Source organism: Mesoplodon mirus (assembly GCF_964341445.2).
Source record: "Mesoplodon mirus genome assembly, chromosome: 6".
In the NCBI taxonomy this organism is placed as follows: domain Eukaryota; kingdom Metazoa; phylum Chordata; class Mammalia; order Artiodactyla; family Ziphiidae; genus Mesoplodon; species Mesoplodon mirus.
In genome coordinates this window covers 11,604,164-11,676,252 of record NC_138982.1, presented here as the reverse complement: position 1 = coordinate 11,676,252, position 72,089 = coordinate 11,604,164, and the positions used below count along the sequence as shown (strand labels likewise).

Below are 72,089 nucleotides of genomic sequence, written 5' to 3'. Positions count from 1 at the left end.
CTATCTATCTGTGTACCTATCTATCTATCTATCTATCTATCATTATCTATCATCTATCATCTATCTATATCATCTTCAAAAAACTTATAGAAAAAAGACATTTATACCTAATGTCACCATTCTGATTTAAAATTATTCTAGAAATTTGGAGTAAAGCAATAAGATCAAAAAAGAAACTTAGTCATAAGTTTCAGAAAAAAATTGCAAAGTATTATTAGTAGCAGATGATATGCTTGTCTAGCAAGAAAATCAAAGAGACCCTCTTGCACCGTTGGTGGGAATGTAAATTGATACAGCCACTATGGAGAACGGTATGGAGGTTCCTTAAAAAACTAAAAATAGAATTACCATATAACCCAGCAATCCCACTACTGGGCATATACCCTGAGACAACCATGGTTCAAAAAGGCACATGTACCACAGTGTTCATTGCAACACTATTTACAATAGCCAGGACATGGAAGCAACCTAAGTGTCCATCGACAGATGAATGGATAAAGAAGATGTGGCACATATATACAATGGAATATTACTCAGCCATAAAAAAGAATGAAATTGGGTCATTTGTAGAGACGTGGATGGACCTAGAGACTGTCATACAGAGTGAAGTAAGTCAGAAAGAGAAAAACAAATATCGTATATTAATGCTTAATGTGGAATCTAGAAAAATGGTACAGATGAACCACTTTGCAAGACAGAAATAGAGACACAGATGTAGAGAACAAACATATGGACATCAAGGGTGGGAAAGTGAGGAGGGGGTGGTGGTGTGATGAATTGGGAGATTAGAATTGTTATGTACACTAATATGCATAAAATAGATAACTAATAAGAACCTGCTGTATAAAAATAGATTAAATTAAATTAAAAAAATATCAAAGAGGATCACTGAAACATTCTAAAATGTTTAAGTGAATTAAGCATACTGGTTAAAACAAATATACAAAGTCAATATTTTTCTAATATATGAGGACTAATCAGTTAAAAATAAAATGGGAAAGATCATATATTAGCAACTAAATAAATGAAATGATAGCTATAAATAAATAAAATACCAAGGAATGAACTTCAAAAAGAAGTAGACTGAACTATACAAAAATGTTCAAAATTCTGCCGTGGAACAAAAGAGATGAGTTTAATGGGAGAGGCATAACACACTTCTTTACAGTAATCCATAATAAATATATCCTAATGTAAGCAAAAGGCTTTTTTTTAAGGAATCTTACTCAATTATGAAGTTTATTTCCAAGAATAAATGAGATAAAAAAATTAAAAGAGTAATGAGAGAAAAGTCAATTATATCATGTTCTTATAATTTATTGTGATATTTGCACAGTATCACATAGATCAGTCTATCACAGTATAGAAAGCCCAAAATCTTGTCCAGGAGAAGAACTATGATGAATTTAGTTCATCACAAAAATAGCATTTTAAAAGAGTGGAGAAAGAATGAATTATTTAATAAATGTCCTGGTATAGCTTAGCTCATTATTTGGAAAAACAAAAGAATCTATGACTCTAATATAAAATACAGGAACAGTAATTATTGCTGAAATAAATGCACAGATATTAAAAATAATATTCAACATTACAAGTACTGTCCCAAAATATTGACAAATATTTATGTGTTCTCATGGGACTAGTCTTTGTAAACATAAAATCAAAAGCAAAAATCACAAGGAAAAAGTGGATAATTTTAACTATATAAAAATAGAAAACTTTTTTTTTTTAAAAAAGAGTAAATCACTGTTAAAAGATATGTGACAATTAAATTAACAAGTGTTTTCTTAGATTTAAAATACAAGAGCCACAAAATAAAACATTTGGTCTTGAAATATTAAGATATCTTTTGCTAACTATATTTGAAGAGAAAAATATCTTGGACATGCTTATATCCTGTTATATTACATAACATCATATTTTAATTAAATTCTCAGATTAAATTTTTGGCATCTCATTTTGAATGTTCCAAGTCACCTCTTTCAAACAACTTCCATTTTTCATACAACCCAACTAGAAGAAAATTTCTGAATCTTCATTTATAAGGCAGAGGTTTCTCTTCGTATGCTAAGTAGTTTATTTTTTCTCATACAAAGCACTATAATGATACCTCTGTGACAAAGCTGCTAGTTTTATTGTTCTGACCACATTGACATCAATGACAATGTCCCTGTCAATGGTATCTTTTGGATTCAGACTGTTAATCTCATCATTAGACATAGGTGAATAAAATAAAATACTTTTTAGCAGCTTTGGAATAAAAATAATAAATCCTATGATATAGTAGGTTCCTATAATGAAACAGATCATGCATAGAAGACTTTGAAATTTGGTGATAAGGCAATAACAGCTTCTGTCAGATCCCGGTAACTTCATTTGACAGGCATTATGTTTCTACTTTGTCTTCATTTAGGACAGCTTTGCTTCAGTGACTAGGAAACATGATGATGAGTTGTAACAGCTAGCAGTTCAAGCTACTTTTCCAACTGAGTCTCGAGGTGAAGCTAACAGACTTGCAAATAGGGAAATTAATGGTTTTTCACAAGCTCCCTCATGAAGTCACACAACTATGATATTTTAAAAAACGTAGATGTGTAATGATAATTGAAATCATTATGGGAAATAGTATTGAATATTAGGAATAAATTTAAGTAAGAGTGACTCAATGCAACGGATGTTTTTATTTGGACATGCTTCTCAAAAGCCATGCTTTATGCTACAATGGTTTTATTTAGCAATGAGTTTGGGTTTCAAGTCAAGCAAGCCTTTGTAGATTTCCTCAAGGATTGAGGCTGAGCATTCAGAGGTATACACTGAAGAAATGTTACTGGAGAAAATTAAGGTGTTATATTGGCCTAATTCTAGAGAGACATCACCATATTATATTCTTTTATTGAATCTCTGAGTGTTCAGAGAATATAAGGTGACAAATTGAGCGAGGAGTCAGGAGATGTGGGCTCTGAGTCCTCCTTTGCCAACTGCTAGCTGTGTGACCTTCAAAAATTTAATTCACTTATTTGGGTTAGGATTTTCTCATCTGTAAAATGAAGAATTGGATGTCATTTATATTGGGGTGCCTTCCATGAGAGGTCACTCTGAACTTTCACTGAACGTTAAAGGGATAATTTTTCTCAATACCATCAGAGTAAAACAGGATGAAGATTTCTAAACACAAGCTGTTTGCCATGTTACAAAGTGGCAAATGGAGTAATTTCTGGTCAAAAGGTGAATAGGAAAAAGTCTGTTAGAATGGACTGTCAATGGAGGCCATATGAAGTATAAAACTTATTTGCAGTGATTTCTCTGCATCTGAATAGAAAAATACAAATGTCTGTATTTTTCTCTTGCCTCAAAATAAGATTCCTTATTGTGCTATATTCAAAAGATCCACAAATTCAACTCCACAAGGCTGGTAAAATGCTTGGATTTATTTCTGAAAAATCAGTAAAAGAGAATATATAGCTCAAAAAACAGAGCAAAGCTCCTAAAATTTACTGTTTAGGTGTTACCATCTACCTCCAAAATCTGTACACATGGCAGCTAATAAAATCATTCTACCTCCTCACGTCTCAGATAATCTTGACTTTTCACTTCTCCACTCTATCTAGCCAGGATCTTCTTCCATTTGGAATATGTATTTTCTAAAAAAAAATTCCATCTTTTCTGTTTATGCTCAGACTGAGGGAAGAAATAAGGCACGCTGAAGTGAAAAAAATATATTAAAGGTTTTTAAAGCACCAATTGTATCTAGTCATTTTACCTGACATAATTGCATTTCAGCCTCCCAATCAACCCATAATACAGGTATTATCATCATTCAAGTATTAAATATAAGGTAACTGATTCTGAAAGAAGATTGAAAAACTTTCCTACATTTAATAGTTTTTAAAAGGATAGTTTTGGAATTGGAACTCATCAATTCTTGTATGAATTTAAAAAGAAAAGATTTTGATTATATATATTTATTTCACATTGTAAATTGGTACAATAAGACGACTTTTTAACACTAATTTTCTGAATAAATAGTTTCAAATAAAAATCTGAATTTAATAATTTTTGTTAGATATGGATATGAGCATATATTTGTATTAATACATATTTACGTACACATATTAACAGATAAATATTTCAAGTGACAGTTATCTGAAAAAAGGTAAAAGAAAAAATTATCAGTGCACACAAAGCATACGTTGATATTTCTGTAAAGAAGGATTAGCCTGCAAAGAAAGAGAAGGGGTAATGAGAGGTTGGAGAAAAGCAGAGTAGTGTGGTCTCATGGACACTAATTCTAAAGAAACTTCCTTTAGGGATAATTTTTGATTTTTGAAACTTCTGAACACTTGCATGTATCAAAATATCTATCTTTTCACCTCAAAACATGAATTGTAGACAGAACTGATTTTAGAAATCTAGGCTGAATATTGCCTTCCCTCAGACCTTTGAAGGCTATCCTTATGGTCTTCTAGTTTCCAGTGTGGGCACTGAAAAGTCAAAGGCCACTGTGATTTTTATTCCATTTTACAGACCTGATTTTTGGAGACTAGAAACTTTTAGAATTTATTCATTATCACTGGGAAACATCAGAAATATTTCCAGTTTCATCTTTTAGGTGAAGGAAAGTCTCTATTATTAATACTTTTTAGCATGTATTGGGCACCTTCAATGTATAAAGTCATTTCTTTCAATTCTGAGAGTTTTTTTTCTTTCTTTCTTTTTTTTTTTTTTGTATTTCTCCCACTCTTAATTTTCTTTCCTCTTTCTGGAATTCTTAATATTGGCTGTAGAAACTCCTAGACAATTTCTCTAACTTTAAAACTATTTTCTCCTGTTTTACATCACTTACCTTTTGCTTTAATGTTATGGAAATTATTTAAATGTTATCTTGCAGACATCCAAACTTTCTAAAGAATTTGTGTGTGTATAATGTATACACGTACACATATTATACAATATATATTTTAATTTTCATATATCCTATTATTAATTAATTTCCTAGAGCCCTTTCTTGTTTTTCTTTTCCATATGCTTTTTCATTTTTTATTACTTTCTGTGAAGAAAGTCCTCTATTTATCCCTTTAGATTCATTTTACATCCCCCTTCTTCTTTGTACCCCCAGCTGATCACCGTGGACTGATGGGTACGGATCGCCTCTTTACGGCTTCCTTGTCTGGCTTCTGGTTGGGATTTGTCAATAGAGTCTGGCCCCATTTCCAGTAGGGCCTTTGCTTTCTTTACAATGCTTGGTTTCCCTGAGCTGGGGCTTCTCTGCTTCCAGTTCTCTATGAATTAAACCTGTATTCTACTGGGTGGAGGAGAAAGGTGCTGAATCTGGGAGAAGACTGAGGGTGTCATTGCCCCTCATATAGACTCTTAAACACTCCTCCTATTTTCAACTCCTGCTTCATGCTGCCTTCCACAGTGCATTGTACGTGCAGTTCCTCAGCCCTTCCAGAGTAGACTAACCTGCTTTTCATGGCATCTGCAGGCATTCAGTTATCAATTTTATCAGATAAAGCTGCTTCACATATTCTAAAATGATACTGATACCTTTCAGGTCTTCTTGCCCATTGTCTTGGTGTGTGTTCATATTTAAAAAATATTTCTGCCATTGTTATGACATAATTTTATTAGAAGGAATTTAAATTCCTGGCAGCAATCTGAACACAACAAACTTCTTCTTAAATATGTATGAATTTTTTTGAGGGTGGTGGCAGAGATTATTGTCTCTAATACTCGAATGTCCTTTAAACTAACCTCCTTAAGAGACTTTATGTTTTCCATGGGGATGGAGAGTTAAAAGAGAAATTCTAAACAGCTCCTCAAAAAAAATATCAGTTTTGGGGTGTTGTCCTCCCCAGGACTCCTAAGGAGTATTCTAGATAAAACAAACTTTTGTCACTTAAACATAATATCAAGTATATCTTTGCTCAAAAGACCAAAATAATATGCTTAGGTTTTTTGATAGCACATTTAATAGTTCACTTTTATCAAATGCAATGAGAAACAATATCAAGAACATTAAGAACCTAGAAGTGAATTAAATGCACACATGCACATTTCTGACACAACAATTTGTTTTGCTAAATTTTCTTTTGGGTGCTTCACATTGATGTGAGATTATACTTATTATATTTATACACTTCAAACTATTAGAATACATACAGACAATGCTGGGGGCTCTTCCAAAATACAGAGAGTAATTATTTTCCAAAAATGTAAGTTCTGTAATGGAACATGTAAATGTGAATCCAGGAATAAAAGAAAAACATATCCTGCCTTATATCTAAGCTTTTTCTTAATCTTTAAATAAAATTCCATCAATAATGACTTTTCATATGAAATAATTTTGTATCATACCTTTATTAATTAAAATTTATAGCCCATGTTTAAGTTCAACTTAACTCTAACTTGCTATCTGACAATTTGGAAAGTTTTTAACATAAAAGAAATTGTTAGGCAGTTTAATCTTGAAATGCCTTAATGTCCCTAAGTTGGTTTTCTTTATGTGATCTTAAAGTAATATTAAAAAATCATTTGGAAATAAAATTTTTATACAGTTAATATGATACTTAAAGACATATCTCCACTGATGACTTGTTACTGCATCTTATTGATGGAGACAATTTTTGTTAGAACGTAGACTTGATAATCCAAGATTTTTTTTCAATTAACTAAAACAGGAGCTAAACTGAGGTTGTATCATTAATACATTTATTATTACTATATATTCAAAATGTAGACTATATTAAATGCAAATATTAATGTTTGTGAATAATCATGCATTTTATACAGGGAATATAGTTCATTCCCTGAGAAATATAAATTCCCAATGGGCAGACGTGTTCTGGAGAATGACTGATAAGTATTGCTTTAAGGAAAACATTTTTTCTGATAAAAAAATATTTTTTCAAACATGGTTATGAAATAGCCTATAGGTTCTACATATTTTTATTGAAAGTATTCTGGAAGAATTATTTTCTCACTTTGTCACTTCATTTTAAAGAAAAATTGAGATAGTAGATCTTTTTCCAACTTGACCATGTGTGTGTGCGTGTGTGTGTGTATTTACCTTTTTTTTTTTTTTTTTTTTTTTTTTTTTTTTTGCTGTACGCGGGCCTCTCACTGCTGTGGCCTCTCCCGTTGCGGAGCACAGGCTCCGGACACACAGGCTCCGCGGCCATGGCTCGCGGGCCCAGCCGCTGCACGGCATGTGGGATCTTCCGGGATAGGGGCACGAACCCGTGTCCCCTGCATCGGCAGGCGGACTCTCAACCACTGCGCCACCAGGGAAGCCCTTACCTTTTTTTAAAAAAGTAATTTTACCACATGAATATATCTTAACACTCTGCTGAGTTATTATGTAAGTTTTGGAAAGACTACTAAGTCCAAACATGGAAAATCTAAAAAAAGTGAATAATTAACTTTCTGTATTCTCTTAATGCCTATATTTATAAAGAAAAGTCTTGTTTCTTAGATTATTTAGGCTTACTTGAAGAATTAGGCTGAGAAATTATTGTAATACAAATTCATGATGAACTGAACACTTAAAATTATCTAAAATGAAGTTTTCACATTAAAAGTAATACCCTATGTTTACCTGTTGTTCCTCTCTGAATTATCATCATACTCTTATTAGAAACTAAATAATTTATAAAAGACACTGGAAGAAAGACTAAAATATTTGCATAATATTAATCATAATATTTCTGCCTATTCCACTTCCTGATGCCAAATACTTCTTTTACAACAAATGGCAGTGTTTTGAGTAAGTGCCACTGGGCTGAGGCTTACTTTGCTCTTTTACCTTCTGTTTCACATCCACACTTTCCTTCCAACACTGCTTACATCAACCCTGTAGACTTGACAGTTTTAAAATAAATGTTTTTCTCTGAATATAAGAAAATATATTTTGTGAAAATACAGTTATAATTTAGTGTAATTCAGTATACACTAATATACTATGTACGTCTGTATCTTTATTCCTGTCCTGCCCCTAGGTTCTTCAGAACCTTTTTTTTTTTTTTTTAGATTCCATATATATGTATTAGCATAAGGTATTTATTTTTCTCTTTCTGACTTACTTCACTCTGTATGTCAGACTCTAGGTCTATCCACCTCACTACAAATAACTCAATTTCATTTATTTTTATGGCTGAGTAATATTCCATTGTATATATGTACTGCCTCTTCTTTATCCATTCATCTCTGGATGGACACTTAGGTTGCTTCCATGTCCTGGTTATTGTAAATAGAGCTGCAATGAACTTTGTGGTACATGACTCTTTTTGAATTATGGTTTTCTCAGGGTATATGCCCAGTAGTGGGATTGCTGGCTCATATGGTAGTTTTATTTTTAGATTTTAAGGAACCTCCATACTGTTCTCCATAGTGTATCAATTTACATTCCCACCAACAGTGCAAGAGTGTTCCCTTTTCTCCACACCCTCTCCAGCATTTATTATTTGTAGATTGTTTAATGATGACCATTCTGACGGGTGTGAGGTGATACCTTATTGCAGTTTTGATTTGCATTCCTCTGATGATTAGTGATGTTGAGCATCCTTTCATGTGTTTGTTGGCAATCTGTATATCTTCTTTGGAGAAATGTCTATTTAAGTCTTCTGCCCATGTTTGATACGGGGAGTGGGAAGGGTAAGCTGGGACAAAGAGAGTGACATGGACATATATACACTACCAAATGTAAAATAGATAGCTAGTGGGAAGAAGCCACATAGCACAGGGAGATCTTGGTGCTTTGTAACCACCTAGAGGGGTGGGATAAGGAGGGTGGGACGGATACGCAAGCTAGAGGAAATATGGGGATATATGTATTCACTTTGTTATAAAGCAGAAGCTACCACACCATTGTAAAGCAATTATACCTTAATAAAGATGTTAAAAATATATATACCATGTAATGCTGCTGTTATATTTTTAATATGAAAATAATACCTTGACTTCATCTAATCCATCACCAAGTCCTATTGATTCTACCTTTGAAGTATATCTTGAATTTGTACCCTGTTTCCTAACCTCTTTACTCCTACTTGAGACTAGCTCTTATCAACCAAACTTTACCAATGATCTCCATGTTGGTCTTGTTTTCATTCTCCTCATCTTCCAAACTACCCTCTATGATAATCTGTGTAACACAGATATCTAATCAGATCTTTTCAATGACTCTATGCCTTTTAAGATGAAGTTAATACTCATTAGATTACATATTAAAAATTTCCATTTGGGGACTTCCCTGGTGATCCAGTGGTTAAGATGTTGTCTTCCAATGCAGTGGTTGTGCAGGGGTTATGGCTTTGATCCCTGGTTGGGGAGCTAAGATCCCACATGCCTTGTGGTCAAAAAACCAAAACATAAAACAGAAGCAATATTGTAACAAATTCAGTAGAGACTTTAAAAATGGTCCATATCAAAAAAAATCTTTAAAAATATTTTCTATCTCAACCTTGGCATTGTATTTTTCTTGAGTTTCTTCAGTTTTACTTCTCTATATTCTTCATCCACATAAATTTCATTTGTACCTAAATTTTTGAAATTATTCTTCTACAGTCTTCCCCCTTACCAAGTACTTCTCATCTTTTATGACTCAGCTCAAGGTTAACTTTTTCCTGTGGTGTCATCTCTTGACCTTTTTCCACCCCAAAACTCTCTCATGAAATAGTGAATGGGTGCCCCTCATCTAATGCTGTCATACACCCTACTATCTCAATTATAGCGCTTATTATACTGTACTGACATTACTTGGTTTGCTTGTCTTTCTATATCACCAAAAAAATGATTAGCTTCTTAAGATCAGAGGTGAAATATAATTCATTATTTATTGTTAGCACTTATGTCTGATAAATTTCAATTGTTCTATAAATGTTTAAATGAATGAATTGATTTGATAGGCTTTTCTGAGAAAATATAGTCATTTACACAATACATTTCTACTGTTTTAAATATGTCCAGTAAATGAGCCTGTAAGAGATTAAACTGCAATAGGAGTGATGGTCAAGAAATGTACCATAGAAAACAAAAAGGATTTAATTATTAGAGAATTGACCTATACAAACACTCATGATAAATGATTATAGCCAAAACTTATAAGTAACTTAAAATGTGCTAGGTACTATTTTAAGTGTTTCTATATATTTACTCATTAATTCCTAAAAAGAATCCTATGAGGTAGATACTTTTATGATCCTTTTTTGAAGGTAAAGAAATAGAGGCCCAAAGAGGTTAAGTAATTTGCTCAAAGTCACAGCTAATAAGTAGCAATTGCAGGATAAAGCATTTGATTTCCACGAAAACTGTGTGTATTTTTACTATCTCTATATAAATTAAGAACATACCCCACAATTCAGGGAATTCAAAAAGAAAAATATTTTATTTCAGTTGGTTAACATTCATGGGTCAGAAATCCAGGTGGTGCTCTTCTGGGAAGTTCTGCTTTCTGTGGCTTTGAGTAGAGTCATTTACTGTACACTATTCAGCTGGTAGTTCAGCCATGCTGGCAGGTCCAAGAGGGTTCATGCTTCAATCAACCTTCATGTGCCTTCTTTCTGTCAGTGCAGCATAATTCTTTCATGATTGTTGGACTTCTTACATGGAAGTGAGCTTTCAAGCAAGCAAAACCTTGAAAAAAAAACTGAAAAAAAATTATCTCACATATATGTGTTCATATATATTATGTAGAGAATTTACACAGATTCATATAGACATATATTTATACATGTATTATACATGTTAATCATGTACCTATCTATATACATAATTGTATATATTTAGTTATTTTTAAAGTTTTATACACATCTCTATTTACTATATACACACATACATATGGTACTTCTATATTTAAAAATGTGAAGTTGGCTTCAATTTTGTATTTAGAGACATTAAATATATTACCAGTATGAATATTGTATGACCTTAAAGGTTTTTTCTTTCAGGGTTCAGTTGTTTAATGTTCAAATGTCTGCAAATCACGATGGGTTCATATTAATTTGCTAACAGTTCAATGTACAATATAAATGAATAACAGTCTTCAACAGTATTTCAAATGGTCTTGATCATTTAAAACAAATATTTTGGACAACATTTTTTCTTGTATGACTAAGTCATTATTATTTTTACATCGTCTAATGGTCAATCTACAACCTTTCTGGAGAGAAGGGAAAGTGACAACTCTTATCTTCTCACAGTTCACATGAATTTGTGTTATTAGAGTTAATCTTAATCTGAAGTTTCTTTGCAGAACTCTTTTTTTAAGGTACTGGTCCATTTTGTGAGGAATAATTTAAGACCACGTAACAATACACTTAAAACTAGTTAGCCAGGGGCACTGACTGCTACACATATCACTGTAGGCTAGAAATGAAGGAAAAAGCAAGGCACCTCTCTCAATATCTCTGTGTTCTGGAACTTTTTCCCTTCCTTCATGGTAATTCACTGATAGTAAATAACATGTCACTCTTTAACATAAGGACTGAACTCAGAGAGGGGACCATACTGAGCCTCACATAAAATATTAGTAAGATTAATTATCTGCTTTAATTTTTGGTAAAAATAAATATAAAGGGTGATTTCTATTTTTGAAAAATAGCCACAATACTTCTTATCCCACATAAGCACCCAGAACCTTGTCATTCCCCCATCAAAATCTGTAGTCTATTCTTTCTTCTGTTGAGCCTAGCAAAGCACTGTAATTGCCTTAACTAATGGAGTGCTCAGGAATTGAGCTCAGGAAAGTAATCTAGGTTCCTCCTAGAGCTTGTTCTCTCTCTCTCTCTCCCTCTCTCAGGGCTGCTTCTTTTTGATCCTACTCACCATATTGGCAAGCCATGTGTATATATTCTTCTTGGCAGCCCCAGCCTAAGTCCTGCCTGAGAACATTAACTGCCAGGTGTGTGAATGAGGCTGGCACATGCTATCCTTTGAGCATCCCCAACTAATGCCATGTAGAGCAGAGACAAGCTGTCCCCATCCAGCTCTGCCTAAATTGCACATTCATGAGCTAAACAAACGATTATTGTTTTACAGCACTAAGTTTGAGGTAGTCTGTAATGTTATACTTGTTAACGTGAACAAGAAATTAATGTATTTTCCCCACGTTTCAATGGACTGTCTTGCACACAGCACTTTAAAGACAATTAACCCTGGTTATGACTAGAGGAATCAAAATTAATTGAGGTTTGGGGAAAAGGGTGAAAAATACTTTCTCCTATCAAGATTATAAAACATGAGTGACTGTCTCAAGTGGTAGAAGTTCCCATGTACAAAAATATTACTTTGACCCAACTGTCATTCTGCCTGGGTGTCTGTCATTATATTATGTCTTGGATAAATATAGTGTTATTCTGTTGAAATGAAGAGGCTAATGTATTAAACTGTTATCATATACAAATAAATTATTTTGTAACCTATTGTTTTTCACTGTGATAATAGGTGAACTGGAAAAAGGGAGGGATTTATATGTGTGGTTATCTGGTGGGAAATGATGGATTAGACATACAGAGTTGAGTTGATGCAACTCTGGTAACTTGTAGTGAAGACCAGAAATATCAAAGATGTGTATAAAAGCTTTGAAAGTAGCCCTGAGAGACTCCAAAGACAAATTTTGTTTCTTAGAAATTTTTGTGTCTGTTCAATGAGTTTTGATTTCAAACATTTTTTAGCTTACCTCTCCTATTCTGTCAGAGTTAGGAGCTCATTATTGTTCAATAAAAATTATAGCTATTATGGCATATATGATTTATAGGAGTATAGAAAGGCTTATGTCATTGTTTCCTTACTAGTTCAGGCAGGTTTGTGGGTCTTAGGACTTGGGTATGTCCCTGCCAATTAAAAAAAGCAGGTGGAGGTAAATATTACGAGGCAGTTACACAGTGTAGAGAATGAAAACTGAATCCAAGAGGATATACATGTGGGTTGGAGGTCCCTGAGGCAGTGAATTATGATATGGATTACTTTGCAAATGGTGAAAATTTGAGAAATGTAAAAAGTAATAGATTCTTTTACTTATGTTTAGTTTGAAGCTGCAATGAACTGTCTCATCTGTGTTGTGTTAAATGTTCATTGCTGACATCTTTGCTACTGGTAGGTCTTTTTTTTGGTAGTGAAATTATCAGTTCTTTGATACCGTGGCTGTTAAACCAAAAAAGTCAATATACTTTCTCTATCCAAGTAAAGATTCATTTCATTGTAAATTCTTTCAGCATTGTAAGCTCCTTCACTGCTTTTACTGATGTTGATATATGATTCCTAATAAAAAGGTGAATACTTTAGAAAAAATAGATTTTTCTCTTTCAGATCCTTTTTGACACTTAAATATATTTTATCATATATAAACACTATCTTATTATGTTAGCTAGACAATCCCTTTGTGGCAATTTAATATATAATGAGTTCACAATATAATATACTCTTAATGAAGTGCAATTAAATTAAGTTGGTCATAATTTGTGATTTTGCAATTATAGATTATTTGTCTAGTGGACATTTTGATTATTTTTCTATCTCAAGTTTGTCAAAATGGTTAATTCAATGTCTCATGATAACAAACCCCAGTAATGCATAATGAAACCTCAGGAGGTGCAAATTTGAATTATAGCAACTCATTTAATTAAGGAGGTTCTATAATTAGAAGAAACACACCCTCCCAAGCTTTAATGACTTAATAGTTAATTTCTTTTTTTATATATTCTTAGAATTCATTTTAGTGATGGTGGCAAAGTCCTAAAGAGATTTTTTAAAATAGATTTTAGTTTTTAGAGCAGTTTTATGTTCAAAGAAAAATTGAATAAAGGGTACAGAGATCTCTCATATACCTTCTGCCCCTCACATGCACACCCTGTCTGACCATAAACATCGCCCACCAGAGTGTTTGTAACAGTCATGAACCTACTATGACATATCATTATGACCCAAAGTCCACAGTTCACTTTAAGGTTCTCTCTCAGTGTTGTATGCTCTATTAGTTTTGACAAGTATATAATGGCATGTGTCTACTGTTATAGTGTCATACAGAATCGTTTCACTGTCCTTAAAATCCTGTGTTCCACCTATTTATTCCTTCCCCTTTCTTAACCCTTGGCAACCAATGATCTTTGACTCTCTCCATTGTTTTGTTTTTTCCAGAATGTCATATAGCTGGAATCATACAGTATGGAGGCTTTTTCCATTTGGCTTCTTTCACTTAGTAAAATGCATTAAGATCCCTCCATGTCTTTTCATGGCTTGATAGCTTGTTTCCTTTTAGTACTGAGTAATATTTCATTTTGTGGATCTACTATTGTTTATTTTTCATTTACCTACTCAAGGACATCTTGATTGCTTCCCAGTTTGGGCAATTATGAAAAAGTTGCTATAACCATCTGTGTATAGGTTTTTGTGTGAACGTGCTTTCAGTGACTTTGGGTAACAGCCAAGGGTCATGATTGCTGGACCATATGGTAAGAGTATGTTTCATTTTATAAAAAACTGTCTTCCAAAGTGGCTGTACTATTTTTTTTTTTTTTTTTTTTTTTTTTTTTTTTTTTTTTTGCTGTACACGAGCCTCTCACTGTTGTGGCCTCTCCCGTTGTGGAGCACAGGCCCCGGATGCGCAGGCTCAGCGGCCATGGCTCACGGGCCCAGCCGCTCTGCAGCATGTGGTATCTTCCTGGACCGGAGCACGAACCCGTGTCCCCTGCATCGGCAGGTGAACTCTCAACCACTGTGCCACCAGGGAAGCCCAAAGCGGCTGTACTATTCTGAATTCTCACCAGCAGTGAATGAGGGTTTCTGTTGCTCCACATCCTCGCTAGACTTTGGTGCTGTTAGTGTTTTGGATTTTGACCATTCTAACAGCAGTGGTGTCTCATTGTTGTGTTAATTTGTAATGCCTTAATAACATATGATTTTGAGCATCTTTTCGTATGCTTATTTGCCATCTGTTTATCTTCTTTGGTAAGGTGTTAGATCTTTCACTTATTTTAAAATCAGGTTGTTCATTTTCTTATTGTTGAGTTTTAAGAGTTTTTTGTGTATTGGTATAATAGTCTTTTATCAGATATGTCTTTCATAAATGTTTTTTTCCCAGTGACTTGTTTTCTCATTGTCTTGACTGTCTTTCACAGAAAAGTAGTTTATAATTTTCATGAAGTCCAGGTTATCCATTATGTTAACATTTTTAGATTGGAAAAAATGTCCCTCATAATTTCCTGTAAAACACATAACTATTAAGAAGAAATTTTGTCCACGTATACTTGGTTTACTTCCTTTAAGGATGCTGCTTCTACACTCCTCTAGTTTATATTCAGTAATAACATTCTTTCATTTTTCTAAAAGCAAATATACAAGGTACATCCATGATGTGAGTTCTGTCTGTTGATAAGAGTATTCAGAATGAAAACTGGCAGAGAGCTTTAGCTCAGCATATGATATGAAGTGGTGGGATTTTAGTGTAATTTTCTACATTCAGGAAAAATAGTATATCACTTAGAATCCAAATAGAGAAGCAGAACCAGTAGGGGATACCCATTACAAGATGTTTTTCAAAGAATCGGTTTATCTGATTATGGGGCTGGCTAGGCAAGTCTGAAATGTGTAGAGCAGGCTGTCAGGAAGGTCAGGCTGAAGCTTTCAGGCATGGGCTGAAGCTGCTGTTTATAAGTGGAATTTCTTCTTCTTCAGGGAAACCTCAATTCTTCTCTTAAGACCTTTTCAGTTTACTGAATCAGGTCCACACAGATGAACAGATTATTTAGGATAATCTCATCTATATGACATATTCAAAAAATTACAGAAAATAGAAGTATTGCAGTCCTCATTTCTGTAATTGGTCACATGGTCATAGATGGTTTTTTAACTATTTGCTTTCACTATCCATTCCATATTTCCTTTATCCTCAGCAAACACCTCAGATAATTGTGGTAATTTGTCTGGTGGTTTGACCAACCCTTTATTCCTGAAGGGTCTCGGACCTTAGTAGTCCTGAACTGACTTAGGTTGTAGCTTTACATTGATGCAGGTTACAAGACGATTGTAATAAGTGATGCCCTAAAGGATCTCCTGTACTCCAGACATACTCTTCCTTACCTCCATCGTGGAGTGGCAGTCCAATTTCTCCGTGGTAATCAGGGTCAGTCACTCCAGCCAGTACATTAAACCCTTTCTTTGCCTCTGAATTAAAAGGCATGAGGAGTACAAACTGACTTGGTTACAGTTTTAACTTCCAACTCAATCATTGTTGTGTCTCCTGGGAGAAGCATTCATTCATTTAGAGCTAAGATCTTTAGACAAGCAGAACCTAAGGTGACCAAGATGGGAAGCAAAAGTTTTCTGGTAGATCAACACTAGCAAGTAGATCACTAGTGGGCAATAATGAGCAGAGACACCTCCATTTCCACCTCTTAATTCCTAGACAACAAATCCTGGTTATGAGAAAAACACCATGTGTTGAATGCTAATTTAGAACATATACCACATCCTGGAGGACATTACCCTAGCCCTGCAGTGTTTCCATATAGTTCACACTGTAACTGTGCCTTTAAAAGTTTTTTTTTTTACAAGTCTGTCAAACCAGCTGCTTCAGGATGAACATGGTACGATCAGTGAATTCCATGAGCATAAGCCTATTGTTATATTTCATTTACTATTAGATGAGCTCCTTGACAAGAAGCGCTGCTGTGGAATACCGCCATGGTGGACTAGACATGTTTCAATTCCATGGATGATAATTTTGGAGGAAATTTGCTTATAGGTAAGACAAATCCTTGTAGAGTAATATCTATTTCAGAAATAAAAAATTCCTGCCCTTCCATGATAGAAGCTGTCCAACATGACCAACCTGCCACCAGAGGCCTGGCTGATCACCCCAGGGAATGAGGCCATAATGGGGACTCAGTGTTGGTCTCTGCTACTGACAAATAGGCTGTATTACAGTGGCTGTAGCCAGGTCACCCTTGGTGAATGGAAGTTCATGTTGTCAAGCCTGTGTATGACCTCCATCCTTTCCACCATATTTGCTTTGGCCATTCGCCCTTTGAGCAATGGCAGGGCAGGAATGGTTGGGAAAGTATCTGACTAGCCTCCGAAGACAGGTGATCCTAGTCACTTGAGTATTAAAATTCTTCTGTGCTGAAGTCATCCTTTTGTGAGCCTTCACCTGAGAGGTAAATATCTTCATATTTTTGGCTTTCAGAGAGATATATATCCACATACCTCATCCCCAGACCTCCTGTCATCAATTTTCCAATCATTCCCTTCCATATCCTTGAACCATCCATCCAAATAATTGGGTACAGCCCATGGACTTGAATAGACTTGTACCTCTGTCCATTTCTCCTTCCAGGTAAAATGAACAACCAGGTGTACTGCTCAAAGTTCTGCCTTATCCTTCGGTGCTGTCGCTGAAATGGGTAGTTGTGCACTTAAAAACCAAAATATTTCTGAATTTTCCAGTTTTGTTAGCCAATGTTTAAATTACTTAAGCAAGATTTTTTAAAGATTTCTTTTCCCATTGCAATAAAAGGAGTAAGATCACAATTTTTCCTGATGTGACTTGAGTATTAAGCTTTTCTTAGTTAAACCTTCAGTACATAGGATGATCCCCTATCATTTATACCAAAATAACTTTTAGAGGAAAAGGTGGAACTATTAACAATTACACAGGACCAAAAGATATAAATTGTGACTGTTCCTGGCAAACCCAGAAGAATAGTTACACTAAGCATATTGCAAATATTGGACTAATTAACCTGACTCTACTGCTTCTAGTGAATGTATAAAAATTTAGTGCAATGCCTTCTTAAGACCCTAGCTCTAAGCATGTGTAAGAACTGTACTATGTATGAGATATATTAAAAAAATAAATTGGAGAGGAGAAGCAGCAGGAAATAAAAATGTGTTTGCTGTAGCATTATTGCTCTCATTTAATTATTTTTTCTCCCTTTGATTTCCTGGCTTATTTCTTTTCTCACTTCATTAGTTTTTCTCTTCATGCCTGACTAACCTGTCTGTTCTTGTCATTCACAGTGTACATTATAAGCTTGCTGGTGGCTATTATTTTTCAAAAAATGCACATTTCAAATTTTACATTGGAAATCTGTGGAAAATAGGAGTAAATAATAAAAATTGTGTTTTGTGTAGTACTTTTCTGGAATTAGTATATTGGGAATCTTGGTGTGATTAAAAATCTTAGAAAAACAAAGCTTGAGGAGTTATTAACACTTAGTGCAACATACTGTAAAATAATTTTTAAAAATTGTGGAGTAGGGTTTTAGAAAGAATGTATTGCCAAATATTTCTTGCTCCATTTCCTAAAGTTATTCAAGAAAAAGCAAAATCTTTTGACCTTCTAACTTCTTAATTTTAAAAGGATTCTTTTAATACTGGTTCTTGATTGTAATTTTAAATTAGACAAATAGTAAAGGGATTTTTTTTTTCTTTTCTTTATGATAGTAACTTAAGAGGTCAGGTTGTTTTCTTTACAATGATAACTTATGATCTTTCTCAGAGCTGGTCAGTAAAATAAAAATTAGAAAATGATTTATTCTTTCCATGGTGCTATATTATAGCAAATACTCTCCTGCTTCATAGCTGTTCTTGAAAGTATCATTTCCAATGAAGGCATTTTAGAGAATACCTGGATTTAGGGATCATTTCAGCCACTGTGAAAATTGTCTTTAACCACTCATAATATATAATTATGATTGAAAATTGTATTTAAATGGATATCACTGTTTTTTGAATGATATAAACACTTATATTTTGAGTTTTATTAAGTTAACATAAGTTCTTAAGCACCTCTCTCTTCTACATGTATGGAAGGAAAATACAGTGTGTCTCTATTAGATTTCTCTTATTTTAATAAAAATGTTGTAACTCTTTGATCATTTAAATTAGCAGAAGTTCATAAAGAGCTAGATTTTCTACACACAACTAAATGTTGAAGATTGGAAGAGTTAATGTGTTTTTACTACCATTATTGTTTTTAGTTATTATCAATATAATAGTGATGTAATCTTTGTAGACCACTTAAAAGTAACAGCAACAGCACATGAAGTTACAGAATGCACAAGTGAAGATTTTATTTTCCTCATTATACCCCTTCCTAAGCCCAGTCTTCTGAGGCAAACATTGCCCAGAATTTTTCTTTATTTAGCTCTTCAAATGGGTACATTATATATTTATATTTATATACTTATATCATTGTTTATGAATATATTAATTTTGAACAGGGTCTTTTGGCTCCTTGCATAATTGAGTTTCATTCTCCTCTCTCTTTCCTCTAGTATTTTCTTAATTTTAGCAATGACATTTTTAGCTTCCCTACCAATTTCTCTTTAACTCAATTTGTTGTAGATATTCATTAATTTATATTATGTAATCTATATATGTATATATTTATAAATCGTTTATAATTTACTTATTTAATCTATATATATTAATCTATATTATATAATTAAGACAATTTTGATTGTTTGTTAATTAGACACAGAATTTACTGATTTCAAGCTGACTCTGCAACAATTTCTTATTTCTCTTTTTCCCCAACCTCTACAGCCAATCTCTGCTTTCCAATTTCTGTTTTTTATAGTTTTGTTTACAGAGTTCAGGTTTATAGCAGTTATAAATGATTCTTTAAATACGATTGCCCTCTATGTTTTATTGATAGGTTGATTCTAAAAATTGGAGAATATATGTGTCATATTCTAGCATAATCTCCTTTATTTTTTTTCTAACATTTCCTGTCTTCTGATTCATATTTAGATGTGCCAAATAAAAAACCTCACCATTCTTTTATTGAGATCTTGTTTTCTGTTTGGTTTTCTGTTTGGTTTTGTTTTATAGCAAGATATTTTGAGTCAGTTGAATGTCTGACTTTATTTTGACTTAAAATTTGGCCAACAGTTTTTGTAAGAATGGAGTTAATTCTTAATACTTCAACAGATTATTGTCATCTGGGATATAGGCTGGCTGTAAAAAATGTGATGACAGGCACTTTCATTTTTTCATTTCTTTCTCTCTTGGCTTTTATACTCATAGTTTTGAAAATTCAGAAAGATATTTCTAAATATTGGTGTTATTTTAAAAATTTGCTGTATTGTTGGTGCTCCCTTTCATTCTGGTGATTGTATTTTTTTCTTATTAGCTCCTCTCATCCATTAATTATTCTTCTTTCTGAAATTTTATTATGCAGATGTTCTATCTCTTGGTTCTATCTCCATGTGTCTCTTTACTTTTCTCTTACACTTTTTAATCTCTTGCTATGCACAGCTGCATGAAAACTTCTTTTTCTTTCATTAATAGATGCCTCCAGTTTCGCTTGCTTCACTAATTCAGATTAGTCCATCATTTTCATGTTGTTTGATTTCTTCTAGTGTCTGGTGTTAGGATGGTCTGGTTTTATTTAAGACTCTAAGACTACAGTATTTGTTGCTGGTGTGGATTTTCTCTGCAATTGTGTTGATTTGTTTCCCTTGAATAGGGATGACTCATTTTGGTATGTGTAGGAATCTTGGACAGACACACATCCCTGCATGAAAAGCAGGCAGGTAGACAGAGTTCCTCAAAATTTCCAAGTAAAGAAAAGTTAATATGCAGATTACACTTCACTGATGCTGACATAGCTTAAATTTGGTTTGTCCTAGAAAAAATGAGGAACTAAGAAGACAAATTTTTCCCAGGCTTTGTCTTACAAAACAACTTGCCAATAGTTCAATGAAGAGGAATGCTGGGAAATATGCATCCCTGGTAGTGACAGCAATGTGTGCAAAGGCATAGAGGCAAGGAGAATGTGGAACATGTATGGAGTTGAAGTACCTCAGTGTACAGGAGCAGGGGATGTGTTCTAGAGTGTTCCACATAACTAGCTTCAAGATGGAGCAGAGATTTCTAAACCACATTCAGCCTTTTCCTCCCCTTTTAAATGGGCTTCAATTTTTAAGAGCAGTTTTAGGTTCAGAGAAAAACTGAGCAGAAAGTACAGAGAGTTCTCATATATACCCTGTCTCCATATGAGCACAGTCTCCCTACTGTCAACATCCTTCATTAGAGTGATGCTACAATTGACGAACCTACACTGACACATCATTATCTTCCAAAGCCCATAGTTTACGGGCTTCCTTGGTGGCGCAGTGGTTGAGAGTCTGCCTGCCGATGCAGGGAACATGGGTTCGTGCCCCGGTCCAGGAAGATTCCACATGCCGCGGGGCAGCTGGGCCTGTGAGCCATGGCCGCTGAGCCTGCGCGTCTGGAGCCTGTGCTCCGCAATGGGAGAGGCCACAACAGTGAGAGGCCCGCGTACAGAAAAAAAAAAAAAAAAAAAAAAGCCCATAGTTTACATTAGGGTTCACTCGATGTTGAACAGTCTATGCGTTTTAAGAAGTATATAGCAACATGTATCCAGAATTGTAGTATCATACAAAATAGTTTCATTATCCTAAAAATTTGCTTTGCTCTGGCTATTAGCTTCTCCCTCCCCATAGCCTTGCACTAATCTTTTTACTGTCTCAGTAGTTTTGTCTTCTCCAGAATGTCATATATTTGGAATCGTATGTTTTTTTTTTTAACATCTTTATTGGAGTATAATTGCTTTGCAATGATGTGTTAGTTTCTGCTTTATAACAAAGTGAATCAGTTATACATATACATATGTTCCCATATCTCTTCCCTCTTGCGTCTCCCTCCCTCCCACCCTCCTTATCCCAGAATCGTATGTTTTTTTTTGTTTTTTTTTTTTTTTGTGGTACGCGGGCCTCTCACTGCTGTGGCCTCTCCCGTTGCGGAGCACAGGCTCCGGACGCGCAGGCTCAGCAGCCATGGCTCACGGGCCCAGCCGCTCCGCGGCATGTGGGATCCTCCCAGACCAGGGCACGAACCCGTGTCCCCTGCATCAGCAGGCGGACTCCCAACCACTGCACCACCAGGGAAGCCCGAATCGTATGTTTTATATTGGCTTCTTTCACTTAATAACATGAGTAATATGTATTTAAGGGTCCTCCATTATGGCTTACTAGCTCATTTATTTTTAGCACTGAAGAATATACCATTGTCTGGGTGTACCACAGTTTATTTATCTATTCACCTAGTGAAGAATATCTTGGTTGATTCCTAGTTTTGGTGATGAGAAATAAAGCTGATATGAAAACCCATGCATGGGCTTTTTGTGGACCTTTTTTTTCTTTTAAGTCAGAAACAACCCATTATTTTCAGAAAGTGTGAGTTTTGGTAATTTTTTTTTTGTGCAGGCAGAAATAATTACCTCTATTATTACAACTGACCATCAATTATGTTGAAAAATCTTCCTAGGTACCTCAGTTTTTACTAAGGATTTCAATCTTACCAACTAATTTAATCTCCAAATGTACAGGAACTTGATAATCATAGAGTTTTCTAATTATAAAATTCAATGATTTTATAAATTATCAAATTAAATAACTGCATTAGCAAAAGGTTTCTGAGATACAATAAAAACAAACTGTATGTACTTATTGTTTATAAACTGAACGATAAGATGGCCTCTACTCACCAAGTGGGTGGTTTGGATTCAGTTGAATTGACTTATTTTTATTGTAATAATACAAAGTCATATATTTGTGTATGTGTGAAAATGTTCAATAAGGTATGAGAACAGAGTTTAGAAAATACATTAGAAAATTATGCCAGTTACCAAACATAAAACATGAGGTTGTGTGACCTTCTACATTTGTAATGTAGCTAGTATCATTTATTTTGATAGCTGCTCCATATTCAGAAAATTAAACTCCTTCAGTATTGTCAGTCATTGTGCTTGATGTTAGAATATAAGGATGAAAAACCTTGGACTCTGCATTCAAGTAATTCAGTCTTGTATGGAAAGCCCATATAAACAAAAATCACGGTGCTTGGTTACAAGGGCATCAACAAATGTCTTAAACATATTATAGCAACAGCACAGAGGAGAAATACAGGGTTACCAAGTGTATAATTCTTTCCAGTGATTGGAAGGCCAGGTGAAGATTCAAGGAAGCTAGGATATCTGATGAAAGGTTTGAATGATGAGAAGTAAACGTCTTACATCCATAAGTATTTACAATTTAAGACATTACAATTTGCATGCTTATCTTGCCAAACCTTCCAAATATACACAGATAGCTATTTTATTTATCAGGTGGATAAAATTATGAAGTTTTTGAGAAATGTACAATTTATAGCTGATATCTTTGGAATAGCAGTGTCTTCAAAATACCAACTAAGCAGAAGTACATGCTCCAGTTTCAATAATACCTGTAATAGCCTCTCCGATGGCTTGCTTCTCCATTTCTGATAATATGCCTTTAAAAACAATGTCCTTTAGGGTTCAGTGGACCATGAAATAGTCTCTGCTGAAGTAACCCTGGTGCCAGCAATGAGACAAACATTCATTTTGGCTGTCAGCTAAAAGAACTTGGAAGAAATGAAGAACATTTATTACGTACTGATATATTCTGACTAGATAATCCTTTTTAGTTGGAGGCACTATAAAAGCAAGTGCAGATTATTGTTGGCAAAATAGTAAAAAATAAAATTCAGCTGAGCTGCAAAAGTTTCGCCTCCAATTTCACAGGTGGGTAATTTTCTTTATAAATTTCTATTTAAAAGTTTTGCTGGGAATGAATATATTATTAAATAAACAATTTATAAAATAGTGAAGTCAGATCAATCAATAGACCTGCAGAATGATAATTTTTTTATATTTTAAAAATTTGATGCTTTTTTCATTGTTACAGGACCAGTGGTTCAGTTAAGTAACTCTATTAATAAGAACTGGCATTATTATTAGCATGAAAATGTAGTTATAGTAGAATTTTTATAAACCTTTTTATTTTAGGAAATGATAAATAATAATCCTTTGTGTTTATAACTGTGGAAAATTAATCTTAAATATTGACTTCTTCATATTCTGAAATATTAAAATAATAAGCTGGTTCCTGTTTAGCCATAACCTTAAAAAAGTGGTAGCAAATATTTCTAGAAGGTCAATAAAACAAGATTAAATTACCTTTCAAGAGTAAAGAATAGGTATCTTAAACATGGTACAGCAACAGGTTGACCTGTTAGCCATCTTTCAAAGGAAAGAGACACATTTAATTGTATTTTGCACCGTTAAGAGGTCCCTTAGACCAGAGGTCCCCAATCTTTTTGGCACCAGGGACCAGTTTCGTGGCAGACAATGTTTTCACAGACCGGTGGGGGGAGGGTATATTTTCGGGATGATTCAAGCACATTAGGTTTATTGTGCACTTTATTTCTATTATTATTACATTGTAATATATAATGAAATAGTTATACAACTCACCATAACGCAGAATCAGTGGGAACCCTGAGCTTGTTTTCACTTGCTACTCAGTGATAGGGTTTTGATGTGAGTCTGCAAGCAATTGATCTATTATTGTCTCTGTGCAGTCAAACCTCTCTGCTAATGATGATCTGTATTTGCAGCCGCTCCCCAGCGCTAGCATCACTGCGTCAGCTCCACCTCAGATCATCAGGCGTTAAATTATCATAAGAAGCCTGCAACCAAGTTCCCTCGCATGCACAGTTCACAGTACGGTTCCATCTCCTAAGAGAATCTAACGCCGCAGATCTGACAGGAGGTAATGCGAGCGACGGGGAACGCCTGTAAATACAGATGAAGCTTCGTTCGCTCACCTGCCGCTCACCTCCTGCCGTGCAGTACAGGTCCGTGGCCCGGGGGTTGGGGACACCTGCTTTAGACAGTTATCTAAAGTGTTATCTTTTAAAATGGCAACTTACTTCTTTGTAAGTGATTTAATCAAAGCCAGTATTTTGCCATCTCTTTCTGTGATTTAAAGCGTTTTTGAATCTCACCTTGCCCTACACTTATTCCAGTCATGAGTGAAATAGCAACAGCATTTAGATGGTATCCAGTTGTTCTGATCTGGAATAAGTGAGGTGGATTTGCACACCTATTGGTTCTGCCATTTTGATAGCAACTATCTCAGACTAGTTCTCAATTCACAGTAGCCAGACTTACCCCTCATCCTGGTATATCCTAAAGCACAGGGCAGTGATAATAGATTCAGGGAGCAATGATGGCTTTACAGAACACGTCAAAATATTTTAGCAGTTACAGTCAACAGAAAAATAATCTGTATGAGTAAAAGGACCTTTTCTTTTTTTCCTGATTGTCTTTATTTATTATCACATTTTGGGAAAATTGCTGGATACATTTTTACCAAATTTTGGAGAGTAAGTTTTGGATAGTCCATTTGGAATACATGTTATGTGACACACTCAAAATTTACTTTGGAGGTTAAGACTGTACCTCAAAAATAAAATTATTCCTCAAAGAAGCCTATTTTCACAGTCCTCCAATGAGTAGTGGCAAAGATCTATTTATTTCAGAGGCTAGCGATTTCCCCAGGCAGTGACAGTGAGGCCCAGTAGCCCAAATGAATTCACTTGCCATCATTTTCATAAACTATTTCATATCCTACAATTAATCTTATATAGGTTAAGCTTTTTGAACCAAGGAATGGGTTCTAGTGGAAGAAAGTAAATACACTTTCATTATGTTCATTATACAAAATCCAGCCATTACAGAAATACATTCCATATTTCACCAAAGGTAAGCTAATACAACTATTTTTACCTATCACTAAGTAAAAAGTGACTTTTAATTAATCAATAATATAATATTTTCTTATTTAAAAATTTAGTTTTATGTTTTTGGAAAAAAGATCTTTACAACTCAGTCAGACCTAGGTTTTTGTTTTTTAAATTCAGAGGAGGAAAAATTTCTCCTCTACTGTCTTAGCGTTTCTGGCTGTGCCTAACAATTACACGGACATAGGACAGATTAACAGGAGAAAAGCATACATGTTTTAGTATTTTTAACACGTATACAGGTGTCTTCATAAGAAAAATGAAAACCCAAAGTTTCAGTTAGAGTCAAATGTTTATATACAGAGTTGGACAAAGAGTAGTAAATTATGAAACCTTGACAATCAAAGGGGGTTTGGGCTAGGGTAGTTAATCATGAAAAAGGGACTAAGAGGATAAGAATTGGTTTAACAAGCTTTATTTGTACAGATTTCTCTCCACCTCAACTTCCCATCTCTGGTATAAAGAAAACATCTTTCCCACGACAGTGTTATCTCTTGCTTTCAGGGAAGAAAAAAAAAATAGAAGAAGGTCAGAGTGTCCTTCTTGCATCTGCTCTTTTCCAAGTGCCTTTAACTTAAAATAGTCAGTATGTTCCAGTGGCATATTTTGGGGTGACGTGTTCTGAACTCCTTCATAAATCACCACCATTTTGCATATTATATTAATTTCCTATTGTTGTTGTAATAAATTACCACAAACTTAATGGTTTAAAACAATGCAGATTTATTGTCTTACAGATCTGGGTATAAGAAGTCCAAAATGGGTCAGCAGGGGTGTGTTTCTTCTGGAGCAACAGGAGAAAATCCTTTTCGTTACTTCTTCCAGCTTCTAGAGGCTGCCTATATTCCTTGGCTAAACCCACTTCTCCATCTTCAAAGCCAGCAGCAGAGTATCTTCAGATTGCTCTCCCTGTCCCTCCTTCCTTCCATTCTTCTCTAGTTTCTTCCCTCTCTCCATCCCCTGCCATCTCTACCCAATTCTCACATCTGCTTCTGTAATCATATTAACTTCTCTGACTGTGAGCCTCCTGTTTCTCTCTTATAAGGACCTTTGTCCAGGGTAATCTTCCTATCTCAAAATCTTTAATTTAGTCACATTTGTAAAATCCCTTTTAGCATATAAGGTAACATAATCACAAATTTTGGGGATTTTAGGATGTGGATATCTCTGGAGGCCATTATTCTGCCTGCCATACATACATAAAAGAAAAAGAAATACAAGTGAAATAAATTAATTGTGGTTTATCTAAATTTTCATATCCAGAGTTCACTTTTAAAAATATTTATCTATAGAAATATAAAACGTATTAAGAAAGTATAAAAATCAAATATATAGAATTCAATAAAATATTGCAAAGTGAACACATGAAGCATGACAGATAAAAACAGAATGTTGCTTGTACTCAAGAAGCTCGTGCCATCTCTGAGTCTCTCCTTCCTCCCTCCATTCCAAAAGTAACCACTCTTATTCACAACAATTTTTTTTTTTTTTAGTTTTGTCTATTCTGAACTTTATACAAATTGAATAACATAGCAAGGCTCTGTGGGTGTATGTTAGCATGCATGCCTGTGTGTGTGTATGTAGCTTGTTTTGCTTAATTTTCTTTTAAAATTAATACATTTTATTGTGTGGACTGTAGCTAATTATTTTCATCACTCTATAGTATTTCACTGATAGAATATATGGCAATTTACTTATTCATTGTGTAGTTGATGGACATTTTGGTTGTTTCTAGTTTAAGAATATTCTGAATAATGCTTCTTTGAATAATCAATTACTTGTGTCTTGGGGAATACAAGTACATGTTTTCATTGAAAATATACCTGGGAGTTAAATAGCATAGGCTTTGGACATGTATGTATTCAGTTTTGGGTGACATCACTATGCTAATCTCCAAAGTGATCAAGCTATGTTTTACTGTCATGAGTCCTAGTTGCTCACTTTACATCCTTGCTAACAGTTTATTAGTGTTTCTCACTTGAAGCATCCTGGTGAATATGCACCAGGATTTCACATTACACTCGTGTTATATCTTAAGTTGGCATTTTCTTGATTATTAATGAGGTTGAGCACTTAAGCATAGTTTCATAATGTTTACTGGGCTTTTGGATATCTTCTTTTATGAAGTGTCTACTTAAGTATTTTGCTCATTTTTCTGTTTGATTATCTGTCTTTTTCCTTATTATTTGCGAGAGTCCTTTATTCTGGATCCTAGCCCTTTGTTGATTTTATGTTGCAAACATCTTACACCATACTGTGGCTTGCCTTTGTATACTTTTAAGGGAATTTTTGATTAATAAATTTTTTTATTTTTAAGGTCCAATTTATCAATATTTTTCTTTATGGAAAGTGATTTTGAGTTGCATTTGAGATTTTTTTTCTTGCTACATTTTTAGTAACAATATTCTCTACTGGGCTTATAATATGTATGTAATGAATAAACATTTAAAGAATGAATGAATGAATAAAAGAATGATTGCTGAATGATTATCCCACCATCCTTTTATACTTATGTCTGTTATTAATTTACTTAAGCCCAATATATAAAGGACTTCTTTCTGTAGCGACTTCCTTTCAAAACTTCTCTGTCATATGTTTCTATGCTTCCCTCTAATAGAGAAAGAGAGCTAGGTAATCCATTTGCTCAGGCTGCTACAAAATTAAGATTTTTTATAACTTCCTCATCAGGGGCTTCTTTAATATTTATGTATATATAATATAAAGAATATATATATATTTTTTCCTCTTTCTCTTTCTCTTCCCGCCTATGGTTTAACTGATTTGTCCTTTATGCAATATCAATGACTATTAGATTTTTGAGGTCACACATGTGACATATATTATCTCCTGGTTCTGTTTACTCCTCTAGGTGATCATCTCTCTAGCAACAAGACAGTGACAGGGAGACCTGATTTGCAGCCTGATTTGCTGCAATCCAAGTCCACTCTCAGGAGACATAAGGAAAGTGAATCTCCACCTTTTCCCAGGTATGGTTTGTAAGAGGCAAAGATGTCAACTAGTTGATAGAACATGTGAGGGACCACATATATCACTATGTGGTTATCAGACCATAGGATTTACTGATTATGTTGACCGACCATGTGGGATAGACAGTAAGTGCGTTACTTCCCACAAGTTCTCAAATATATATTTTATATTTACACAATAATTTTCCTCTGTTTTCATTCTGACAAGGTATCTTCCTGAAGTAATTTTACTTCCCAAGGAACCCAATAATGTAGCCTACTTCTATATTCAAACTGGGCATGTATATCTATCTCCTTAAGTGGCCAAATCATAATGATTTGTGAGTGTTTGCCCTTCTGGTCTACCTTGTTTGACATCAACATCATCTGTTCTAGTTTGTTTTCTTTTAAGCATGTGTCATCCATATAACGTTTAATGATCAAAAATATGCAAAGTAACAGATATTTACTAATGATTGTAATAGGCACCAGCTGGAGTTAACATCACATGTTTAAAAACTGTCTTTGCTCTTTGTTTCCATGTTTTGGTGAAAGCATTTTGCTCGCCTTACTGAAGCATTCTTAGACTTATTTTTATAATTTATTTTACTTCTAGCATAGTAATTTCTCTCAAATCAGTTTTGCAAATAATCAAGGTGCATAAAAACAAACAAACAAAATAACTGAATCATCCTTCCCAAACCATCTACTGATTTTTGTCTGAAATTAAATATACCAACATTTTTTCAATTACCCAGATTAAAAAAGCCATACCTACATTGAATTCTCTATTTGGGAAGCTGTCAAACCTTGTAGATTCCATTTCTGCAATACTTCCTCTTTTCCATTCTCTTTTCTGGGACCCAAATTCAAGATTGTAGGGTTCTTAAAGCACTTTCAAGTCAACTAACACACTGTTGCTCAATTGTCATTCCTAATACATACATTTAATCATAACTCGTTAGTTCTCAGAACTCTAATAACTCCCCATCGCTAAAAAATTAATGACCATTGAGAACGATGTTGGCTGTGGGTTTTTCATATATGGCCTTTATTATGTTGAGGTAAGTTCTCTCTATGCCTACTTTCTGGAGAGATTTTTATTATAAATCGGTGTTGAATTTTGTCGAAAGCTTTCACTGCATCTATTGAGATTATCATATGTTTTTTATTCATCAATTTGTTAATATGGTTTATCACATTGATTGATTTGCGTATATTGAAGAATCCTTACATTCCTCCGATAGACCCCACTTGATCATGGGACATGATCCTTTTAATGTACTGTTGGATTCTGTTTGCTAGTACTTTGTTGAGGATTTTTGCAGTATGTTCACCAGTGATATTGGCCTGTAGTTTTCTTTTTTGTGTGATATTTTTGTCTGGTTTTGTTATCAGTGTGATGGTGGCCTCGTAGAATGAGTTTGGGAGTGTTCCTCCTCTGCTATATTTTGGAAGAGTTTGAGAAGAATAGGTGTTAGCTCTCCTCTAAATGTTTGAAAGAATTTGCCTGTGAAGCCATCTGGTCCTGGGCTTCTGTTTGGTACATTTCCACCAAGATCAGGAACAAGACAAGGCTGCCCACTCTCACCAATATTATTCAACATAGTTTTGGAAGTTTTAGCCACAACAATCAGGGAAGAAAAAGAAATAAAAGGAATCCAAATTGGAAAAGAAGAAGTAAAATCGTCACTGTTTGCAGATGACAGCATACTATATGTAGAGAATCCTAAAGATGCCACCAAAAAAACTACTAGAGCTAATCAATGAATTTGGTAAAGTAGCAGGATACAAAATTAATGCACAGAAACCTTCTGCATTCCTATACACAAATGATGAAAAATCTGAAGAAGAAATTAAGGAAACACTCCCATTTACCATTGCAACAAAAAGAATAAAGTACCTAGGAGAATAAATAAACCTACTTAAGGAAAAAAAAGATCTGTATGCAGAAAACTATAAGACACTGATGAAAGAAATTAAAGATGATACCAACAGGGCTTCCCTGGTGGCGCAGTGGTTGAGGGCCAGCCTGCCGATGCAGGGGATGTGGGTTCGTGCCCCAGTCTGGGAGGATCCTGCATGCCCCAGAGCGGCTGGGCCTGTGAACCATGGCTGCTGAGCCTGCGCCTCTGGAGCCTGTGCCCCGCAGTGGGAGAGGCCACAGCAGTGAGAGGTCTGCGTACCGCAAAAAAAAAAAAAAAAGAAAAGAAAAGAAAATGATATCAACAAATGGAGAGATATACCATGTTCTTGGATTGGAAGAACCAACATTGTGAAAATGACTATACTACCCAAAGCAATCTACAGATTCAATGCAATCCCTATCAAACTACCACTGGCATTTTTCACAGAACTAGAACAAATATTTTCACAATTTTAATGGAAATACAAAAGACCCCGAATAGCCAAAGCAATATTGAGAAAGAAAAACAGAGCTAGCGGAGTCAGGCTCCCTGACTTCAGACTATACTACAAAGCTACAGTAATCAAGAGAGTATGCTAGTGGAACAAACATAGATCAATGGAACAGAATAGAAAGCCCAGAGATAAACCCACACACATATGGCCACCTTATCTTTGATAAAGGAGGCAAGACTATACAATGGAGAAAAGACAGCATCTTCAATATGTGGTGCTGGGAAAACTGGACAGCTACATGTAAAAGAATGAAATTAGAACACTCCCTAACACCATACACAAAAATAAACTCAAAATGGATTAAAGACCTAAATGTAAGGCCAAACACCATCAAACTCTTAGAGGAAAACATAGGCAGAACACTCTATGACAAAAATCACAGCAAGATCCTCTTTGACCCGCCTCCTAGAGAAATGGAAATAAATACAAAATAAACAAATGAGGCCTAATGAAACTTCAAAGCTTTTGCACAGCAAAGGAAACCATAAACAAGACAAAAAGGCAACCCTCAGAATGGGAGAAAATGTTGCAAATGAAGCAACTGACAAAGGATGAATCTCCAAAATATACAAGCTGCTCATGCAGCTCAATATCAAAAAACAAACAACCCAAACCAGAAATGGGCAGAAGACCTAAACAGACATTTCTCCAAAGAAGATATACAGATTGCCAACAAACACATGAAAGGATGCTCAACATCACCAATCATTAGAGAAATGTAAATCAAAACTGCAATGATGTATCACCTCACACCACTCAGAATGGCCATCATCAAAAAATCTACAAAAAATAAATGATGGAAAGGGTGTGGAGAAAATGGAACCCTCTTGCACTGTTGTTGGGAATGTAAATTGATACAGAAACTATGGAGAACAGTATGGCCGTTCTTTAAAAAACTAGAAATAGAACTACCCTATGACCCAGCAATCCCACTACTGAGCATATACCCTGAGAACACCATAATTCAAAAAGAGTCATATAGCACAATGTTCATTGCAGCTCTATTTACAATAGCCAGGACATGGAAGCAACCTAAGTATCCATTGACAGATGAATGGATAAAGTACATATATACAATGGAATATTACTCAGGCATAAAAAGAAATAAAATTGAGTTATTTGTAGTGAAGTGGATGGGTCTAGAGTCTGTCATACAGAGTGAAGTAAGTCAGAAAGAGAAAAACAAATACTGTATGCTAACACATATATATGGAATCTGAAAAAAGAAAAAAAAGTTCTGAAGAACCTAGGGGGAGAGGAATAAAGACGCAGAAGTAGAGAATGGACTTGAGGACACAGGGTGGGGGGAAGGGTAAGGTGGGACAAAGTGAGAGAGTGGCATTGACATATATACACTACCAAATGTAAAATAGATAGCTAGTGGGAAGCAGCCACATAGCACAGGGAGATCAGTTTGGTGCTTTGTGACCACCTAGAGGGGTGCAATAGGGAAGATGGGAGGGACACACAAGAGGGAGGGGATATGGGGATATATGTATACATATAGCTGATTCACTTTGTTATACAGCAGAAACTAACACAACAATATAAAGCAATTATACTCCAATAAAGATGTGCAAAAAATAATAGAAATTAATGAAAAAAAATTAATGACCATTGATTTTGATTAAAAAAGCTTCATAAAAAGGCTTATTAGCTTTTCAAAGTCTATCACTCCCTACCTCCAATAGATAATCCAGAATGCTTTATTCAATGTATCTCAGGATTACCCTATATATTTTTAGTTCTGCAGTTTTGTTCATCCTACTTTTATTTCTAGAAGGCTATGTGACTATGCTCTTTTGAAAAAGCACGTTCATCCTTCAAAGTTCTTTTCAGATGTCTCCTCTGTAATGAGAATTTTTCTGCCTGGGCTGTGCCTCAACTGGATATTGGTGCTCCTTTCTTTGGCTTTTCTCTTTGTGTCCCTCTTATAGTTTGAGTCTATATGTTCATAAGAGTTCTTAACAAAGTGGTGCAGTTATGCTGTACAACCATCCTTAAGGAATGGCCCCTATAGTGAAAACTGTTGATGTTCCTTTCCCTCACATTTCCTTGGATCATTTTTACTGTTTCTTGTCCTCCCTTCTTTCCTCCCCTACTCCCACCTGGTACAGTTTCTCTTCCAACAGCCAGAGCCTGCATATCTTTATGAGAAGAAAACCCTTGAGCTACTGGCCCTAAGGTATAAGCTGTAAGACCTATAAAGTCCTGGGAGTTTTAGTTCCTGGGGGAAGCCTTTAGCCAGTGACCAAACTGGTGCTAGAATGTAAGAGCCAAGCTCCCCTGCTCAGAATGACTCAGCAGTGACTTACCTTGCAGCTTCCCCCTGGGATCAGGCTGATGCTGCCTGAGATGGCAGGACTTTGCCTGAGATGGCATCTTGCTTGGCTACCACTTGTCTTCTCTTCTCCTTCCCCTGCTCTCTTACTAGTTTTTCCTGGGAGCCCTTCCTTCATATCATATCAGACTGCATTCCAAATACCTCCAGTAGTTGTCCAGTTTAACTAGACATAACTTAGAGGGATAAGTCAAATTGCTTAAGTCCTCAAACATCAAGTGCAGAATGCTGCCAGTATTCTGAACACGTTCTAATGTATGGTTGCTTCTGGTCTAGCTTTTAAACCCTATGGGTGTTTAAGAGGAGGAGTTGAAGGAGAGAAGGTTAGCATTTATCATTATGTTTGTGAGGGAAGACACGTTTACTGTATAAACATATTGTTATAATGACTCTGATGGAATTGGCTGTAGTTTGTGCCCCTGGCTTGAAGAGCTTGAACTCCCTTGGGCTATTAGAGTCTGGGATTTGATTAGTGTTGGCTGCAGTCTAGTCCCTTATCAGCTATTTCTGCAACACATCAGTTCTCTGTCATTCAGCAATGTCTTTGCTGGGAAATAATTCTGACAATCTGGTCTATTTAAATTTATCAAATAATTGTATGCAGGCTAGTCTCAGTGGATTTTCCACTAAAATGCTCCATATTTTCTTCCTGACAAGCTTCATCTCACTGTTAAGTTGTGATAAGCAGCCAGTGTCTGGCTGAGGCCTTGGATTGCTGTATTTTCAGTTCTGAAGGCTCTATTGAAATAGCCAAAATAAGGGATAGGATTTATAGACCTTTAGACTCTGTCATTCTCAGATATCATATAGATATTGCTAAATTGGCCTCTATCACTTTTAATAACCTTGAAATCAAGTATTTACTACATCTGCTACATTTTTTCTTTGAAATTCTTATCATCTTTTTGAAAATGTTTGGCTATAAGACATTTATACAACATAGGAGAGTCACAATTCCAGGCATATCATCTTATCAGTTCTCTGTGTTACATTATATATTCACAGCACTGCAGTTTTTTCCCCCACAATTGTCATTTTATAGCATGCTTTGCAGATGGAGAGTTATTGTAGCTACTTTTTGTTTGTTTTTGTTATTTTTAAATTTCCAAACGATTTGAGCTCCTTTTCACTGTAGGAAATTATCTTCACTTCCAATAGGGATTCTACTTATGTTTAGAAACTGGCATTTTGAACTAGAAAAGTCAAGTGCATGAATCAAAATCTTTACTCTTATAAAAATACAAAATATACTGAAACAGAATATACCGAGTTGTGAACTTTCTGATTTATTGTAATTTATAAAAATATGTTTTTATGTACAAAAATATACATCTGCCAGTTAAGAATCCTTTTTTTTTGATAAATATTTTGATATATATTAGGGATAAATTTTGTATTCCTAATAAGGCATAACTGTTGAGCAAATATAATAATGAGTTCTCAGGGCTTTGTTTAGTCTTGGGAAGGTGTAGCCTAGAGAGAGATAAACTCTTGCTTCTGATACAGTGGCCTTGAGAGAAAGAGGAGAGATCAGTGAAAATCTGGTTTTGCTATAAAAGATTAGAGTGAGGGAAACACTTTAAACATTGAGCTCTGCTTATAGAGCTATATAGATATATAGTTATGAGTAGACATTTCCACTAGGATGGCACACTGAAATCTGATCACATTACTGTAGCTCTACCAATAGGAGGATGATGAGAAGGATGAAGATTCATACAGTCCACTCATAAGCTACAAATGCCTCCAGGGAAGAAGGCCCAGACTCCTAAGATCCTTCTTCTGCATGCCAAGTGTGCCATTGCTACATTTCTGTGACTTATTTTTGAAGCTTCTCACTCTGAGATCTTGCAACTTGTATTATTTCTGTCCGTATAAAACCTGAATGAAACTTGGCCCCCTTTACTATATTCCCTGAGAGATACAATCGTACTCAGCAGTGTGGATATAGTGCCCTATTCTTAACTCTCAGTATATAGAGCAGAATCATAGAGTACTCTGTGCAGCCTCTGTCACATCCACATCAATGTTATTGACCTTGGTATTCCCCTGCCTTCTGAAGCCTACCTACTCCCTTCTAGTAATCCACCTGCCACATGGAGCAGCCTGGATAGTGGCTCCTTGTTCTCTACTCTACTTTCTGTTCTCATGAGACCCATCCTGCTACCCTACTCCCCCTTCTACAGTGCCTCAGGAATTCTGCCTGTCTAAAACCCTCTGAAATCATGGTAAATATAATTTTTCTCTTACTTAATAATAATTCACTACCTAATAGTATGATACATGCTGGAAAAAAGTTATGAACAGAGTGGTATGGTAACACAATGGAAGCAACAGATCCTCAAGGATGGGAAAGATCAGGTGAGGTCTTCTAAGAGGAGATTACTTTTGAACTGGTACTAAAATAATTAGTAGCATATAGGAGGTCCAATTGGTGAATAGAGGGTAAGAGAGAGCATTTTATAAATCAGAAAAAATCTTTTTAGATGTAAAGTGTTCTTAAAAATGAGACATTGTGACTCATTATCTTAGGTAGATTGCCATGAGAAACAGATTCTGAGCTGGAGATTTGCTGCAGAAGGTTGATTGGGAAGACATCTTGGGAACAACAGCACTAAATGGGGAAGCAGGACTGGGCAGAGGGGAAAGTTTAACCATGATGCTATTGGAACAGAAGCTTTGGGAGATCTTCTGAAGCTCCAGAGCTGGACAGTCCCACAGAGTCGTCTCCAGTCAAGGTGAAAGGCTGAGCCTTACTATCCCAACATTGCCCAATTATTATATGTGGGCTGCCTCTGAGAAGAGTGCATAAATAGGAGCAGGTAGCTCTCTTCTGGAGGACGATGACCAGAGGCAGCTGGGGGAATTAGTGCCAGACTCCTGAAAGGAATCTGGGAGACACACCACACCAGGTAATGCACTCGTAAAATTCATGGATTCCGTAGTCATCGACTTTGAGAGTAGCTACCAGCTGTTCTCTTTTTGCACTGACTGGACAAGATGTAGCATATAATGTAACTGTATACATTAGTAGAACTGATAGTCAGTTTTACTGAGTACTAGAAAATTAATCATTTTCTATTCTGTTAACTTTCCTGAGACATATAGGCATAAATAATGTCTAAACCTTTTCTTGAAGTGTTTACCATGTTTGCCCTGGCTGAAAATTATATCATAGCATGTTTACCCTGGGTGACAATTTTGAAAGTTTATGACAGTTGGCTTGAGGATTTTAGACCCCCTGATTAGGCAGAGTTAGGATTAATCCTGTAGGGGTAGAAAAAATGATCTAGATGACTTATTTGGGACTAAGTAAGCCTAATTTTATTCTGATGTATAGTTAAATCTTATGATAATTGATTCAGTCCCTCATGAGAAATTCTAAATGTTAAATGTTGCTTTTCAATATGTTTAACATGGTAAGGTCACAGGTCTAGAATTGTAGATAGGCCTATAATGGATTTATTAATGATGTGACACTATCAAACGTTTAATATTTCTAAATACCTTGTATCACCACTTAATTTTTTATATGACTAAGCAGTAGATTGTTTTACATTAAAGATTTTCTATTACAGTGATTGCAGTAATTAAAATCATTGAAGCCTTACTCAGTATAAACTGTAAAGATGTATATTTATATTCATATATACATAGTCTTGTCATCTTTGTCACAGGAAGAATGCATGCACTTTATTTTCAAAGACTGGGACAGTTTATTAGAAATGATTTCATTTTTAAATGTGTATTTTTGATAGGCAGAAAAAGTAAAAGAGAGTTAACTGGTTGAATTGCAGTAGAAAAGTACATTGATGATTCAAGAAAATTTGTATTATATGTATCTACATAAAGTAAGTTAGCAGGTGGCCTAAGGAGAATATGAAGTGATCATGTCATTAAATAGGAAATAAAGCATTTGGTAAAATGCAGCACCCATTCATGCTAAAAACTGAGCAAACTAAGAGGGAAATGGAAGTTTCTCAATCTTATAAAGGACAACTAAGGAAATCCTACATCAAATATAGTACTCAATAGTTATATGTTAAATGCTTCATCCAAGATGAGAAATCAGAAAAGGATGACCATTCTCTTATCTTTTACTTAACATAGTACTGGAAGTCCTAGTCAGGGCAATAATGCAAGAAAATAAAATAATGGCATATATCCTGGAATGGTAACTACTCAAATTAGCAAGTGAATTTAGTAAGGTAGAGCATATGGTCAATATATAAAAATCAAGTAAATATTAATATTCTAGCAATAGATAATTAGAAAATGAAAATTAAAAAAAATCCCTCACAACATATCAAGAAACAAAACAACTTAAGCTATGAAAAATCTCTTTATACTAAAAACTGTGAAATGTTTCAGAGTAATTAAAGAAAACCTAAGTAAATAGGGTAACAATAACAGGTTTATGAACTTATTGAGAAGACTGGATACTGTTAAGATGTCCTTTCTTTTTGTATTAGTTTTCTGAAGCTGCCATTGAAAAGTACCACAAACTGAGTAGTTAAATAATAGAAATTTACTGCTCACATTCTATAGTCTAGAAGGCTGAAATTAAGATCTTTATGTTGGCTGTGAGGGAACAACTATTCCATGTCTCTCTCTTATATTATGTTGGCTTGCTGGTAATCTTTTGTGTTCCTTGGCTTGTACAGGCATCACCCTAACTTCTAGTTTCATGTCACATGGCGTTCTGCTGGTGTGTATGTCTGTATCTAAATTTCCCCTTTTAATAAGGACACCAGTCATATTGGATTAGAAGGCTACTCTACTCCAGTATGGCTCCTTTTTAACTAATTACATCTGCAATGACCCTATTTTCAAATAAGACTACATTCTTAAGTATTAGGGGTTATGAGGTCAACACATGAATTTTGGGGGGGACACAATTCAATACATAATACCCTAAAAATTTATTTATAGTTTTAATATGATTTCAATAGAAATCCCTAGCAGGGTTTTTTGTTTGTTCATTTGTTTTGGTAAAATTAACAAGCTGATTCTAAACTTATGTGGCTATTTCAAGGACCTAGAATATCCAAAACTCCTTGAACAGAAGACGAATATTAGAAGGCACATGCAACCTGCCTTTGAGACAATATAAATCTATAATAGTCAAGATATGTGGTATTGGTTTAATTTTAGAAGAATAGACCAATAGGACAAAATAGAGGGTCTAGAAATAGCCGAAGCATTTAAGGTCAATTGATTTTTTTTAAATAAAGTTGCTAAGGTAATTCAATAGGGAAAGGATTGTCTTTTCAATGCAATAGTGCTGAAACAATCAGAAAAAATATTTGTAAAAAAATACAAACATTCTCAACTCCTCCCTCATGCCATACATGAAAATTAATTTTTGGATCATACACCTAAAACAAAAAGTTAAAAATTTTTCTAGAAGAAAACAGAAGACAACATCTCTACACCACTGAGTAGAAAATATTTTTTAGGACACACAAAACACTAAGCATAAAAGCAAAACAAAACAAAAAATTACATGTGTGAGTACACATGCACACATACACACTACAAAAAATGGTAATATGAACATCATCAAAATTACAACTGCTTTTCAAGAGACTCTGATAACACCAAGGTGTTAGGTGACACTAGCATGGGAAACCCTACAACAAGCAGTTCAACCTTGGAAATCTTTTTGTCCCTAGGCACCTGAGACTACTTTCTCCTACCAAGAGACACTGTCCTGGACTGGGGGAACACTTCTACTCCCTCTGATACCATCAGCAGCTAGGTTTGTGCACCCCACTGGCCTCAGATAAATCAAATATACTGAAGTCTCTGAAAATTAAATTTATGGAGCCACAGAACAGCAAGGTAGAATAACAACAGTGTACATAACCTAAACAGAGCGACTGCTTGCTAAAATAAAAAAATTTAAATAGGACTCAGGCTCTCCTAACACAGACAACATGTGCATTATACAAACCAATGTCACCCATCTTACCAAGAATCAGAAAATAACACTTGAATGAGAATAGAAAATCAACTTATTCCAACATTGAGATGCTGGAGTTATCTGACAAAGACTTCAAGGCAGCCACCCTAAAATTGTTTCAAAATCAATGAAAAATTCATTTAAGAAAAATGAAAATATAAAAGTTCTCAACAGTGGATAGATGTAATAGTAAAGAATCAAATGAAGCAGATATAACTGAAAAATATTATAATGGAAATTAAAAATTAAAAACAAACCACTAGATGGACTCAATAGTAGAGTGAAAGTGACAGAGAACAGATTCAGTGAATTTGAGAATGTATCAATAGAATGTACCTAATCTAAACAGTAGAGAAAAAACAGAAATGAACAGAGTTTCAGGGACATGTGAGACAATAACAAGAGATTCATGTTCATCTCCTCAGAGATAATTATTAAATATACAGTAAGACCAAAGGATTCTCTATCTACCCCTATCTTCACCATAAAATAAGAATTTTCTGAGGTGAAGTAAGTTCTATTTGAAAGTAGATATGTTTTCAACTTTCATATTCATTGAAATTCATAATTCATTAATTCAAGAAATACTTAGTGAATATTTGCTCTGGGAAAGAGAGTTACTGTTAAGCACTTAGCAGCATGGAGGGTGTAGGGACCATCTGGAGATCCAGACCATATTAAATACACATCAAGAAAGAGTTGTAAACCTTTTAAATTATAAATTATAAATTATAATTAGGCCATTATTGTCTTGGTGTTCTCATTTTACACAGTGGAAAAATTATCATTGCCAGAGTCAAGTGAAGACAGGGTGAGGAACCAAAATGTCAAATATTTATTCTGTCTTTATGGCCCGTTATTACTGACTCTGTGAAGTGTGTTCTCCTTTAGTAGTTGTAAGCAAATGAATTGTGACACATTTGTGATTATCATAGCTAGTTGGCTTATTTAGATTTCTTCATTTCTAGGTACAAGTACAAAGCTTGGTCTATAAGTGCATTTTCCATTTCACTGTTAGTAAAAAACAATATTGAAAGCAGCCAGATAACTTGCTATTTTCTGTTTTGACAAGACTGAATTCATTGCTTACATATTTTAATAGAAGCATTTTTGTTATTTGTCATTTTGCACAACAACCTGCTTGAGAGTAACAGTGTCTTCCTATGTAAAATGTAGATAAATAAAAGATACTCTGAAGTATAACTTTCTTTGGAGTGGGGCTAACCTAGGTCTGAATCAGAAACCAGAACACTTCCCCTACTTCACTATAAGGTCATTATAGATTTGATTAGATTCCTTCTACATGATCCATTTAGGCTTGTCATTTTGTTTTCTCCTCACACCTCTCTTCTGAAATGCACACACACACACATGCACACACACACTATTAAATAGAATTAAAACTATCTTTGACCCTGACTGGGAAAGAGTATTCACAATCAGTTTCATTGAGGTATTGATGAATAGGCTTTGAGAAAACACAGTCTCTATTTTAAATTATTCTGACTTGATTATTTAGTAACTTTTTAGGCGACACTCTTCAAGTTCCATTAGCAAATGAGATCTTTGTTCAGCAAGGTTTAATTCCCAAATTCTAGAAAAAGCACACTTATTTTCATATTTGAAAAAAAAAACCTCACTCTTTTCAAATTGTTTCTGGAGGGCACTAATGGAAAATAAACTAGTTTAAATGCATAGTTAATCCCATTTGTAAATCTGGACCTACCTATTCTGTTAAGTCACTAAATGGGATGCATTCCCCTTCACATTCAATTTGCCAATCACCCTTGTCTCAATATTTCAATGAAGATAAATTATAACTCTTGGTAATTAGTTAATTGGTAATTTGCTCATCCATCTCCATATTGTGTTTTTTATTCTCATCTTGTTTATTACATTATTCTTTCCTCTTTTTCGTTTCTGAAGATAGGGAATAAATTAGAATAAATATCAGCCCTGAAATTCCCAAGTAACATAAACCAAGCAGCTTTTAGTGTTTAGGAAATTAGATTTAATTTAGAAGTGGGTAAGGAAAGACAGGAGGACATGAAATAAAATCCATCCAAAGTAAAATGTAAAACTGCAATTCTGAAATAGTGCAAAAGTAAGAGTGAAAGTTATAGGAGCAGAATACATTTTGGCGTTAGAAGAATTATGTTCCTCTGACCCTTCCTTCCACTGTGGAGTGACCATGGGCAAGTAAGTTTGTGTCTCTAAATTTCTGCTACACTGTACCAGTTAAGGTTCCTAAATTCAAGAAGAGAAATCAGTGATTAGTTAAAGAAGAAAAAACATTCATAAAAGGATATCATACGGTCAATCAACACTCAGGAGGACCAGAGAATCTGATCTGGTGACTTTCCTGCAAGAACAAATGCCCATATCACACTGCACTCTCTGCTGTTAAGAAAGCCCACACGGCTGCTTCCCTAGGGCACAGACAACACAGCTCACACCATGATGCTGTGCATCAGATGTCAAAATCTCCACTCTGCAAAGCATGACACATCCTTTACCTCTCAATCAGATATTAGTTCCTGCAGGATCCCTCCCTCCTCATGTAGCTTTTACAAATCAAGGTCTGAAGGAGTTACACTTCATTAGTAGAGCCTAGGTTACCTGCCCATGCGTTATGTTCAAGAAAGTTGAGAAAATAAATTTCTAGCTTTTCCCTTGGGCAGGTAGGACTTACTAATATAAATATCTTAATATGGGGTAGAGGAGTGTTCAAAAATTCTGGGTAACCACAAAATTCGATAAATGTACACTATCATCTCCTCAATGTCAATATACAGCTTTTTTCTATCCTTAAATTTTCCAACAGAAAAGTCATCTCATACAAGCTGATGCAACTTTCCTCTGGAAAAAAAAAAAGAAGAAGAAGATACATACTCACCTCCTGAAAAGGTCGAAACCCTACATTCCAGTAGTCAAGGCACATTGTACCAAGTCCAAGATACCTACGTGATGTGCATCCTTACACCACCTCCTCAAAGCCCCTTCTTGACACTCCGTAACCTAGCATGATATGTAAAGAAAATCTCCAAAAGTTTACCTTGTATAAAATAGTACAGCAAATGTTTGTTAGAAGAGTAAGAAAAGAAGAATCAGTTAAAATATGAATATATATATATATATATATATATATATATATATATATATATATATATAAAGAGAGAGAGAGAGAGAGAGAGAGAGAGAAGATAGTATGTTTGCTATAAGAATAAATATATGTTCAGATGTTAGAGTCATTTTTGCAAATGGTCCTGAGATTCTAGGACCATTCTTCACTGTCTGTTCTATGTTCTGTTTACCTTCAGTCAGAACTTCAGCTTTTCCAGAACTTTTATGTGGCACCATATCCCAAACACTAATTCCATATCAAGTTGATGTCTCAGTGATCTTGCCTGTCAAAGCTTGCTGTAGTCCTCTCTTAATGTTTATGTGGAAGCACTCACAGATCCCAAGGAACACCCTAAATTCCAAATATACCTCTCTCAGCAACCATTGGAAATCAATAACATTATTCCATGTGATAATCAGGATCAATCTACCCAGTCAACATCATAACTCATTTTTCTGTCCATTCTTCTGTGCTACAAGTAGTCCATTAATGGCATATTTTCAGCAATTTTGGCTTCCAATTTAAAGTAATCAATGGTTTTTCACTATGTAGAAATATCCCTTTCTTGGGTTCTGTGATAGGAACTCTGCTATGTGTCTACCACATTGCTTTCTCTTTCAAGACCCAGAGGAAAACGTTTCCCATCCATTTCTGCAGTTTGTTTGGGGCCATGTGACTGAAGTTTAGTTAATGTGATATGGTCAGATCTGACACTAAGAAAGATAACTGCATGTCGTCCTAAGTACAGTGGGGAGTGTTGGCAGATGTTCAGGTAGGTCAGTGAGATTATTCAATTTAAAATTTACTATTGAATTTACATGTATTTAGAAATGCATTTTTAAACATGCCTATATTTAAGAATGTATAATCTTATAGCACCCAAAAAGAGAAAAAATAAAGTGCTAGGAGTAAAACACCAATTTTGAGGGATCTCTAAAAGATGGAATTGCCCCTATATCAAAAAACCTCAATCCAAAAGACAGAGGAAAAGTCTTTTTGAAAATGCTAGAAATGGTTCCCCAATGCTTGAAACTCAAAGACAAATGGTGCAGAGAATTGGTGGGTCCTGGAGCAATGGAACTGGTGACTGGTTGTAGAATAGTGATCAGCATATCTGTGAGTGATAAACCACTGTATCTCATATGCATGCCAAGTTCACCTTTTCTCTGTACTCTGCCCATTCTTTTCTTTTTGCCAAATTGAACTATGAGAAACAAAGGTTCTTGGGGGTTGGGGCCAGGGAACAGAGTGAGAGACAGAGAAACAGAGAAATAAAGGTGATCCTTCAGCCAGATAGATGTGGTAGAACCTGAGTGAGGTTTTTAACCATGAAGAGCAGGGACTCTCGAATCTCAGATGGGATACTGATTTATAATTCACCCTTGGCATTCCTTGTGACTCCCTCATCATCAACAGATGCACCTTAAAGTAGATAGAAAGAACAGTCTTAGAAAGCTGAAAGGGAATCTCAATTACAAATGCACCCATTTCATTGGATAGTCTAAACTCAGTAAGATAGGAACATAAAACATGTTTATTTTCTTTCATCACTGCAGTAAATATCCCTCTGTTATCGTGCTCTATGTGTCCCTTAACATTTTAGGGAGATCGCATTTTTTGTTGACACATTCCATTATTACTAATTGTATCCTATCTGAAACTTCCATCAGATGTTCCAGTCATCTCCATCCCCCATCACAGACCAGGTTTCAGAACAAGTTACTTGAAGTTGAGAAGTGGATAATCTCTTTGCTTCTCTTCCATGTGTCATTCTTCCATTATTTTTTCTTTGGGATTAGGCAGGGAAGGGGTTTCTGAGAAGCTAGGCTCTAGTTTGTTTGTTGGTTTATTTTTAGTTACCTAGGTTTATAATTTTAGTTCTCTGTTGTTGATGTTTCTCTGGCTGTGCTTGCTGATCACTAATGACAAAAATGTGAGGAACTGAGGGTTATGTGGGAGGTCCCTCTATGAAGAGATCTGTCTCAATCTGGTGCTCAGCATTAACTTTGCTTCTGGAGTCTCTTTATCTACTGGTCATCATTTTTGGGGCCAACAAGTTACCCTGAGTTGGATACCTTACCTGACATCCACTTAACTCACAGGAAATTCTGGCACACCCCATACCTGGGTGTATCAGCTGGTCTATTGTATCCCACTTTCTACATAGACTTCCCATTACATTTCTCTTTTCTTGTTGATCCAGGAGGACGGACCGTCAGTTTGTTGTATGGCAGACATCTAACCAGGGAATGAAATGCCCATTTATCTTACTTGAGGTAACTCTAGGTTTGAAAGTGATTTCCTTGGAGTGACCCCTTCCCTTGATGAGAGGTTAGATTTATTTATTTTTTGATATTTGGAGCTAGTGATAGAAAGTTTGGGACTGAGGCACTGGGATGATGATGACACTAATAACAAAATCTAGTGTGGTTACCCCTTGGTAAGCCAAAGATGTTATCTCTTACCCTGAATTCCTATTTGGCTCTCTTTACACTGTGGGGTACTTGATGACTTATGATGTTATATACTGAGAAAGACATAATATTATTTATTATTCTAGTCAAACCCCATACCTTCTATTTAATCCAGAGAAATAATCAGACAAACCCAAACTAAGGAGCATCCTACAAAACAACTATCCTATACTCTTCCAAATTTCAGTGTCATTATTCTTTGGAAACACACAGAAGTATTTAAAGGTGAAGTTTCATTATGTCTGCAAACTAGTCTCCAATGATTCAAGAAAAAAAAATAAAGAGAGAAATAAAGAAAATGTGGCAAAAAGATGACAATTGGTGAATCTAGATAAAGGGTATATAAAGTTCATTATAATTTCCTCTAAAATTTTTGTATAGGTTGAAAATGTTTCAATATAAAAATTTCAAAAACGGAGAGAACAATAATATTCACACTGTGTTTTCTTAATCTGATTTTAAATTTTTCGAAAATGTACCTGTTACGTTTGAATAATATATGTGAAAGATATTATTGTATTATTTAATTTTACTAGGGTGATGTATCAAATTACCACAAAATCTGTGGCCTAAGACAAGAGAAATCTTTTCTATCACAGTTGTGGAGGCTTGAAGTCCAAAATCAAGGCGTCAGACTTCCCTAGTGGAGCAGTGGCTAAGAATCCGCCTGCCAGTGCAGAGGACACGGGTTCAAGCACTGGTCTGGGAAGATCCCACATGCTATAAAGCAACTAAGCCCGTGCACCACAACGACTGAGCCTGCGCTCTAGAGGTCACGAGCCACAACTACTGAAGCCCGTGCGCCTAGAGCCTGTGCTCCTCAACAAGAGAAGACACCACAATGATAAGACCGCACACCACAATGCAGAGTAGCTCCCGCTTGCCGAAACTAGAGAAAGACTGGGTGCAGCAACGAAGACCCAACACAGCCAAAAATAATTAGTTAATTAATTAAAAAATAAAATTAAAAAAATTTTAGTTAAAAAAATAAAATCGAGGTGTCTTCAAGGACGCATGCCCTCTGAATGTCGAGAGAAGAATGTTTTCTCTTGCTGCTCTTGAGGGATCCAGTTGTTGCCTTGGCTTGGCCCTGAATGACTCTAATCTCTGCCTCCATCTTCACATGGCCTTCTCCCCAGTGTGTCTCTATAGATCAAACGTCCTCCTCTTTTGTCTTATAGGAACACCTGTCACTGGATTTAAGGTCCACTCTAAATACAGGATAATCTCATCTCAAGATCCTCAACTTAATTATGTCTGCAAAGAACCTATTTCTAAATAAGGTCACATTCACAATGGGGTTAGGAATTGGACATATATTTGGTCGGGGGGGGGAGTGCATCATGCAACCCAATACAGATACCTAAAAGTCTTTAAAAAAATGTTACTTATGATTAAACTTACAATATGTGCATACAGTTTGACTGTTAATTCCAGTCTTAACTAATTGAGTGAAAGTTTTCATGTATAAACAATCAGGTAAATAAAAATATTCTGTTACCATGTTATTTATGATACCAACAAATTGGAAACTGTCTACATGAAAGTGATCAAATAAACTGTAGTGTGTTCATAATACATAAAACGACGTTGTTGCTAATACAAACAATATAGATTTATATACATTGGCACGAATTAATCCCAATAGTATTTTTAAATAAAAAGAATAAAAATAACATAAAATATGTACATTATAACCTCATTTAATTCTTTAAATTTATAATATAGAATGATGAGATTAGGATGCAAAATATATATAAATTTATAGAAAAATGTTATTGAAGAATATATATCAAAATGAAAATTGCCCTGACCTCTGAGGAAAAGAGTAGGATCTTTAGAGGTGGGCTGATACAGGGAAAGTTTTCCTATAATATTTTACTGTATGTTACATTTGTAACTTGTAAAAGTAAATATTTCAAAATAAGTTATCTAGACTATAATTCTCTATAAGCAAATAAAACATGAGAAAGTGAACACATTCTTATTAATGGCTGTGAAGCATGGTATCATGTAGGGAAATGTGAGGTAGCTGGAGGTGATTTGGCTTCTAGGAAAGAGTTTGGTTTGTTTGCTTTTTAAGAAGAGCACATTTAGAAGCTTATGGGAATGAACTGATATAGAGTATTAATATAATATAGAATAATAAAGTGATGATGTTGGGTATAGAGCTGATAAGGTTGAAGGCAAAAGAGGAGGGAATTTTGAACACGTGGAAGAGGTAGTTTTAGACATCATCACCTATGAACAAAGTATACAGAAGAAAATGAATGATGAGTCAGGTAAGCTCTAATATTTGTGGTGGGAAGATAATGGCATTTGTATCTGATAGTTCCCCAACTTTTAATGTACATGATGAATGAAGTCATCAGTTGAGACTGGAGCTGTGAAGGTGCATGGAAGTTTGAGTGGAAAGGATATTATTAAATGTTTACTTTGGAAATGAGAATATAAATTTGTAAATGATAAATCATAGTGATACCAATTACATTTTTACTTATTTATTTTTCAATATTTAGCTAGTAGGCCGCTAGCATAGAGAATGCAAAATGTAGGTTACACATAAAGATAAGAATTTCCAGAAGAATAGAACTTAAGTATTTAAGTCAAGGAAAAATTACTGTCAATTCAAGGTGTTGTCCTTGAATAAGATGACTGGGAAAAGACTGGGTCCTTTGAAATGAGGGTTTAAGGTAAGGCACCTTCTGATGATAAGATCAAGGGTCAACCATGGCAAAGTGTGGCTGAGCTAAAGGAACAGAAAAAGGTCATTGCACATAAGAAGTTCAAGACACAGATTGGCTATGTATGGTTAATGCATTTGTAGATTGAATTTCTTCCAGATACTGATTAGAAATATCTGATGTATAACCACTAAAAATGAATTTATGACAGAAATGGCAAGGACTTCATTCATTTTGCTTTCTCTTAAATATCTGATCTCTTGCAACTATTTTCTACTGGTAATTGTAATTATTGCCTCTAACTTTACAGTGGGCTTACAAACTTATGAAGGACTGAAGTCCAGAATATTTGAGGCAAACTGCTTTTTTAAAATCTTTACTTTTTGTGATTATATTAAGAGCTATCTAGAATAAATAGTATAGCAAGATAATTTGACATGTTTGTTTGCAAATATAAATTAATTTTAGAATAATTAAAAAATACAGACAAACATAAAATATGCATTTAAAATTCAAAATTCTTTCTATTAAACTTACAGTTTTTTGATGTAGTTCAAACTTACTGGTTTGAGACTAAAGTAAAAAGCATATTATTAGACATTAGATTTTAATAGATATTGGTAAATTGCCTTCAAGGACGTTTTACCACAAATTAATATTATAAGTGATTTAAGAGCTAAAAAAATCTAATTGAATGAGATGTTATCATCTCTGAAAATTTAACTCTATCTTTACTTAATATAATTTCCCCTAAAGTTCTAATTTTTTTATGATATAAAAGTATAAAAATTTCTAAGACCCAGCAACAAATAATGTAAATAGTTTTGCATAGACTCTTACATATGGGCTACATTTTAGGAATCAATTATATATAAAGTTTGTGCAAGGTTAGGAGAGTTCCGTCTTTGTGTAGAACTAAAGAGTATAAGTTAACCCTTTAGAACAAATTGACAACCATCTTAGCAAAAGCAGTTTGTACTGTTAATTAATGTAGTGGGAAGAGGAAGTTGGAAAGATGAGAATTCATTCACTAAATGTCTCTAGAAGCATAACGTAAAAAAAAATGTTATTTTATGAATCATTATTGCTACTTATAAGAATTTTGCAGTCTTTAGTCAAACAAACTCAATTTGTTATATGAGTTCTCTCTTTATAATATTAATAAAACTCAGTGTTATGAGCTGAATTGTGCCCCCCTCCTATTCATATTTTGAAGCTCTAATACCCAGAACCTCAGATTGTGATTGCACTTGGAGATGGGGCCTTTAAAGATATGATAAAGTTAAAATGAAGCCATTAGTGAGGAAACGAATGCAATCTGACTTGTGTTCTTGTAAGAGAAGGAAATCTGGGCACACAAAGAGGCAGCAGGCTTGTGCCCATACAGAGAAAAGACCATGTGAATACAGAGCATGAAGGTGACCGTCTACAAGACAAAGAGAGAGGCAACAGAAGAAATCAAAGCTGCTGACATCTTGATCTAACAGCCCTAACCTCCAGAACTATAAGAAAATTAATTTCTGTTGTTTAAGCCACTGTCTCTGATATCTCTCACCCTAGCAAACTAATACACTTAGTTTTTCAAAAATATATGAACCTAAGTGGAAATCATTTTTGACTGTAGTTAATATTTTTTAAGTTAGTGATCACAATTTTAGGGTTAAATTAATTGAAAAAAGGTTTTATTTAATTATGTTTATATTGTATTAGAATACAATATAAATAACCATTTCAGGTTTCCAATTATCAGAGGTTATTTCCCCTTAAATCATAATAATACATATTTGCTCATGATGTAAATAAATTCATTGTCCTAGATTTTAGACCTGCAAAATATAATATATTAGAGATTATTTAGTCCAAATTAATCTATTTTAATTTTTACAAGTCATAAAACATTTTTATATTTCTCATTAAAAATGAAAAGTAACAAAATCACACATGAAAAAACTATTTCAAACTGTGACAAATGTTCTAATTAAAAAATTATCTAATTAGATATAAATGATTCTAAAATCATGCACCACGTACTAACTTTGACGTTTTAAACTTTCAAGTTGATAATATGGCAGTCTTTCAATAGAACTTTCCTCGGTTCTTAAAACGTGTACAAAGGCGCTTCCGCCTCCGTGGACTGGGATACCTCTGGAGGGTTCCCTAACGGGATGGTGCCATGGTGCCAGGTTGTAGTGTAGTATTTTGCAAAAAGTGCTGAAATAGCAGGAATTCGCTCAGAGACCATTTCTGTGCCACAAGAAATAAAAGCATTGCAGCTGTGGAAAGAGAGAAACACGCCATCCTAGATTGGCTGATGTCAGAATCAGGTAACGTGCTGTTCGTCAAGAATATGTCGAGGTTGGATATCTGCTCCTCCTGCTTCAGTCGGGAGATAAAATTGTCATTATTCCCCCCATTGGGGGGGAATAGGAGGATAGTGCTTCCGATCCACTTGGGAAGATATGAATGAAGTTGAAGAGAAAGCTAAAGATATAATGAAATTCACATCTGAGAAATTTTCAGTAGATGAAATCTCACAGCTGGCAATTTCTCCACTCTGTGGTACAATATCCTTATTTGTAGGGACTACAAGGAATAACTTTGATGGGAAAAAAGTCATTAGCTTAGAGTATGAAGCATATCCACCAATGGCAGAAAATGAAGTCAGAAAAATTTGTAGTGACATTAGGCAGAAATGGCCAAACGCATAGCAGTGTTCCATCCACTTGGCTTAGTTCCAGTGTCCGAAGCAAGCTTTATCATTGTTGTGTCCTCCACCCACAGAGCTGCATCCCTCGAAGCTGTGAGCTATGGCATTAATACTTTAAAAGCCAAGGTGCCCATATGGAAAAAGGAAATGTATGAAGAATTATCATCCTCTTGGAAAAGAAACAAAGAATACTTTGGGGCAACCAGTGATTAAACCACTTAGGTTTTTTAGAGTTTTAAAACTTAAATTTAGTAAGCTCTTATCTTTGATCACATTTTAATTTTTCTTCTCCAGAAGATAGTTTACTGAACATAATCTCTTATGTGACACCAGTGGAACAAAAGAGAGAAAAAAATAAAAATAAATGAGTGTTTAGGATGAGAGCTTACCCGAGAACTAGAGATAGTGGAAAGAAAGGTTAAATTTATGGAAAAAAATGGAAGAATAATTTAAATGTGAGCAAAGATGCCTGAGGTAGGCATATTATTCCATGACTAAGTTCTACTTGTAACTTGACTCACACTGAGGTGTGGCCCCCTCCTCACTGCAGCTAGCCCCCACCTCCTCTGCCTATACCCAGTGATGCCATGTCATCAGGGATGTATTTTGGGAATATTGGCAGAACTAGAAGACATAAACAGTCCTTATCAGATACTCTTGATATGATATATTTTTAGAATTTACATATTTAAAACATAAGCTAAATAAACCTGATTTAAAAAGTTTAGAAGCAACATTTTCCTGTTTTTTTAAAGTCAGTGATAATACCTAAGATATTTCATAATATGGAGATTTCTAGTATTTCAGAATCTATAATCTTACCATAATACTTACTGTTTTTTTAGCTATTAGTATGCTATAACTATATATATTAGCATAGAATTGTTACACAACAAGGCAAACTAACTAGAAACAAGAGTACTTTGTGTTATAGTGTTAGTTGACCCCACACCAACTTAAAAAGGAAAATTATATGATCATTTAGTAAAACATTTTCAGATAGTTTTCTTTTCATTGCTTAAGCAACATTATCATTAGTGAAGTCATTAATAGAGTTATGTTTACTGCAAGATCTTTTTTTTTTCTTGCGGTACGTGGGCCTCTCACTGTTGTGGCCTATCCCATTGCGGAGCACAGCCTCCGGACGCGCAGGCTCAGCGGCCATGGCTCACGGGCCCAGCCGCTCCGCGGCATGTGGGATCTTCCCAGACCGGGGCACGAACCCGTGTCCCCTGCATCGGCAGGCAGACTCTCAACCACTGCGCCACCAGGGAAGGGAAGCCCTTCTGCAATATCTTTATACTTAATAACGGTCCAGTTTTTGCTTGGCCATCCTATATACTGTCTTGATAGATCTTGGTATATAAGTTCCACATAGGTCTTTTTTTAATTGAAGTATAGTTGATTTACAGTGTTGTGTTTGTTTCAGGTGTAAGCATGGGGATTTGGGGGTTTTTTTGGGTTTTTTTTGGCAGATTTAATTCCATTATAGGTTATTACAAAATATTGGGTATAGTTCCATGTGCTGTACAGTACATGCTCGTTGCTTAAAAAAATAAACAAAAAAAATAAACACACATAACAAGATAGAAGATTTCAACACTTATCACCATGTTAAACTGAAAGCTAAAGAACTTGAAGAGTTATTATATGAGAAAGTAAAGGGCACTTCATAGGCTTTAGAGTGTGGGTTCTAGAATCAGGTTGCCCGAATTTTAACTTAAAAATGTTAAAGTAAATTTCTGAAGGTTCTGTAATCATGAGAAATTTAACATGTTCATCACTCAGTTATTTCAACAAAAAACTGGATAATTACAATAACTATTTTATCAGATTAAATGTCATAATGCCTCTAAAGAGCTTAAAGCAGTGCCTTACACATGGTAATCCCTCTGTACATGGTCCTACTGTCATTATTTATGTTCATATGAAATGTGTGACAGAGTTTAATCTAGACATAGTGCTCATTAAAAAATGGTGAATGGATAACTTTCTCAATGATAATATGGTATTACATATGATATTGAACACCAGAAAGAAAAAATTACTATGCATTCATTAATTTTCAAATAGCATCCAATGTTCACTTCTCCGCGGGGTTCATCCTTCATTGACTTTTTTTTGAGAGCAAGAATTACGTTTTTACTATTTTAAAAAATCATTATTTAAAAAATTCTAGATTAGAGGCTCCTTATACATAGTAGGTACTCTGCTCAAGTTTGCTAAAAACTTCCATACCATTAACTTTAAAATAGAGTTGTCTTTCATCAAAGTAAATGAGACTTACTATGAAAAATTATTTTTTATAACTAAAGAAACATGACACATTTGATTCAAATTTCTTTTAAAGTAGCTGGATGTAATCAGGAGGAAAAATGGAAAAGTTAATGCTAATTCAGAATTTGCATTTACAACTATTTTATCCTGAGAAGAAAGTCCTTTGGTATTTATTAAGGAGCTTAAAGCTCCTTTGCCTGATTTATCTCTACCAGAGGAAAAATGCATAAGCTCAGGCATTACATGAAATAATAGTTTTATTTGACAGAACTAATTAGTCTAGATAAAACTTAAAGTAATTATAAAATAAAATTTCCCCCTCTCCCCGGTACATAATGTGATGAAGTTGTAGATATTTCAGTTCCAAGAGGATATGGAAATGCTGTCACTGGATTCAAAAAAAGATTAAATCATTGCTAAAAATAGCTCTAGTTTGTAAAGTAAGCATGGTAAAGATGTAGATAATTAAATTTGTGGCTTAGGGCATGAGGTAACTACCTTTGGGGAATAAGGAAAAATAAGCTACATACTCACTGCAGTTTCCTACTTCATCATTAAAAAAAAAAAAAACAGCAGATATTTGATGTGCCTTAGGAGGTTACCTGTAGTAACAATACAAAAAATAGTTCTAACCAAATATATACATGTATACATATGTGTGTGTACATATAAATAGTATCTGAATATATATACTGTGCATGTATTGTGTACATGTGTTAATGTATGAGCATTGAACCTTCAAATATGTATTCCTTAAAGTAAATTTTGAAAAGAGGCATTGACAAATATTGAGACCAAATCTATCTGTCATTTAAGCACAGAAAATTTCTATGAAAAAATTTCAGATCACTGTGGTACACTGAATAATATATGACCACTCTGAAGATACGTTGAGCTTAAAAGTAAGTTTATGGAAAAAGCTATTTAGGAGTCAAATTCCTTATTTGCCATGTAGGTAAAATGTGGTAAATACTGGGTGAAATATCAGGAATAGAAAGCTAGAGTTCTCCCCTAAGTCTTCTGGTAACAGTGGAAGGAAATAATGATGCTGCTCAAGGATTTGATTCTGTCGGTTTAGGGAAAATGCTTTTGCCCTCCAGAGGAGGATTGTTTAGTGTGGAACAGAGGCTCTGCTGAAAATAAAGTAAATAGAATTTGATGTAATTATTTTGTTCTCTGTGTTCTCACTACTTAGACCATATTATCAACCCATACTGGGAAATACATTATATGAAAATGTAGTTTAAAATTGAATAGAGTAACATTCTAATCCCACCAATCTATTTTATATCTCAAATTCATTCTTTTGGCAAGAGGAAAGCAATAAAAAGCAAACCCACAGTTTTCCACCAAGCACCAATATACTTGGTTTTCTAATGGAGAAGCTGATGAAAAGAGTAGAAATGAAACAATATGATTTTTATTGTAAAAACATACCCAAAATATTTGCTTCAAACCACTTTTCCTGATACCTACCTATGTCTATCTATATGTCTGTCTCTCTAAGGAGAGAGATTGATTTTCATTTATTATTTTTTGATTTTCAGTTGTTTATATAGTCGTCCCTCAGTATCCTTGAGGGATTTGTTCCAAGACTCCCCTGCTTTTCCCCATGGATACCAAAATCCAGGATGCTCAAGTCCCTTATATAAAACAGTGTAATATTTGCATAAAACCTACACACATCCTCCTGTATATTTTAAATCATCTCTAGGTTACTTACAGTGCCAAATGCAATATAAATGCTAAGTATAATAAATTGTTGACAGTGTACAGCAAATTGTTTTGCTTTTTGGAATGTTCTGGAATTTTTTTCCCAGAATATTTTTGATCAGCAGTTGATTGAATCCACAGATGTGGATCCAGTGGTACTGGGTAAGACTGTACTGGGTAAGACTCAGTCGTATGTACTTTTTAAAACTACTTCTTGAAAAGTCAACTTGAGGTAAGAAGTTATTTTTAGATTAAATTTTAAATATGCGAAAATGTATAATATAGTAAACCTAGCTCAGAGCTTGAGGCGATTGGCTATTTGAACCAGTGAGCATTTTCTACTTAAATAATGCTTGACTGTGCATATAAATTGACTGAATATATATCTGAAAAGATACATTAATTTTATGTTGAGTAATTTAAAATAAATTACTATCCTCCCCTACCTCTGTGGATGCAACACCTACCCAGTAGGATTTGCTCTGATATAACTCTGCACAGTCAAGCTGAGTCTCAGAATTTCCACGACCTCCAGATTTTGGTCCTCTGCGTTTGTGTCAGTCATCTGATCAATCGATAAAAAAAAAATCTGAAAAAGAGTCAAGGTTTAGTAATATATGTTTATAAATAAAGCAAAACTAGACAGTTTTAAATTTTACACACCTTAGAAGTGAAAACAATATTCTCACAGTTCTGGAGGCTGGAAGTCCTAGATCAGGGTACCAGCATAGTTGGGCGAAGCCTCTCTTCTGGGTTACAGACTTCTCTTGGGATCCTCATATGTTGAAAGGGGCTAGAGAGCTCTCTGGGATCTTTTTTACAAGAACGTTAACTCCATTCATGGGGGCACCACCCTCATGATCTACTCACTTCCCAAAGCACCCACACCCTCCTAGAACCAACAGATATAGAATTACGATTCCTACACGTGAATTTTGGAGGGGACACAGACATTCAGACCATATCAGGCGTATTTCATGTTTCTAAGAAAACTTTTCTGCGTATTCAGTATTGTATGATATATATCAATTTTTTATACATAATAGTCAAAATATATTTAAAAATCCAATAGCCAGTTTAATGAATTCAAATATTCCCTATTATTGGCCATTTGTTTGGTTTCCAATGCTGCTTCTATAAATTATACAGTGATTAAACTATTTTGTATACATTTTTTCTCATTTTGGATTAATTTCTTAAGGAGATTTCTAGAATGAGAATGATTGGAACTAATATTCAAAAGCACTTGCTATAGATTGTTAAATTATTTTCCAAAAATTTTTCGATCAGCATATTCACTAACAGTACTTGGTAATACCAATACCATTGTACAATCTCCAGTATTATATACAATTTAATTTTTAATAACTTAAATACACAAAATTGATATTTTACCCACTTTGTATTGTTTTGATGACTAATAAAGTTTAAGTTTTAAAATATATGTATTAGACATTTATATATTTTAATATATTTCTTGTGAAATAACACATACAGAGAATTACACAATTATAAGATTTAAGAAATTATTATAAAGAGAATACCCCATAACTACCAGTCAGGTCAAGAAAGAGAAATCACCAGTCCTCCGGAAATTATCCTCCACAGCTCCCTCCCTACCATGTAACAACTTATCTGACTGTGAGGGCAATTAATTTTTTCCACTTTTCTTCATATTATTTTTACTATTGCATGGTGTGATATGTATCACAAAACCTAATGTTTAATTTATTATGTTTTGGATAGAACTCAACGAACTGAGATTATATAGTATGTACTCTTTTGTATTTGAGCTTCTTCATAATCATTGTGTTTGTGGGATTCATCCATGTTGTGTAATGCTTTAGTTTATTTTTATTTTTGTGTATTATTCTATTACATGTATACATTATTTTTATCCCTTTCTACTGTTGATAATTATCTTAATAGTTCCCAGTTTTTGTCTGTTACAAATCACTGAGCTATGATTAGTCTTGTAAATGCCTCGGTATGTAAGCATACACGTTTTATTGATTTTATACCTAGGTGCAGTGTTGCTGAGTAGGGGTAGTTGTGTATGTTCATCTTTAGTAGATAATGTCAAACTTTACAAATTTCTCTGCCTCCTGCAATGCATAAGAGCTTTGCTTGGGCTACATCCTTACCATGCCTTGTCTTCTCAGCCTTTTTCTTTTACAACCATTCTTTGGCTATTAATGGTATTACATTGTTGCCCTAATATAGATTTCATGGCCTTATATTTATTGGTCACTTGGATATCCTTTTTATCCTCTTTTATGAAAACGGATATGTCATTTTCTTATTTTTTTTTTTGTTGACTGGTAAGAGCTTTTTATATAAAGTAAATATAAAGTCTTTGTCTGTTGTATGTGATGCTGAGCTCTTCTCACATTCCGCAGCTTTTATTTTCTCTCTCTGCATGATGTCTTTTGATGTTATAACAGATCAAAAATACCAGATTTTTTCCCATAGGATCAGTATTTATTGTCTTGTCTTAAAAAAAAAAATCCTACCAAAGATCATTTTCATATAAAATTGCACAAGTCTTATTGTTTTGCCATTCTGACTTATTTAAGAAAGCCTTTAAGTATTACACAGGCCATCTAAAGCCTGAATGCATTGATAGAACATTGGATTGCCTTATTTTGTACAAACCTTCTGCTAGTTCATTATTTGACAGCAATACATCAATCTATTAATTTTCAATTTCCACAATTAATTAATAAAAGTCCCTGCAGTGAACTTTTTTTTTTTGAAGGATGTGGTTAAATCTGAAACAGGAATGTTTGATAGGATTTTATTTATGAAAAATTTTCTTAAGCAATAAGGACGCACTGAGGTAAGCTAGACTACTTCATTTGTGCTATGGTCCCATGGAGGAATAAACCACTCAGTTATGTTGACACTCCTGCTGTATAATCAATGCAATCCATAATGAGCAGAGACAGCAGTGTAAATATCACACTGCAACACATGTCAGGAAAAACAATTCTTAAAAAAACACCCATTTTCTCTAATGTGTTTCTATAGGAACTGAAACTGAGTGTCAGTCGGATGCCTGTAAATAAATTATTTTTGAATCTGAATTTCTAAGCCATTAGTTCTCAATCCTGAACCAATCATGCTGGATCATGAATAGTGATCTCCTGATAAATTGATCTGTTTATTGTATTTTAGAATCTAAACACTATTGAAGCAATAGTTGTGATCAAGTTTGTAATTCAACATCTTTTTATTCAAGCACATGGTGAAGAAGTCACTTTAGTTTTCAGGCAAGAACATAGATATGAATTCATTCATCATCAAACATTTATTGAATGCCAAGCCTGCATTTACTCACTGTGCTGTCCACAAGTGTTCCAGGAACACCTATTACTGACCTTGAGTTCCTCTTAGTTTTCCATAAACATATCTTCTATGCCAGAAAAATTGCATTCTCAATAATCTGTCAGCAATTGTGAGTGTGTGTGTGTGTGTGTGTCCGTCCTGATTGTGTGTGTGTCTCAAGATAACAACAAGAATTGAATGAATGACTGATTTTAAGGCTATGATGAACTTACAAAATGGAAGTCATTATAGGACTTCATTTATGTAAAAAGTAATTTTATAGTATTTGAATTGTACAAGATAAACCACCAGCTACTTTTAAAATCTGAAAACATACATGGAAACACTATATTAAGTATTTTAGCAATTAGACAAACTGAGTATTTAAAACTTATCAAGGCATCTTTTTCTAAACAGGCAAACATTCTTTTATATTTTTATAACATAATTATACTAAATGACCTCTCGATAATCTGAAATATAAAACTTTCGTGAATTTGTGTGTGTGTATATAACAGTAGTAGTAGTAATTGTAGTAGCTGTCTAGTAGTAGTAAATCAACAGCAAAAGTGAAGAACATTAAATATAGATGTTCATTCAGATGATTGGTATTGGTATTTAAAATATTGGTATTTAAAATTTTAAATACCAAAATTTTATTTTTTTCTTAAAGTGTTAATTCAATAAAAGGCTGGTAAGTAAAACTTTAAGTCAAGAAGCGACAGTTGGTTTAAAACAGTTGCAAATGTGTGATTTACACCAGGTACAATATTAAGAGAACTTGGCTTGAAATCTTGGCTCTTACTGTGAGCCTCACCTTTGGTTTCTAGTTTGCAAGAAACTCTTCTCTAAAAGAATAAGTAAACAGGGGCACCTTATGTTTGGTGAGACTATAGGCTTATGCAGTGTTTGGGATCATCACAAATTGAAATACAAAGCCCTGGAAGAGGCAAATGAAAATGAGGGTCTCTGCAGTTTATCCTTCATGATCTTTATGGTAATCCTCTGATTATACATAAATGTATAGAGGGTGGTAAGGCTGGAAAGACAGAATCTGATTGCCCTTGTACTGGATTTCTAAGTATATGAGAGTATAAACTGAATGAATAAGAATTTGTTCATCATACTTTACCACATTAGCAAATGAGTGACTGTCCGACTTTCAGGTATGTGTAAATTACCCGGGCTGTTTATTAAAACCGTTTTGTGTCATATACAGAGATTCTGATTCATTGCATCTGCAGTGAAGCTCAGAAATCTGCAGTATTAATAAGCAAGCCAAATGACTGTTATAAATAGACAAGTTTTAGAGACAGTACTTTACAAGAGGTTAGGAATTATCAGTAGAGACAGGCCAATAAATCCATTTGTAAAAGGCTTAAGCAAATTCTGTGATTATAGATTTGTTCTTGGCAACATAAGAAATTTAAGAAAAAAATGACCAACAAGCTAAATTTTTAACATCAGCAACAACTAATCCTAAAAACTAACTGTCAAGGGTCAACATGAACTCATGCAAAATCCTTTCTTTGAATACGGGCAATGAACAACAGTCTAATTTAGAAAATTGCTTTTCTTAAAATTTTTTGCAATCATACAACTACCTTACTACTGCCTTCCAACCACCACCTCTACCCTGGGCCAAGCCATCCACATATTTTGATGGATTATTGAAATATTCTATAGTTTTTCCTAGTTTTTTGTATTTATCTTCATCTTACATAATATATATTTCCTTACTTTTTTGGTTTATTGTCAGCCTCCTAGTCCCCCTGTTAGAATGTAAGCTTCACTGAAGTAGAGACTATTGTCTCTTAGTACACAGTTTGGTACTTATAAAATGTTTTTGTACTTATAAAAATACCTGGTATACAGTGAGAACTTAAGTATGTTTGAATAAATACTTCTCAAGGAATATTTTTAAGTGAATGAATAAAACAACCTAGAAAACATTTCCAGGGCAACAATAATTTTCTAATAGAGACTGAATGTTTGCATGACAGGCATAATTTATTATTAAAAAATATCAATAAACAATTAACACTATGTGCCAAAGAGTAGACTCCTTCTCATCCTTGGGTCTGTTGTCCACTTCTCCCCACTACCAACCTCCCTAGTTTCCCTCTTGTTTGACTCCTGCCTGGCATCAGAAAACCCTATATCTTTATATTTTCTGGTTTGCACATAGACACACTGCAGTCTAAGTCCTGTTTCTACCATAAGTGATCTTCCTAGCTCTCTTGTGTAGTAAGAAGCAGGATAGGACTAACAGCTTTTTGGCAGTTTCCCCAACATTTTAGAGGGTCATACTCACTGTTACCATATTATCAACAGGGTAAATAAAATGTATAGATCAAATAGAGAGGGATAAGTAATCTGGCCAAAGCTTTACTGAAGAAGCAAGCCAAGGAGCTGTTTTATTGGGTACTACAATTTTTGACACATATACCAGGAATATTTGGTATAAATAAACTTTCTCATTCTAAGCATGGTCTATCATTCTATAGATAATTCAAGTGACAATATTTGAAGAGATAGAAGCCATCTGAGGCTCATGTCAGTCAGGATCCACTCTACATTGGTGTATCTTCAAATAATTACTACTTTGGGGTAACTAAGGCAGCATAAAACTGTCTTAGTCCTTGCTGTCACTTCTATCTTATTCTTCTTTTAAAAATAGACTCAGCAATTTTCTGCTTGATTTCCTTGGTAGGACCTACTATTAATTACCTTTGCATCATTGCACTTTAATCACTAAACCTGTGATTAACTGACAAAATTATTTTCACCAAGTTTGTATAATGTTTGGAACCAAAGAACCTAGATCTATGAAAAGCATTAAGTAGCATGTGTCAGCTTATGGTACTCATGTGACTAAATGACTTGGGAGTAGCTTTCAGAAGTGTGGTAAATTGTATACCTTCAGGAAATATGTTTTATTAACTTTTTGTTTTAGAGAGTATATGAATCTTTGTGCTTTTTTTCCCCCACCATTTTCTTTCTTTTTTTTTTTAATTAGGGTATAGTTGTTTTACAATGTTGTGTTAGTTGCTACTGTACAGTGAAGTGGAGTTCCCTGTGCTATACAATACGTTCTTATTAGTTATCTATTTTATACATATTAGTGAGTATATGTCAATCCCAATCTCCCAATTCATCCCACCACAACTTTCCCCCCTTGGTGTCCATACATTTTTTCTCTACATCCGTGTCTCTATTTCTGCCTTGCAAACAAGTTCATCTGTACCTTTTTTCTAGAATCCACATATATGCATTAATATATGATATTTGTTTCTCTCTTTCTGACTTACTTCGCTCTATATGACAGTCTCTAGGTCCATCCATGTCTCTACAAATGACCCAATTTGATTCCTTTTTATGGCTGAGTAATATTCCATTGTATACATGTACTACATCTTCTATATCCATTCATCTGTCAATGGGCATTTAGTTGCTTCCATGACCTGGCTATTGTAAACAGTGCTTCAGTGAACATTGGGGTGCATGTATCTTTTTGAATTATGGTTTTCTCTGGGTATATGCCCAGTAGTGGGATTCCTGGGTCATATGATAATTCTATGTTTAGTTTTTAAGGAACCTCCATAATGTTCTCCACAGTGGCTGTATCAATTTACATTCCCACCAACAGTGCAAGAGGGTTCCCTTTTCTCCACACCCTCTCCAGCATTTATTGTTTAAAGATTTTCTAATGACGCCCATTCTAACTAGTGTAAGGTGATACCTCACCGTAGTATTGATTTGCATTTCTCTAATACTTAATGATGTTGAGCAGCTTTTCATGTGCCTCTTGGCCATCTGTATGTCTTCTTTGGAGAAATGTCTATCGAGGTCTTCTGTCCATTTTTTGATTGGGTTGTTTGTTTTTTTAATATTGAGCTTCATGAGCCGTTTATATATTTTGAAGATTAATCCTTTGTGGATTCGTTTGTAAATATTTTCTCCCATTCTGAGGGTTGTCTTTTTGTCTTGTTTATAGTTTCCTTTGCTGTGCAGAACTTTGTGCTTTTCTAACATTGCTTTGTTAGCATTATTTTGTTCAAGTAATTAAAGTCACAGTTAAACAAATGTTTTATCCAAACTGCACAAATCAATTCCAAAAGTTGATTGGAATTCTATGGCTCCAATTTATATAACGTTTACTTGTGTTCCTTATTTTATTAAGAGGGGTAATTGTATTGTGTAGTACTCTGTGGAATTTTTATTTTGTTTAACTTTTATGTTTACCAAAGTATTGTCTGCACCTAGTTTAAAAAGGCAGAATACTCAAAAGCCCAAAACAAAAAACACAGTCCTTTACATGAAACATAACACACTCATATCCCAAGCTCCTGATGAAACCACTTTCAATTCTTTACCTCTTCTGATGCAAACACAGCAGTTTATAATGTTATCTTTTCACTACATACATTACCTATCATCGTCTTCTTCCGTGGAAGAGATAACTTCTCTTACATTTATTTCTGAGAATAGATGCTTTGGAGATAAGTTTTCCAGATCTTGCAAATCTGAAAACATGCTCTTTTTACTTTCACATTTGATTGGTAAATTTGTTAGAATTCTCAGCTGCAAATAAATTTTCCTGAGTCTTTTTTTAAGGCATTACTCATTGCTCTCATAGCACCTTGTACTGCTTTTGAGAAGTACAATGTCATTCTCATTCTGGTCCTTCATTTGAGGACCTGAACTTTTTCCCCTCACTTTGGAAGCTTTTAGGATATTCCTTTGATCTCTATTGTTTTGCAATCTCACAAATGTGAGATTTTGTGTGTGTGTATCTATCATGCTGAACATTTTGCACACCTTTCAGTGTGAAAACTCATATTCCTTAGTTGTGGAATTTTATTTCTTGTGTAATTTTTAAGTAATTTCCTCAGCTTCATTTATCTTCCTTTTTTCCCTTTCGGTAACTTTTATTGGTTGTATAAACTGTTGTCTCTAATTTTTTAATCATTTCTCTCTTATTCTCTGTCTGATTTTTATTCTCTTTTTTTTTTTTTTTTTTTTTTTTTTTTTTTTTTTTTTGCTGTACGCGGGCCTCTCACTGTTGTGGCCTCTCCCGTTGCGGAGCACAGGCTCCGGACGCACAGGCTCAGCGGCCATGGCTCACGGGCCCAGCCGCTCCGCGGCATGTGGGATCCTCCCAGACCGGGGCACGAACCCGTATCCCCTGCATCGGCAGGCGGACTCTCAACCACTGCACCACCAGGGAGGCCCTTTATTCTCTTATATGTGATATTTTATCAACTTTATTGTCATCTTTCTAATAATTTTTGTCTGTAATATTATTATATTATTTTAATTTCCAAAGGCTTTTTGTTATCATCTAAATGTTTCTTTTTAAAAATAAACTGGTTTTAGGTTAGGGACAAAATCTTTTTTTTCCTTCTCTGAGTTTATTAACTATAGTTTTTCTTATCGTTTATTCTTTGTTATCTTTTTTCTTTTGGTTTCTTCCTCCCATATTAGAAAATTTTGTCATTTATTTCTTGATCTTTTGTTTACTGAGGCATGTCAGTGTCTAGAATGATACTTTTTGTTGGAAGAATAGATGATCACTTGGCAGTCTTTATTTTAAAAGCAGATACTGAAAATCTGCTTATGAATGCTTATGAGCAGGTTTGAACTTGTCAGCATCTCAATTTTATTGTGGAGTGGTCGCAGGGAGAGAGCTGGACTATTTTGCTTGGTGACCTTCAAACATGGGTATCTATGGATTTTTTTCTCTTAGGCCTATTCTTAAAAGGGTTCTCTAATTTCTGGCTTGATGCATGTGGGGGTAGGTAATTCTGTCTTCTAGAATCTATAACCTGAGTGGGGAAAGGATGCTAGAGGGTCTCACTCTTCCTTATATAGACTTTTACTTAATACCAGTGTTTTCAGAATGATGACTCACCCTGATTTGCTGTATAGAGTACTTGCCCCTAAATCCAGTTTCTCTGACTCATTTTCTGCAGAGAGCAAAGCCAGTGTCTACCGGGCTTCAGGAGGTATCTTGTCCTCCATGGATGGGTGGGGTGGGGGGAGGAAATCTAGAGATGACACTGCTTCTTATACCTACTTTCAACTAATCCATATACAGCAACACTTCTCACCCACTCTCAGAGTAGGTGGAAAGATATATAAAATTAAAGGATTCTTAGTTACATTTGAATTTCAGAAAAACGGTAAATATATTTTTTTGAATAAGTAGGGCCCGTGCATTGTTTGGGACACATTTATGCTTCCAAAAGTTATAATTTTCAGGTTTAACTGAGTTTTCTATTTTACATGGTAAGTCTACCAGAGACACCTGTTGCCATCAATTCCTAATCTCTTCTTGAGTATTTTGCTGTGCATTGAATTAAGTTTTAGCTTTTTCTTCACTTGGCATCTAGATTTCAGCTTTTCTACCCTGAAAGTCAGGTAGCACTCATTCATACACTTTTCATCCTCCTAAACTGTGGTTGGTATATTTCACCTCCTTTCTTTCCCTCTCTTTTCTCTATGTATTAGAGAATATATCCCTTTTATTCATTTGCTGTCTTTTGTTGGAATATTTAGAGAGAGTGGCAAGAAACAAATGTGTTTGTTTCTCATCAAACAAATGTATGACGAGTTTAGCTGGAAGTCGTTGTGATTATTTAAAAATTTTGAGATTTGTTTCTGAGATATGCTTTCACATAATATTTTGTATTTTTCTACAATAATTGTCTAGGAGTGAATGAATAAACAGAGCTAACATTTTTTGATGTTTTAAGAGATTTCTCTTGATTTTAAATACAAAATGTAAAATAACAAAAGCATATAGAAAACTTTTGCTTTCATATTCAATTAAGCTAATTAAGGTGAATAATTAAATACTTTGATTTGATGCAATTATTTAAATAAATCTGATATGGATCACAATTTTATGTTGTACATGTGTGGAAAATAAGAATAACTTTGGTAGGCTTGCTTCTTGTCACACAAACACAGATGTGATCAGTAGTTTCAACCTTAAACAATAAAGTCAGGATCAATCTCACACTGTTAAAGAAATCTTTAACAACAGAAAATGATTTTCCTATATTTGCATTTAGTAAACTCCAACATACATGAACATTTTTAGTAAATTAAATGGAAAGATTCTTTTATTTGCCTTAAGGAGACATTACTGTATATGCTCCAAAAGATAAGTGAAGAGAGTCAAAATTCAGCACAAGATTGAGCATTTGTCAAATCAAAATTGAAGGCAGCAGGCAGTAAATTGGATTTTCTTTTACAATAACATGTGGTTCACCTTCTATCACTGTAACAAATAATATATACTTTATGACATCATATCTTTCATCTATTGTTGTTGCTGAAATTTTAAGAATAAGATGGGTCTTTACTGTTGCTGTGCCACAACTCACTGTTAAGCTTGCAAAATTTGTTTCCTTAAGGATGTTTTTCACCAGAGAAAATATTAGCCACAATTGTCATCTCAGCTATAGAATAAATAGAACTATCTGTACTCAATTCAGGTTCAAAAGAATCTGTGAATCGTGGTGTTGAGGCTGCTCAAGGTACTAATCATCTCTCAGAATCCAGCTGTTGTCAACTGCCAGGAAAAACACAACTTGGGTATTTTGTTGTCTTCTTTTTCCAGATGCTAAAGAATAAATGTAAGAATGAGGAAGAGAATAGCACTGCCTCTTTCATCAAATCTCAGAAAGTATCTCCCAACCCAGGTGACGGGTAAGAATACATCACAACGAAGTGAAAAATCACTTTCCCCAGGGATTTTACAAAATGTATGTTGTTATTTTTTTTCTGTTTGATAAAGGGATGCTAAGTGGTTTATAATCAGTGGTGGAAAATAGCTGAGGATTCTCATCTGCCCTTCAAGAGAAAGAAAATGCAGTTTCCTTGATACTGCATTCTTAAGCAAATATGAGCTGTTTGATGTGAAGAATTCTAAAACTTGAAATAGCACCCAGCGCTAAAAGCTAAAAGCACAAATTTATATGGGGTTACTTGCCTTTTTAAAGAAGAGGCATAGTATATTTGTTGAGGTGGCACTATGTTCTGTCTAACCTGCTAGTTATTTAATATCGTTTTATGTAACTCTCACAATTCTCCACACATGGTATATTTACTGCCATTTTACAGACCAGAACAATGAGTTTTAGAGAGGATAATTAACCTTCCAATGTTTACCGGTTAATAAATGCTGTAGGAGGAATTTGGGCCAAGACAGACTGATTTGAAATCCATGCTTGTCCACTACAATACCCTCATGCACACGCAGAACACTGGTCTATCAATCATCCATTTATCCATTTTTGAAAAGGACAAATACTTGTAAGTATTTAAACACCCAACTGCCTGGTGATTGATAAGGATAGCTTTGTATTTATCTGAAAGTTTTGGGGGGGATTATTTATGATAATTGGAATATTGCAGTATTTTAAGTGACTCTAAAAAGACTAAATTTATCCATTCATTGAGGAGGTAAATTACAACATGGAGGAGATAGATAGATAGGTGATAGATAGATAGATAGATAGATAGATAGGTAGATAGATAGGTAGGTAGACAGACAGGCATATATAGATAAATACAGAGAGAAATGACATTTGGAGTGATTGCCATGAGAACTCAAGAGAGAGATGTATTCATGAAAAGAAATTGCCCATATGGTTCCTCTTCCAGAGACTTCAGTAAATATTTCAATTACTTTACAGTATTAGTTACTTATAATATTGCTTTTGAATGTGACACTGCTTTGAGATGAACTATAAGGAGGTACAGATTTCATTAGGGTAATATTGAGTGCTTATTAGACGCTAAGCATGATTTTAGAAGTTAGGAATACAAAGATGAGAAAAAACAACAAAAATAATGTAATCCCTACCTTCATGAAGATTTCAGTTTAGTAAGGGAGAGGTATGTACAATAAACACATGATCATGCAAATAACAATAGAGTCAATTTTCATAAGGTTGTGGAGGAAAAATAATAGTATATTTCAAGTACGGATGATGGAAGGGAAGATATTTTAGGTTAAGGAAGCAAATACCATGTTGAGGAAATGACATTTAAACACAAAACTTAAAGAGTATAAAGAGTTAAAGATTCTGGGCAGAGAAAATTGCCTGTGAAAAAGTCCCTGAAACAGGAGACTTAAGGGAAGAAAAATGTGGATAGACAGTGAAGGAGCAAGGGGGAGTGAGTCAAGAAATGAGGCTGCTTAAATAGGTAGGAGTGAAATCCAGCAAAGCCTGGAATTTAATATCACAGCCTTTCCTCTTCTACCTACTATTTGCCAAGCACTGCTCTAGGGGCTAGAAGTATAACATTGAACTTAAGAAGTCCCTGCTCTTATATGATAAGTGGTGTGATGAAAAGTAGAGCCAGGGAATGGACTGGACCTAAGCAGCGGTGGCCAAATTATAGCCAATGGGTCAAAAGTGGCCCGTGGCCTGACTTTGTATAGCCTGCAAGCTAAGAATGGTTTCTATATTTTAAAATTTTATATTGTAAAAATAAACAAAAAAAAAGCAACAGAGACTATATGTGGCTTGTGATACCTAAAATATTTACTACATTGCTCTTTACAGAAAATATTTATCAACCCGACCCCTGAATCAGAGAAAGGAAAGGGATGGTATTTTTGTTTCATGGGAGGGGAAGTCCTCCCTGATGTTTGAGCAAAGACCTCTTTGAGGTGAGAGAGTATCCTTTCTCCTAAATGGGGTGATCTGTTTTAGAGTCAGAAAGCAGTGCAAAGATGCTGAGATGGAGGGCTGTGTGCACTAGAAAAATTAATAAACCAATGCTATTGGAGCAGTGAATGATAGATGATTTCAGAGATCAAGCCAGGAGCAATATTATTTTGGGCTGTATCAGGATTTTGGATATTATTCCAAGTGTGAGGGGAAGCCTTTGGATGGTTGATGATGGTGAAGTCATATGATCTAAGTAAATTTTTAAATGAATAACTGTGTGGAAAGAGGCTCTAGGGGCCAGGGTAGAAGCAAGGAGAGTGGCCATGAGGCTATTATGATTGTGGAGAGAGAGGTGATGGTGGCTGGTCCAAAGGTGGTGACAGTAGAAGAAGTTAGGAAGTTAGATGTGGTTGGATTCATGATATATATTTTAATTAGACCTGATAGAATTTTATTATGAATTAAATGTGGGGCATGAGAAAAAGTGTAGTAAACATCAAAGGATTTTTTGTTGTTAAAGGGAACAGAAAAATATGGTAGTAGCTGTAAGGAGATGTGTGATCATGGGTAATTTTTAATTTAATTTTATTTGAATTTTAGAAGAAAGCTACAACACATGTTTGAAACTGGTGAGAATGATTCTGATTAATTAAGGAAAAAATTATTCGAAGGAGAGAGGGGAGATAATTACTGAGAGTTGAATTCTTCCAGAGTCAGGAGGAGATAGGACCCATTAAAAAATTGGTGAAGTTTATCTTAAATAATGACACAGGCAGTTCCTTTTAATTGAAGAGAAGGTAGGATGCATATGTACATGTGCTTATTGATAGTAGGAGGATGGAGAACATATTGATTATTTCATTTCTGTGAATTCCTAAGCAATGTCATTAGCTGAATGAGGGGGTACATGAGGTGTTAACAGTAAAGAGAAAGAGAAGAAAATGCGAAATGCATGGTTTGGAAAGAAGGAGAATGAATTTGCTAGCAGCATAGAATAGGATTACTGTAAGGATATCAGGAATATTTTTCTGAGCTAACATAGCAAAACACTTGTTTCCCAGAAAAGTTTAAATTTGTATTCTGAATGAAAGCAGCTCTTTTACACCTTTTCTGTTTACCCATTTTTGTTCCCCTCTAACCTGAAAAGAACCTAATTATAGGAATGAGATCACTAGGCAATTTAACCTAACTCCTGATTTATATTCTCCTGGATGCACACCACACCTTTTCTAACCTTTTGATTCTTTTCCTAGATAAAAAGAAGTAAGAATTAAGCAATTAAAAAATGACTAGCTCTCTATCCCCAGCAGCCTGCCTTAGCAATCCTAGAGGCAGATCACTTGGGCAAGATAACATTTGAAGAAAGAGTCAGCCAGTCTGCGCGCAATGGAGAATGATGAAGAACGCAACTTCCTGCCTTGATGATTCCCTGATATTATTTCCCCTTTTTCCTCTTTAAAAACTGTCATGTCTGAGCAGAATCTTTGGAGTTGGTCTTGGGACATGAGTCCACCTTATCCCCAGATTGCCGGCTTTTCTGATTTTCCCTTTATATTGACACTTGCCTCTCGAATTATTGACTTTTGAATGGCAAGCAGCCACAATTGAGTTCCATAACACGAATACTCTAAAACTACCTTTTAAATAAAGTAGCCATTAACTTCATGTAGCTATTGAGCTGTTGAACTGAGACTAGCATATGCTATTTGTGTGCAAGTGCACACTATGTGTTTCGGGCAGGGAGGGTTTCAGGCATGTTGTATGTATGTTGCATTGTATTTTCCATTGTGTATAGAGACTATTTTGCACCAGAGTGAAACTTTAGAGACAAAATGTGAGGGAGCACATGTATCACACATGTATAGAGAAAGAGAGATAAATTGACATTAATACATTTTTGAGGGCTTACAGTGTGTCAGGAGCTTTATGAGTGGCAAGTTTCATTTGATCTTCACAAAACTCCTAAAACAAGTATTATTATTTTCTTTAAAAAGCACAAGAAAACTTCACTTAAGGAGCATACAACAAATAAAGTGGCAGAACCAAGATTCAAAACCCATCTGCCTTGTTGTAAATACTGTATGACTTACAACTATTTCATACCACAACATTATTATTTTCCATGAAGACAAGAGTTAAGTGTTTCTAGAAGCAGAGTCTCCCCCAAATCCAGGGTCTCCCATCCATCAGGAGCATTGGTCTCACATGGGTCCCCCAAAGTCTTGCTTGTATTACTCAATCCCATTTTTTCTTATGACCTCTACTAAAAAGTTAAGAAAATGCAAGACCTAATTTCAGAGTTGATACATGTGCAGAACAAATGAATAGCATTGAGGGCAGAGGGGAAAAGTCTCGTTAGAACTATTCTGATTTCTTGGGCGTGGACTTCCTTGGATGACTGGGTCAAGAACTCGGCCAAGCCCACACACTGAGTTCAAAACAACTGTTCCTTGAAGCTGTGTGTTTTCAGAAACATTTCTTTCTTCCTTTATAAGTTTACAGGGATGAAAATCTGTTGGGTGACACGCAACCTGCCCTTTCAAAACTCCTCAAGGACTCTGCGGATTTTGCAACCATCTGGAATTTGCTGTCATGCTGTGATTTCTGCAGGTTTGTTTAACTTTTAATCTCTCCAGTCACATCTTTTATTATTTGCTTTATGCATAATTTTTGCATTATCTAGTCTTTTTTTAAAAAAAACAGTGAGCTGAAATTGCTCAATTTACTCACAAATATGACTCTGAAAGAATTCAAAATCTTAAAAGTTATTTCCCTCGTTCTTTACATTTAAAAAAAAAGTGTTCTGGCTGCAACAGATTTTTTTGTTCAGAGATTAAATCCCATCCTCCTCCAAAGGTACGCAGTATAGAGCAGGCTCGAATGAGGGCTAGATATTTTTAGGATTGATTATGAGCAACTAAGAGAACATTAATTTCTCTGTTTACTTGGTGTTAATGCTTGGCTTTTAGCTGTTTCTCCTGTTTCTAAACCATGGAATGTTAATACCAAATGGGAATTGCTGATTATATAATTACAGACAGGACATGTGCCCTAAAAATGAATTTGCTAAAGATTAATTCACAACCACATAATGATGTGGTTGACCCAAACTCATCATTTTTTCAATGTTATGACATCTTTTTTCTCTTTTCTTCATAATTTTCACTTTAATAATTTTAATTCTAAAGGTACTTTCCAGTTTTTTTCACAGAGGTCCCAGTGGTCCCTTGACAACCCCACCACCATTTGGGGGGGCCTGCATGTAATACAGCTAATGTTTGCTCTTTTGTTTTGCTTTTGTTGTTGTATTTTGTGTGTTGTATCCTATTATATAAATAAATCACAAAATATATAGCACTCTGTTTTGGATGGACATTTGAGCTATTTCTAGTTTATACTATTGTGAAAAGTGGTGCCATGAACTATGGTATATATTCTGGTTCATATGTGAAGTTTCTCTAGGATGTAGTCCTTCCAGTGGAGTTGGGACATGTGTATCTTCAACATATCAACTAATGCCTGTTTCCCCAAATGGGTGGAACCAGTTACATTTTGGTACATGTGCATCAGACTTAAAACACTCCCACCATCAGTGTCAAAATTTCTCATGTTTCCCATCCTCATCAATACTTGGAACTGTTAAACTTCAAAAGTTTTATCCAATCAATGTGTCTCTAGAGGCATTTCATTGTCATTTTAGTTTGCACTTCTGTGATTAGTAATGAGGTTGAACACAATTTCGTATGTTTTTCAGCTATTTGGATCATCCTGTTCATGAACTAGTTTTTTTTTTTTTTTTTTTTTTTGAGATTTTGCCAGTGTTTTTTAGGTTATTCTGTCTTCTTTTATCAAGTGGAATCAAAAGCAAAATGTGAAAAGTAACACTTAAATTTTTAGAAGAAAACGTAGAAGCATGTCCTTCTGACCTAAGGGAAGGGAAGACTTGCTGAACAATATACAAAATATTTGATGTAAAGGAAAAGACTGATCCATTAAACTTAAAATTAGAAATTTTACCAAAGGCACTTTAAGTGGAGTGTGATATTTGTAACTCATATAACAAATAAATGAAGAACTCCCACTTTTAGTAATTTAGTGGGCTACCTCCAACCAATTGAAAAATGTCAAACTCCAAGAGATGTTAGATTTCCTGGGGTGAGAGAAGGAGAAAGAAGGAGGATAGGGGCTGTAACTCTGCCTGATGACCCTCATGGAAATGAGACTGACCTTGGGCGGCCTCAGCTTGCAGGGGCTTGAAGCAGGATATCTGATTCCTGGCCAGAGATTGAAGTCAGGCCATAGCAGTGAGAGTGCTGAATCCTAGCCACTAGACCAGTGGCCAGTGACAAGGCCCTGGCCCATCAGCAGTGTAGAAATGAATTTCCACATAAAGATGGAAAGTAGTGAAGCAAGTAAAGTGTTTATTAGGAGGAAAAAGGGTACATGTGGATAGACACATGGGTTGGCTCAGAGAGTCATGCCTTTGTGGTAGTTTGAATCACTTTTACTGGGCATTTCTTCTGGGTTTCTTTTGGCCGGTCATCTTGCTTTGCCTGGTTCTGAGTCCGTATTTGGTATATCACAGGGTCCTCCCATGTGTGTGTGTGCATCTCTTAGCCAAGGTGGATTCTAGCGAAGAGGCCTATGGGAAGGTTGGCATCAGTTACTATAGGTGACGCCCTCTCGCTTTTGACCTCTGAGGAGCCTTTCCATGCCTGTGTAGTCGGGGAGATATACTTGACTTCAAGAATGAGGGATATTTGGTCTTT

General features: G+C 34.8%; 1 pseudogene across 1 annotated transcript; it reads left to right on the top strand.

The window, feature by feature from the left end:
• The first annotated feature begins 49,951 nt into the window (after positions 1-49,951).
• On the top strand, positions 49,952-50,524 carry LOC309806765 (molybdopterin synthase catalytic subunit-like; annotated as a pseudogene). The gene has a single exon. The product of its transcript is annotated as a molybdopterin synthase catalytic subunit-like (transcript).
• Positions 50,525-72,089: the final 21,565 nt, after the last annotated feature.